The following is a 69,963-nucleotide window of genomic DNA, read 5'->3' on the forward strand; positions in this document are numbered from 1 at the left end:
GCTCAGTCAGATCTTGAAGTATACTGATTTTATAGTTATTGTGTCTACTGATTATGTATCAAATACAGTTGCTGAGGTATCTTTTTGTACTTTTCTGCCGGGGATGGGCCAGATCGGAAGGGGCGGTACAAGGGTGAGACTTGGTGTAAAGACAGAGAGGGTTTTTCACAGAGGATGCACTTCAGATGTGTCTGTTAATTATGTGCTTGATACTATTACTGAGGTATCTTTTTGTATTTTTCTGCCGGACGTGGGCCAGATTGGAAAGGGCGGTACATGGGTGGGACTTGGCGTTGATGTTTTGGAACATCAAAGATAGACAGGGTTTTTGAGAAAGTTGCTTCTCAGATATCTTCACAATTACAGGTCAGAGATCTTCCAAAATCAAGAAGATTGATGTATATGGCTAGATCTCTTTGCCTTACAATTTGTATGGCAATTTGGCCCGGGGTTGTGGTGTGGTAGGGGTGAATGGGGGATAATCCCACACAGGAGTTTCAAACAACATCTGGTTCACATTTGGCTAGATAACTCCACCACCACACGGGGTATACGGTCGGCGATGAGGTCAAAATGCTCATATGATCAAGGACTTTTCGATGGATCTATCAGCGGGTTCTTATTCAAAAAATTGAGCAAGTTCGTGATGAAGCACTTGATTTTTTTTTGAAGATAAATAGTTGACTTTATAGATATAGAAGAAACTCTGAGAACTAAAAGTTCTCAGATAGATGTCATAGTCTCTGACTGTATACATTTATAATTGAAGAATAATAATAATATAACAGCTATACACTATCTTTTAATAACTTTGTTTTATTATAATCTCTCTTTACTTTACTTTTTTCTTTTCTGTTCTTTTCTATCTACTTATTTAATATGTCTATTATTATTATTATTATTCTTCAATTATAGATGTATGCAGTCAGAGACTATGACATCTACCTAAGAACTAAAAGTTCTCAGGGTTTTTCCTATATCTATAAAGTTAACTATTATACATTCATCAATTTCAGATATGTAAAATCAGAAAATTCCAGCTCAGAATACAAAAACTGTTTATAAATTGCAGTATTTTAACATCTTCTGATACTTTGAGACCATTTGACATGACAAAAGAAAAGAGAACACAGTCTTAAAGATAGACACATTAAATAGATAGATAGAAAAGAATAGAAAGAAAAAAGTAAAGTAAAATAAAGAGAGACTGTAATGAAACAAATTATTAAAAGATAGTATATAGCTGTTTTAACAGACTATATCTGATCAATTTTCTCCTCTTCATATTCAGATATTTCTGAATTCAGTCATTTTCTTGTAGCTGCTTGAGTTTCTGATAGAAAGTCTATTAAATATTTAATTCCTGTCTCAGTTAAGAATAAGAATCTCATATTTAATTGATTTAGATCATACTTCTCTTTCAATCTGACTCTGAGACTATTGTATAATGCACAGTGCATTATAATATACTCAGAATTCTCATTTGCATTGCAGAATGAGCATTCTATTGAATCAAATCTATCATCAAATCTTTGTATATAAGATTTGAAATAGTCATGTTCTAATTTCAGCTGTATTATAGATGAGAATATTTTCTTTTTATATTTAATTGAACAAGATTTTCACTTGAGTTTTGTTTCAAATCTTGAATAATGTATACTCTTCTTTTATTTCTATCAGCTTTCATTTCACTTGTCTAAACAAGATTCTTTTATTTTTCTCTTTATAAAAGATCAGAATATAATTTTTTGAATAGATCTGCTTAATTCTGAACTCTTTTTTACAGCTGAATCAGCCAATTCATTATCATGAATATTTATATAAGCAGGAACTCGGTGCAGATGAATTATCAGCTTTGATATTCTTCTCTTTTGAATTTTTAAAATGAAGTTTAAGATCAGTTCAAGATTCATTTAATCATTATAAATCTGACTATTTCTAAGTCTTTTTAAAGCAGCTTGACTATCAGAGAATATTCATATCTCTTTCAAACTATTTTTTCTTTTATGAGATTTTATTTTAATAAGTTTGAAAGCTTTCACTATTATAAATAGTTCAGTGTCAAGGACTTCAGATTCACAGCCTAAATTCCAGAAATCTGAGATAAAATTAATATTATCTTCAGTATAAGCAATGTCTGTGTCTAATCTATTCAAATTCTCATTTTTTAAGTCATCTGAATAAATCAGAATAGAGTCTTTTATATTGATTGTAGAAATTCTCTTTAAATACTGTTCATATTCTTTCTCTTTAAATAGTTCACTTATTTACAAGTTTATAAGAGATTCAAGCTTTTCTCTTCAGAGAGATAACTTCTCATGATTAACTTTTTCAATATTTAAAGAAGAAAATTGATTTTTAATCAGTGAGCATAGTCTGTACAGTTGAGAAGACATTTTCTTTGAAGAATTATTTTCATTTCAATCAAGAAATCTATTTCAATTCAGTTCATTTCCAGAGTTAATTGATGAAAATGAAGAAGAGACTCTTTCTCTGATTATATGATTTGAGCTCATCTTTATAACTCTCAGAGCATAGTTCATACAGGTCTTTTCAAATCTAATAGCAGAAGAAGGAATTGAAGCTTCAATTTCCATTGCTTTAATAGAAGATGATTTGAATGCTCTCAGAATTCTTCTCAAAGCTCTGTTTTGCAGACTTTGAAAGAGTTCAGTGAAATTTCCTTGATTATTTCATCAAACTTGAACTTCATAATTAGCTACTGAGGTAATACAGGCTATATATAACTGTCTCATAGTCTGGAAGAATAGATCTCTCTCTGTATTTGATAGTCTGATAATGTTGTTCAATAGTCTTTCTGTCTTGATTAGTATATCTATCTTTAAGAGTGTGTTCTTGTTTCTTTTATCATGATATTTTCAAATGGTTTCAAAGTATCAGAAAGTGTTAAAATACTGTAATTTATAAAGAGTTTTTATATTCTGAGCTGAAATATTTTGATTTTACATATCTGAAATTGATAAATGTATAATAGTTAACTCTATAGATATTAGAAAAACTCTGAGAACTAAAAGTTCTCAGATAGATATTATAGTCTCTGACTGCATACATCTATAATTGAAGAATAATAATAATAATAATTAATAATAAATCAGATAATATAACAGTTTTTAAGAGAAAAACTGATAAAAAATAAGTTAATTTTTTACAAAGAAATGAATTAAAACTATTCAATTTTATTTTAAATTATTTTAAATCATTCAATTCTTCTCACATAATAAGTATGTAACTCAAATCAGTTAATAAAGAGTATAAAAAAGAATTAAGTATTAATAAAAGCTCTTCAGTCACTGAAAAAGTAATTCTTACTTAAAAGAATATGAAATTATAATAAAAAATAACTCTATTTTTAATTCTTTATAAGAATATTATATAAAATTCAGAGAAAAACATCTTACTTTTTTAAGAGAAGTAAATAACTAATTCTAAAATCTTTTTTTTTTTTACATTGACTGCTGTAGAAGAATGAGATAGAAACTGTTAAATATACACTACTATATATCTTCTATTAAGACTTTCTCTCTTCAGAGTCTTGATATTATAGAGAATATAAGTCTGTTTCTATATAATAATATAAATATTATCAGTGAGATGTAGAGAAACTGATTATTTATATCTTAAAATAAAAGACTTTGTCAATGATTATATTAATATAGAGTTAATTCTTAAATTTAATAGAAATCTAGTATTGCTATTCTCAATCTCTTACAGAATCTATTGAATATTAAGATATTAAAACTAGATTTAATATATCTCACTATGCAGAGATCAAAGACTCAGTCAGATCTTGAAGTATACTGATTTTATAGTTATCATTATCTGTCAGATATGTATTAAATACTGTTAATAAAGTATCTTTTTATATCTTTTCTGCTGAAGATAGACCAGGTTGAATGAGGTAATATATAAGTGAGACTTGATATTGATGTCTTGATACATTAGAGACAGATATGAAGATTGCACTTTAAATATATTTATTGATTATATGCTTAATACTATTACTGAGGTATCTTTTTGTATCTTTCTGTCAGAGATGAGCCAGATTGAAAAGAATGATATATGAGTAAAACTTGATGTTAATGTTTTGAAATATTAAAGATAAACAGACTTTTCACAGAGATTGCTTCTCAGATATCTTCATAATTACAGATCAGAGATCTTTCAAAATCAAGAAGATTAGTACATATGACTAAGTCTCTTCATCTTACAATTTGTATGACAATTTGGCCCAGGGTTGTGGTGTGATAGAGATGAACAGGGGATAATCTCACATAGAAGTTTCAAATGCTGTCTGATTCACATTTGGCTGAATAACTTCACAATCACACAGAGTATGCAGTCAGTGATGGGGTCAAAATGCTCATATGATTGAGGGCTTTTCAATGAATCTATCGCCGGGTTCTTTTTCAAAAAATTCAGTGAGTTCGTGGTGAAGCGGTTGTGTAGTTGTCTAATTGTTTTTTGATGATTAGTTTCAGCAAGATTCATATCAAGAAATGTATAAGATCAGATTAAATGAGATTAAACATGAAATTCATGATCTCATCAGTCAGTCTACATAGTCAGTTTAGTGATGACTGAGCTCTTTTACCTCAGTAGTCTACAAGTGTGTGAGCGGAAGTTAATCAGCTTATAAGAGAGGCAATCTGATAACAAGCAAGTTCTTCTCTTAACAACTGATAAAGTATTTTTTTATTTTTTTATTTTATTTTTTATTTAGTTGCCTAATGCTTTTGTACTGAAAAATGAATCTCTATTTATATTTACAGTTCTATTTCTTCTATTATTATTAATAATAAGCTATAAAATCAATCTTGCAGATTCTTCTATTTTGAGCTTAACTTTACAATGTCTTTGCACACAGAGGCTTGTATGCATTAATTTGCGGAGCGAAGTGAAGCAATATGTTAAATGCTTTAAAAACCTGATTAGAATAGAAGATGTGATCTTGCAGACCTCATTCTATGATATAATTGATTGAAAAAATGCACACTTTATGTGACCGCTTATAGAGAAAGCTATAACAGCCTGTATAGATAGTTATCACTCATTAAGCAGATAATTACAGCTTTAATTACTGTAATTGCTACTGCTATAATATAATAAAACACTCTTTTCTATAGAAGTGTGATATAATCTATATCTAGACTGACCGTGTGACCGTGTCTGAAACCAGGACCAAACTTTACAGTTGTCATGTTGCCTAAAAGCATTACTCCTGGTCATGGTTTGTGTTCATTACATTGATTTCAAATCACATTATTTCAAATATTAAAGATCTCAGATTCACTTTTCAAATAAAAATCTAGTTTCAGATAAAGAATATGTTTGAATTCTTAGTCACATATTCATTCTGATTTCATTATTGAGAATGATATTAAATGAGATCATGAAATCATTTCTCACTTACATAATATCATAACATAGTGCTCATTTGTTGAAAATTCAACAGAGAGTGTTATCAAATATCATTACTTTTCTGAACACAGATCATAATTTATATAATTTTAATTATAAAAAAAACATAAAATATAAAAAAAAACAAAAAATAAAAAACAAAATAAACACAAGAAAAAATCACAATAAAAAAAAAAAAAGAAAAGGAAAAGAAAAAAATAAAAAATAAAAATAAAAAAAAATCAAGGTCACAGAACTGCAGTACTCTCAAAATACTTACTTCTCAGAGTCTTCACAATGTTTATTATCAATCATGTATCTCTCACAGTGAGAATAACACAGCTGTGATGAGTCATTATCTTAACATCATCTAATAAATAATCAGTATATATCTGTATAAATGTGAATAATTAGAAAATATACACTTAAAAAGTATGATCAGGATGAACTCTGCTGTCACTTGAATAATATCAAGAGTAGAACACTGAAATCAATGATTCTCTTCATCAATTTCATGAACAAGGTGTGTGAAGATGATCTTGAAGAATATAAGATTCTCTGACTTCTGATAAAAATAGATCTCACAGAGAGACTCTATTTTCATGATATCAGAGACTGAGTGTTATTAAAAAGTGTTACTTTCATGCAATGCACATGCACTTACTGCAGTGATTCACTCTCTGTGTACATGGCTGAGAGTTGTGGCTTTTTCACATCACACAGCTCTTCCTGGGATGCTGCTGTCAGTTTGCAACTCACACAGCCTCTCAGTTCAGCATGCACTGCATGTATGCAGCCCTGCATGCTGAGACTGTGTTGATCATTATGGCCTGATGTGATACTTGCTTTTCACGAGCCATGTTTCATTTGAGAAGGAAAAGAGGAAAGATATGACTGTTATTTTATTGAGAAGAGAATGAATAATTAGTATTATTAAATATAATTTAGTTCATCTGCATTTAAAATTTGATTAGTCTATACTCTTCAATTTGAGAGTTTCTATGAGTGTTTTAATAGTTTTCATACCAGCTTGAACTTAGTGATGAGTTGAAGAAGAAGAGAAAAGAGAGAAGAAAGAAATGAGAATAACTTATCTTTATAATATGAAAACAGAGAATCACTGTAATCATTCTTTCTAGTAACAAAGATCTGTTTTCTACATGTATCTCTGATATAGATTATATAATAAATGCATACAAAGAATATCAATAGTGCATGCATTGAATGAAGATAATATTGCTATGCAACACTGTAGCTGTTTCTGTACATCTCTGAAAGCTGTTAATAGTTTCTTTATCTCTTTATATTTAATAAGTCAATAATATATTTCAATACACTTCTCATTTTATCATTATTATTATCATTATCATCATCATCATTATCATTATTATTATTATCATTATTATCATCATCATTATTATCATTACTATCACTATCATTATCATCATCATCATTATTATTATTATATCATTGCCTGCCTTCATCTCTCTCTCAATGCTTATCAAAATCAATCATGTCATTCTTCTTCAAATATTCTGCGGTTCTGTGGACCATCAAGGCGCATGAGCGCTGTCACAGATTGAAGAGAGAGAAGAAGAAGGCATTCAAGTGTGAGAAGACAGATTGTAAGACATGTTATAATGTCTTGAAGAGGCTCTGTAAAAGAGTAGAATGATAACAATTTTAAGTAACACTTCTGATAGATTTAGACTGAACTAAGTATAGAAATAATACAGATAACACTGCTTGTGAGAGATTGAAAAAGAAGACAGTGAAGAGTCTTATGCAGCAGTGATAGAACTAGAAGAAGTTCTGAGAATGATTTAAGATCAAGATAAAGAGAGAGAGAGAGAAGAAGAGTGTTACTGTAAATAAGCAGCAGCAGAAGAAGATTGAGAAGATATTAAAGTGAGAGATAAAGAAGTCAAAACTGGTAAGTTTTTTATTGAGAGATAATGATTTTTGATAACACTTCTGTTCTCTAATTGATTAGCAGGAGCTAGCAGATGAGAGAATTGAGGCCTTGTTCAGGTCTTGAATGCACTTCATGATTCAGAACATTGAGAAGACAGCCCTGCTCTCTGAGCATGTCAATCTGCTTATCACTGAGGTGGAACCCGAGGCAGCAGACCAGAAAATGCGGGATTTTGAGGTGCAGATTGACCTGGCTGAGAGAGAGCAGTGAGAACTCTTCTCTGAGAAGGCAGCAGAGGGAGATTTTGAGGTGATTATCATCTCAGATGAGAAGGAGGAGAAGAAGAATAAGAATGAGAAGTGAATTATGAAGAATGATGAGAAGAATGAGAAAGAGAAGAAAGATAATAAGTAGAAAAAGTTTTTTCTTTTTATATTAGTTAGTTATAAGTTCATAACTATTAGTTAATAATTGAAATTAATTTTGAGTTTTCAAAAATTATTGTATAAGTTATAATCAATTATCAATGTCAGGAATAATATATATATATATATTCAACTATCATGTCACTATAATGTATAAATATCAATATTTTTTCAATATTAATATTTATAATATTAATATATTTTTAATGATATTATCTGATAACATAATTTGATAATACTCTCTTTCATAATATTAATATATTTCAAGAAATATGACAGAGATTAATCAAGATTATTTATTTACTTTTATACATTGATAATATTCAATCTGAGTTAGTACTAAAATTATAACTAAGCTAAGAAAGAAGATTATTTTCTCTTATATTAATTCTTCTTACACACATCAGTGATCAGTTATTGAAAATAAATTATTATCTTTCTCAAATTATTATCATATCTTCTGAATTCACTTCTTTCACTTCTTTTACTTCTATTGAAGATTCATAAACTCTTCAAGAAATCACTGTAAATCACAAAGTCTATATTATTTATAATTCAACACAGAATGCTCTCTTTCAATTATAATGAATAATCACTTCATTCTTCATATCTGATTTCAGGTTACAAAATTTATGAAAAACTCAACACAAATACTGAGATGAACTATGAAATAATTATCAACAGATTGTATTATAGATTACTGAAGAGTCATCTCTCTACTATAATCACTGCAACTTCATTCAGAAACATTCATCATAAACTAGTCATGATTCTGAAGAAATTTTCTGACACCTGAAGTCATCAGAATGCAGACAATAAAAGAAAAATAATCAGAAAATTACTACTGAGCTGGTAAGTTACTCTATCAGATAACAATTTTTAATAACACTAACTTTCTAATTTGAAGAAAATCATGTGAAAATAATCATGTATCAGTACTCTGATTTCACAACTCTTATCTAATAACTTTCATGAATAATTACTTCACATATATATATCTCTGAATCTTTCTCTTCAATCAATTAAAAACCCTGAATTCTGAACACTTCTTTAAATACTTAATTCAAATCTTCATATTCCACATTGATTCTGTCTTCAGTTCAATCTCAAGATATACTACAAAGTTAATATATAATATCTAGAATCAGAGTTGAAGAATCATTGAAGAGTGTCTCTCACAGTGAATACATGAACTAGTATAAACAATCTTGTATTTATAAGAGTTACATGTTATTATATTGATGAGAACTGAACTTATTAAAAGACATTAATTGAATTTGAATCATTGATCAGTAGTCATACTAAGGATTATATAACAGAGATATTAATAACTGTGATTAAAAATGACTATTGAGATATTAGTCTCAGTCTTCTTACAATTATAACTGATAATGCTGTGAATAACTATACTATAATGAACAGCTTGAAGTAAAAATTGGCTTTGTATTTCTGAAATAATAAACAAGGTCATATTCTCTGCATTGCTCATGTGATTCAACTTGTAATACAAACACTGATAAAGAATCTTAATATCAAGATAAAGAATAATGAGATGACTGATTCTTGAGAGAAGAATGAGATGAAAGTGATTACTCAAGTAACTTTTGTATTCACTTTGTAAAAGATAATGTTTTTTAACAACACTTTTTAATATTGCTTTTTAATAATGCTTTTTGATAATACTACTGTTAATTTTAAATAGATTGACTAATAATTTAAATATCACAGATTTGAAACATTGCTAATGTGATTTGTATCTCCTCTAAATAATAATAATGATTTCATGATATTCAATAAATAAATAAATCAGTCACATCACTGAATATAATACAGAATATTAGAATATGATGAAGTTCAATATATAATATAACTGTTCAGACTCTTCAATTATGTCAGATGATTGATCATTGAGTGTAACACTCTGATCAGGAAAAGATTCAGATATTAAAACTTTCTGATATGAAGTGAACTTAGTTGAAATATGTGATTGATTTACTGTTTCAGTTTTATAAGATAATAAAGACAGTCTCAATCACTCATACATCAATACTGCAGTCAGCCTGATGAGTGTATAACAGTTTATTTACTCATCTTGAGAAGCAGTTGAATCACTCAAAAAGAAATTCAGTCTGAGATAATACTATAGCACAGGCTATTATTACTGCAAGGAATAAACTGGCATATTATTACAGCAAAACTGAACAATCTTTTGCAGAGTACTATACTGTAGCAGCTCTACTAGATCTCTTCTGTCAAGTTAATATCTACACTTCTCAAGATTGAACAGAGAAGAAACAAGACTCATATATTAAATTAGTCTGAGACTACTACAATGCCAACTATCAGAGATTTGAATGAGCAGATGTTCAAGATGTGAAGACAGTGAAATACAATTTTCTAGTAAGTAATGATCTTTGATAACACTTCATATTTCATAGAACTATAATACTAACTTTGAAACAGAACTTGCATACATTGATTGCAACTGAAAATCAGACAAAACTACATGCTTATAAAACTGAATTTAATCACTATCTTCAAGATAATTCAATGAATTTACACATCAAATCAATTCTAGAGTTATGAAAAATTATTAAGAGTATATATTCAACTGTTGCACTGATAGCATGTGATATTCTGACAATTTCATTGACAGAGATGAGAATGAAGTGAAAGTTCAACTCAAGTCAAGATATTTATCACTATCATCAGAAACAATTACAAGGAGAAACAATCAAGAAACTCATAATTGTAAAACATGAAATTATCAGACAGTTTAATATCTCTGATCACAGTATATCAGAGAAGTGTAGTTTTCATGAGAAAGTGAAGAATAAACTTACACAAGAATGTATTTAGTTATTTCATGAGTGTTACTAATAATCATTACCAAATTCTGATTATATAAGCAATCACTGAATGAACTGAATGAGACTGATTTTAATCTTCAGTCTCAGTCTCATTCTGATTTTGAAAGAATGATTATCTTTCACAGTTTATTCTGAGAAATTACTCTCATTTCACTGTTCTTGAATTAAATCTGGTCATTTTTCACGCCATTTCTCTCAGAAATGATTCATTTTCAGATTTTTTTGAGGCTTGGTTCTGATGAGACTCACATCAAGAAATGTATGAGATCAGATCAAATGAAACTAAATGTGAAATTCATGGTTCTGTCAGTCAGTCTATCTATATCTCTCTGCAAAGATTTAGTTCTTCTTTATTTATAACTTATACTTACTATGAATATACAGTTCTGCAAATCTTCTGCTTTTTTTTATATAAATACAGCTATAAACTCATACAGTTCTTACAGTTAAAGAATTAACTAAAAATGTTTATAAAAGTGTATCTGAGATGAAGACTTATTTACAAGTTGTGTTAATTTTCAAGATTATTATTAAGATATGTATATCAGCTGTTACTATAGCAGTATAAAGAGCTGTTAAACTAACTATGTAACTATGTCTAAAATCAGAATCAGAATATTTAATAATCTCATTTTCAATTTAACTAATTTCATTACATAGTTTTAAGATTAAATAGTAGTTTTATACTGTCTCAGTGAGACTTACTATCTACTCTTATTATATTTTTTAAATAAGATTATGATTTTCACTTCTTAATTTAAATTATTTTTATTACTTTAAATAACTTTAAATCTTATTTAAGTATGATTAAAAAGTGTTACTTTTTAAAAAATTTAAAATAGTCTAAAAAAATCTTAAAATGTCTAAAAATAGTAACTTTATACTAAGAATGAGACTAAATAAAATTAAATAAAATTATTTTCTTATTTTTTCTAAGTCATGATTTTATTTTAAGATCTGATATATAGTTACTTTGCATGTTTTTTTAATAACTAGTCTCAGTAGAATTCATGTCAAGTGGGCTGGGCCCGATCAATCATATAGACTATTTCATTACACTTCATAGATTCTTCCATTCCGATCGCCGATCCGCAGCCGCTACGAACGCGCGTAGTGTATGCTCCGATTCTCAGTCATTTCTGATCACTGATTCTCAGCTGCTATGAACATACACATATTCTTTCACCTCAAAGCTTCACCGCATACATCATCACATACACATATAAATATTCATCTCAATCACTGATTCTCACACTTTCTCTTTCTTTCCTTCTTTAATGTTTTTATCTTTATTATATAAGATCTATCAATATAATACTGATCTATTCAGTGTAAGCCTCTTACACTATAAAAACATTCATTATCTTCTTATTAGAAAATAATTATTCATGCATCATCTTCTCATCAGAAACAATTATTTATTAAGAGATATTCAAACATGTAACAACATGTAAGAAAGAGAAAAACACAGTTAAGCAGACACTGAGTTCTCGGATAGAAGCTTGCTCATCAGTCACTCTGACTCTGTAATAAGATCTTATAAGAGAATATCAGTAAAAGACCTGAGAGTTCTGAAACTCAGACATATGAGAATATAATTACACATCTGACAATTGATATAATCATGTCTAACAATAATATGAAATTCTTGAATGCAAGCATAGACATGATGTCACAGTGACTCTGAGCAATGTTGAAATTACAATAATAATAAATAACTGATATGCATGTAACTTAACAACTTCAATATGAAGAGATTTAATAATTAACTCATGTGATTTCAACATCTACAGAATTGAATATAAAAGCACTGAAAGAACACTTAGATACTTCTGTATATTTCAATACTTTCAATCTCACTCTCTACTCATTATGAAGAATGAAAATGCTTGCAAAACTGAGTATAGATGAAGATTTCATCAGTTCATTAATCAATCAAGATTAGTATATCAATAAATAATTGAAGAATTGTGTAAAACAGAAGTTTTATTCATGAATGAAAGTATGTGAATCAGCATTATAAATACCTGACAATATCATGAAATATCTTGATATTCTGTTTCAAGACACTGCTATGCAATAGAAAGTATTAGATTGATTACAGAGTATCTGACAGAGAAACACTTCTCTTACAATATTCATCCCTGATTTCAACATCAAGATTCTAGAAGTAAGTGATCAATCTTAAGAGAATTGAATGAAGATTAGCATGCTTAAGAAGACATTAACTTTCAAACTCTTACAGACTCTTATAAGTGTAAACAAAGACTTAACTTATAAAGACTTCTGCACACAGCTTCAGACATTGAATGACTGTCTTATCAAGCTCAAGAGTATACAGAACAGTGACAGAAGATGTTACATCTCAGTCACTTATACACTCACATCAAAGAACAATGATGCAGAGGTCATGAACTGAATAGATTTAAATGCCTATGCATAAGCAAGAGTTTTCACTGTTTAAACAGGCTTCTGAGTCCCTGGAATCACTTCTGAAGAAGTCACTGATTGACATTAATGTGAAGTATACATCAACTGTAACTGATCAGAACACATTGCTTTCAACTGCTGATTAATCTATATATCTTCATACTTGAGAGAAAGATCAGTATTTTCTTGTTTAAAGAATGAATCAGTGTCTGTCTACATCAATCACATTACATTGAAGAAAGATTCAGAGAATAACTATGAGAATGTCTCAGTGAAACAGAGAAAAGATTAGCTTCTGTTTAAATTCATAAACAGAAGCTTGAAGAGGTTGAATGACAATGATTTAAAGAGAAGATAATAATGAATGTGATTCTTATATCTACTGTGATTGATAACATGTATAATATAAAAGCCATGATAGATAGCAGTCTATGTTACTATACAATGATAAAATCTTCAGTTGTAAGACATTATAATCTTCAGTATATCTCTTTATCTAAACTCTGACTTCTCACAGAATTTGATGATCTGAAAGATGTTTGTATCTGTTATATAATGAAGCTGATCATAGATATAAGAGAATATCAATATAAAGATATTTATATATATGAAGTTGATAATCTTGATTACAATTTTATATTAGAACTTGTCTGACTATCTGAATAAGACATCTTATTGAACACTTAAAATAGAAGCTTGATATTCTCTAATAATAATAGAGTCTATAAAGATGATATTTACAAGATCATGAATCTGACACAGATCTCTGTCAATGCATATAAAATACTCTGAAAAAGAAGTCATTATCAAAATCACTGATAGAGTCACTGATAAGTTCACTGATAGCAGAATTATATATCAATCTATTCTGTCAGTCTGACTGATATTAAAAAGGCTCTAGAAAAGTTATTCTGTATTATAATAATAGATTCTTGTATGAAACTTTCTCAATAATATCATGAATATCTAGATATCTTCTGACAAGATAATATTATAAATATATCTCTCTTACAAGATTCTGAGGTGAATCACAGTATCAAGTTAGAGAAAAAGAATAATAAGAACTCTGAACTGTTATGAGACTCTCTTTATAATATGTTCTGAGATGAACTTCTTCTTCTTCAAAAGACACTCAATGATCTGTTGAATAAAGAATTTATATATATTAGCAACTCTTCTGCTACAGCTTCTATTCTCTTTGTAAAGAAATTAGATGAAGAACTCTGATTCTGTGTGAACTACTGAGATCTGAACAGATTGATAAAGAAAGATTGATATTTCTTATCTCTTATCAATGAAACTCTAGCACAGATTGAGTGAGCTCAATAATTTATAAAACTAGATATCATCACTGTGTTTTATAAGATTTATATCACTGAAGAAGATGAATGACTTATAGCATTCTGAACATGTTATAATCTCTTTGAATGAATAGTCACATTCTTTGAACTGACTAATACTCTCAGTATATTTCAGAAGTATATTAACTGAGTACTCTGAGATTTTCTTAATGAGTTTATATCTGCTTATCTGAATGACATTCTCATTTTCATCAATGAATTCAGAAAAGAATATCAAGAATATATATGAAAGATATTACAATGACTATGAGAAGCAGAACTACTAATAGATATTAATAAGTATGATTTTAAAGTCAAGAGTATCAAGTATCTGAGTTTTATTATAGAAGCTGATAAGAAGATTTGAATGAATTCTGAGAAAGTCTTTATTATTCTTGAATGAGAAGCTCTGTATACTGTGAAAGATGTATAAAGCTTTATCAGATTTACTAACTTCTATCAGCAATTTATATGAAACTTCTCAGATATCATGAGATCACTTACAGATCTCACTAAGAAAGACTCAGTATTTCAATAATCAGTGAACACTGAAGCTGTATTTATATAGATGAAGAAGATATTTATTAATATCTCTCTACTGATAACATTTGATTCTGATTATAAGATAGTTATTAAAGCTGATTTCTCTGACTATATAATAGAAGAAGTGATATTATAATATAATGATAAAGATGTTCTATAATTATATATCTTCATATCTAAGAAACTGAGTCTCACTGAATACAATTATAAGATCTATGATAAGAAACTTCTTATAATTATACACTGTTTAGAAGAATAAGACTCTGAACTCTGAAGTATCTCTGAATTTAAGATAGTCATAGATTATAAGAATCTTAAATACTTTATAACTACTTATAAACTTACTGAATAATAGATACAATGATCTGAGTTTCTAAGCTGCTTTCATTTTATAATACACTATTATTCTAGCAGTCAGAACTCAATAACAGATACTCTCTCATAATAAGAGTAAGATATGCTATTTAATATAATAGATACTCACTGAATAAACTGAGAGCACTGACTCTTGAATTCAAAGATACTAGTTAATCAAGATGAAACAGCTTACAGTATTATACATGCTTCTCTGATTAGAACTGATATTAATATCTTCACTTTCTCTACACTGAATGAACTGTGATATACAGTCACTCAGACTAATAAACTTCTTCAGACTCTTACTGAAGCAGTATATTAAGAAATACTCTGATTTTTCTCAGAACTATGTATAAGAACTGATATCTCAGAATATTCAATTAATAATAATAACACTCTATAATTCTGTGAATGATACTGAGTCTCTCACTCTGAATTCTTACACACTCAGATAATGTAAGAGATATATAATTCATATATAATTAGTTATCTGAGTTATAAATAACTGTATAGAATAATCTTCTGAGAATTCTACTAGTCTGAGATATTAAATAGTATCAGATGCTTTGTCTGAAACTGTAATCACTGTTCTTCTATTATCTTATGAAAGAACTGTAGAAAAGATCTACTGAAATCACTTAATATCTCTGATAAAATCTGATGAGATGTAGTAATTGACTTTACTATTAATTTATCTAAGAGTAAAAGTTGTAGAAACATTCTGATCATTATTAACTGACTAAGTAAGAGTATAATATTGAAATCTTATAATAAGATGAATACTGAATAAGTTACTGAAGTCTTCTTACAGAGTTCATTCTATCAGATATATAAATTACTGAGATTAATAGTATCAGATCAGAGCTGCTAATTTATAAGCATTCTCTGAATAAGAATCTATCAAGTTCTCAAGATTATATACTATCTATTAACTATCTATCACTCTGAGATCAATGATGCATCAGAATAAATAATTCAGATTATAAAGAATTATCTTTATAAGTTCTGTAATTACTTATAACATAATTAATATAATCTTCTTCTATATACAGAGATTACTATTAATAATTGAGATGCTGTTTTAATAGATATAAGTCTGTTCTTTCTTATATATAAATATCATATGAAAGTGTTGAATCTTCTAGAGATTACACAGTTTATATCAAACTCTCACAGTTTAATTCAGATCATTGATAATATAGTAATAAAGCTCTGAGATATCTGTAACTGAGCAGAGGTTTCTATAATAACTGTAAAATAAGATTAAGAAGATTAAATTAATATCTGATGAGATTCTGCAGAGCAGTATAAGATAGAAGATCTTGTATAATTAAATCTCAAGAATATATAAATCATATATTTATCTTATATACTAGACTACTGTCATATCAGATATAAAGTGATAGAAGTTCTAGATAATTACAACTATTATCTTGACACATCAGTAGAGATTTATAATATATTTTATACAAGCTTATTCTGTTATACTATTACTAATTCATTCTCTTCTCAGCTGACTTCTGACTGACAGCTGTCAGACATTATAGAAGAAGATAATAAGCTTAAGTAAGAGATTGAAGATATTCTTAATGAGAGATTCTGCAGCTGTAGTTAATAATATCTTATGAAATGAGTCAGCTATAATTAACTGATCTGAACTCTAAGTTCTGTGTTATTTAAAACAGTAGTTCTTGACTGATGAGAACTGCTTCTGAAAAGAGAGAACTAATATAATAGACTGTGTCTGATTAATTATATAGACTATTTTATTACACTTCATAGATTCTTTCATTTCTGATCACTGATTCATAATCACTATAAATACATGTAGTATACACTTCAATTCTCAGTCATTTCTGATCACTGATTCTCAGCTGCTACAAACACATGCATATTCTTCTGCTCCGAAGCTTCACTGTGTATATCACTATATATGTGTATAAATATTTATCTTAATCACTGATTCTTGCACTTTCTCTTTCTTTTCTTCTTTAACATTTTTATTTTTGTTATATAAGATCTATTAATATAATACCAATCTATTCAGCGTAGGCCTCTTACATCAAGAAATGTATGAAATCAGATTAAATGAGATCAAATGTGAAATTCATAGTTTTAGTGATCAGTCTAAAAGCTGTTACTTCTATCATTTGAGTAAGTCTATACTATGAATTCAAGTGCAAATTAGTAATAAGCTGATATACAATTAGACAACTGAATTATCAATTTCAAGAAGAAGAAGAAGAAGTAGACTGATTACTAAGATTAGACTGGCCGCTGAGATCATGAATTTCACATTTGATCTCATTTGGTCTGATCTCATACATTTCTTGGCATGAATCCCGCTGGGACTGGCTATCAAAAAAACATGTAAAGTGACTATATATCAGATCTTAAAATGAAACCATGACTTGAAAAAAATGAGAAAGTGATCTCATTTGATCTCATTTAGTCTCATTCTTGACATAAAGTTACTATTTTTAGACATTTTAAGGTTTTTTTTAGACTATTTTTAATTTTTTAAAAAGTAATGCTTTTTGATAACACTCAAATGAGATTTAAAGTCATTTAAAGCAATAAAAATAATTTAAATTGAGAAGTGAAAATCATGGTCTCATTTGAAAAATGTGATAAGAGTAGACAGTAAGTTTCACTGAGACAGTATGAAACTACTATCTAATGTTAAAACTGTGTAATGAGATCAGTTGAATTAGTAATGAGACTATTAAAAAATCTGGTCCTGGTTTCAGAAACGGTCACACAGTCAGTCTAACTAAGATTATGAATTTCACATTTAATTTCATTTGATTTAATCTCATACATTTCTTGATGTGAATTCTGCTGAGACTAGTTATTAAAAAAACATGCAAAGTGACTATATATTAAATCTCAAAATGAAATTATGACTTGAAAAAAATGGGAAAGTAGTCTCATTTAATCTCATTTAGTCTCATTCTTAGTATAAAGTTACTATTTTTAGACATTTTAAGGTTTTTTTTAGACTATTTTTAATTTTTTAAAAAGTAATGCTTTTTGATAACACTTAAATAAGATTTAAAGTTATTTAAAGCAATAAAAATAATTTAAATTGAGAAGTGAAAATCATGATTCTATTTGAAAAATGTGATAAGAGTAGACAGTAAGTCTTACTGAGACAGTATGAGACTACTATCTAATGTTAAAACTGTGTAATGAGATCAGTTGAATTGGTAATAAGACTATTAAAAATTCTGATCCTGGTCTCAGACACGGTCACACGGTCAGTCTAAGAAGAAGACAGAGAAGAAGGAGAAGATGAAGAAGAAGACAGAGATAGAGAAAAGAGAGAAGAAGAAGAAGAAGAAGAAGAAGAAGAAGAAGAAGAAGAAGAAGGAGAAAAAGAAGCCTGCTGCAGTTGTCAAGCAGAATCTCTTTCTCTGCAAACAACCCGCTGCTGCTGTTAGCCTGTTACAGCCCTGGCCCACCCTGTCAAATGTCATGTCAGGGACAAAAGCATTGAGTTGCTTGATGCTAAAGAAGTTGAGATTGAATACCTGTGCCATGAGAACACCTCTCTTCAAAGAAAATTGAACCATGTTCAGTACCTCTTAAAAATGGCTGTTAAATTCATCAAAGATGATTAGATAGCTTGCAGGCCGGGCTGTGTAGATGTTGTTTTTTAAAAAAATTAGTTATTACAGAGCAATCAAATTGATGATTTACAGAGAAGGATAATGATGATGAAAATATTCAATTCTACTATATTACAGTCCGCCTGTAGAATTGCTATTTTCTAATGTGAACTAGCCCCGCAATAATTAGCACACCAAGGCTTGTATGCTACAAAAACATTTTATATTTTTATATTATCTCTCTCTAACAATAAAATCATCATTAGCTCTCCCCTGCGATACACCTTAGCTACTCCTCACCACTGTTCAAACAGAATCATGAGGACTTGATTGCGAGGACTACGGCCATAAGGGGCCGTCTTTGATTGGGCCTTGGTATCATGAGATGAGCTTTCAGACATCTCCACAAGGATTACCGGTTGAATTGTCGTCTCCGTTTCCTGACACGGAATCCCGATCCCGTGTCTTGGCATATATATCTAGACCTAGACGAAAGTGATTCGGCAGGGCTGCCGCCCTCAAGTCAACGTGTGCTTTATACCGTCAGTCATTGACGGATTCTATTGTTTTCAATATACTGCTCAGCCTTAAATCTCAATATCTCTAAGACACCCCGTACTCCCCAGGGGAAATCCCGTCTCTCGGAAACTCGGGTGGCTTTCTATATAAAGTACTCCCCGTGCATCCACCCGAGATGAAAGATAACAACATACTAGTTCTCTACCCTCCTTTTATCCTCTACTATTTGTTTCAACCTTCACCGTATGCTCTAATTTGATAGTTTGTCAAAGTTTGACCTCCATGGCTCGTATTTTGCGTCAAGTTTGGACCTTTAACTCACAAAAATCTGATTATCACACTCTACAGACATTGGCTATCGACTCCTTTGCGGGCGCTTTTCTTACCACTTCTTTTTGTTATTTTCCTGTGCGACACTTCCCCCTTCCCCTGACAAGTAACTGAGCTGACTCAAGGCAGGTCCTACTCGGGGAATCTTTTCTTTCCATCATCACAATTTGGTATTGGAGAACCGCGGCCTGTTCGAACTCTGTCCAATGCAATAGACGGAGCATCGGGAGGACGTAACCGGATCGTCCTTGTCAACAGCGGATTCTCAGGGGGTGAGATTGATCTGGTCATTAAAAATGTGACGGCGCCTTTGCGAGATTTAGATATCGAGGTTAAAACATTTCAAACCGAGAATGAGCTTCGCACAGAATGTCGCGGCTCTTTCAGGGGATCTTCCCGGTGTATCTGCGCTGCTGTATTCTACGCTTCTCCTTCCGAAGGCAGTGGTGGTCGATGGAACTATTCCATTCGAGCAGATGGGGTACTTGGAACTAAGATCAACACAAAGGCCGGTGACAACGACGCACAAATATATACCTTGCCGCTGCAGCACTCCATCGACTTTGCAATCAGCCGTCTCGGGGCGCTTAAATCCAGCAATGGCGGCAGCTCATCAAAAACGATATTTGAATATCCTTTCACTGCCAGGACACATGAGCAGCAACAGGACGACATTCATTCCAAGTATATGAACAACGTCGTCAATATTTTGGCTGTTGCGTTTTATATTTCTATGGTCGGAGTCCTGTATCAAACGACGGGCCTCATCGCCACTGAACGAGAAACCGGTATGGCTGCCCTGCTCGATACGATGATGCCTAATCAATCACGTTGGCAAAGGCAAATGATAAGACTCACGTCCCATCACCTGTCTTTTGTCATTGTTTATGGTCCTGGCTGGGTTGGTATGGGTACGATTCTGGGAGCCGTGGCTTTTCGCGAAACTTCAGTTATAATTCCAATCGTATTTAATACGCTTTCCGGATTATCGCTTACTTCCTTTGCAGTATTTACTGGAGTTTTTTTCAGAAAAGCGCAGCTGAGTGGCATACTAGCAGTAATCCTCAGCTTAGTCCTCGCAATTCTAGCCCAGGTTTCAGGAAAGGTGACTACATGGGTCATGGCTGTGCTCTCCTTTATATTCCCTCCGATGAACTACGTCTATTTCATCATTACAGTTGCTAGATGGGAGAGTCAAACTAAGGCGGCCAAGTTGCTACTCCCAGCCCCAAATAGCCCGTCCACTTTACCCGCCATTGTATTTTGGATATTTGCAATACTCCAGGTGGTTATTTATCCACTTTTGGGGGCGTTCGTTGAAGGAGGTTTTTACGGCAGGGCATCCACTTCCAGGAAAACGAAAATCTCAAACTCCCCCGTTGCCATCCACTTGAGCAGGATGAGCAAGACATATCGACCCTCGTTCGTCCGAAGAGCGATATCATTTATGACTAGGGAGCTTCTCACTACAGTCCATGCGGTAGAAGATTTAACTCTTCAAGCATATCGAGGGGAAATCATGGTTCTTCTAGGAGCGAATGGAAGTGGCAAGTCTACAACACTTGATGCTATTGCGGGGATACATTCCATTTCTTCGGGAAGGATTGTGATAGACTACCCACACAGTCAAGGGACACTAGGGTACTGCCCGCAAAAAAATGTCTTATGGGACGACCTGACAGTTGCCGAACATGTAAAGATTTTTGACAGCATCAAAAGCGTTGGACCAAGGTCCTCAGCAGAAAATCTCAGGGTCTTAATCGAAGATTGCGATTTGGCCAAGAAGGTTTCCACCTACTCAAAACATCTCTCTGGAGGACAAAAGCGCAAACTACAGATGGCAGTGATGTTTGCTGGCCGCTCCACTATCTGTTGCGTGGACGAAGTTTCCTCAGGAGTTTACCCATTATCACGCCGTAAATTATGGGATATTCTTCTAGCGGAACGGGGCAAACGCTCAATAATTTTGACAACCCATTTCCTAGATGAGGCTGATTTGCTTGCGGACCGGATCGCTATCTTGGCTCATGGATCACTCAAAGCGGAAGGGACGTCCGTGGAGTTGAAACAAAGACTAGGGACAGGATATCGTGTTCATTTATATAACATGCCTGGGGTGATCAAACCGCCTGTCTACGGCGATGTGCTTCATGCGAATGATGAGCAAGGGACGGTATACTACCCGGGGACATCCGCATGCACTCTGATGTTCCTTAAACGGCTACAGGGAGATGGTGTGAAAGAATATCAAGTCAATGGGCCAACGATAGAAGATGTGTTCCTCAAAGTCGCTGATGAAGCAAAATCGGGTCATGACAGCTTCGATCATGGGTCTGATACTCGCAGACTTTTGGCGAAGCCACCGGCACCTTTGGTTTCCATGGAACGAGGCAAATCGTCCACTCGCCTGGAACTGCTCAGTGGCAGGAGAACCAGCTTGCTTAAACAATTAACGATTCTTTTCTCGAAAAGATTCACTATCCTTCAAAGGAACCTTGCTCCATCTATCGCCGCTCTTGCCATTCCCATTGTCGCTGCTGGTTGTGCCTCTATCTTTCTAAGAAATGTTGAATCCGTGGATTGTAATCCTGCATTGGGAGCATCCGTTTCTGCTTTGGAATCGTCTTCGCAGAGTTTTCGTTTGATAGCGGGCCCAAAGTCCCAGCTTTCTGAAGTCGCTCACCAAAGAATTTCCGAAGCTCCTCCAGGGTCTGTAAATTTTGTGGAGACTTTATCTCAGTTTGATTATGAAGTTCGGCGCCAATTCGCAAATCTGACTCCTGGCGGGTTCTTTCTTGGGGAAAAACCTACTTTCGTGTGGCGGGCAGATGTGCCGATAGTGCCAGGAATTATAGTCCAAAACGTCATGAATAGTATGCTTCTGAATACCACCATTATCACCGACTACAAGTCACTCGATCTCCCTTTTGTGGCAGAGATTGGAAATTTGCTGATCTTTGTTACATTCTTCGGACTGTCAGTGGCGGTATACCCGGCTTTTCTATCTCTCTATCCAACCGTTGAAAGATTACGCGCAGTCCGAAGCATGCATTATAGCAATGGCGTCCGTGCCTTGCCATTATGGTTGGCTTATCTGGCTTTCGACTTTTTGATCACACTAACTATTGCCTCCATCACCGTTGCGATTCTTGCGTCGGTCACTGGTATCTGGTACCGCATGGAATACCTGTTTTTGATTTTTCTACTCTATGGTGTCGCCTCGACTCTGTTCTCCTACGTTATTTCCTTATTCTCTCCATCTCAGCTAGCGGCATTTGCCGTCACCGCAGCCATTCAGGCGGGGATGTATCTCGTATTTTTGGTTGTTTTCGTAGTCACATTGACCTATGTTGATGCTTCACAACAGAACTCAGTATTGAGTATCGCTTACTACAGCCTTGGGGTAACTTCGCCGGTGCACAGCTTCTCAAGAGCACTCTACCTTTCGTTGAACATTTTTGGAGCGACCTGTCGAGGTCGTGAAATTGCAGCATACCCCGGCGCGATGGATGTATTTGGAGGGCCGATTTTATACCTCTTTATTCAATCGTTTATTCTATTTGGAATGCTTCAGTGGAAGGATGCGGGGCCTTCAGTGCAGTTCTGGAGTAGGACAAAATCAGGAACAGATGCAGAGGACAGAGACACGATTGAACTCGAGACGACTGCCGAATTTGCGAGGATTTCCACATCCAGTGACGATGGTCTTCAGGTCCTTCGATTGAGAAAGCAGTTCAAAAAACATTTAGCAGTTAACGACATCACTTTCGGAGTCCCGCGTGGTGAATGTTTTGCCCTCATCGGACCCAACGGGGCGGGTAAGTCTACCTGCATTTCAATGATCCGCGGAGACGCTCAGCCAAGCAGTCGCCAGAGCCAGATATTTATCGACGGTGTCTCAGCCCTAAAACATCGCGCACTAGCACGTTCTAGGCTCGGAGTCTGTCCTCAAATCGACCCTCTGGACCCAATGACGGTTGCTGAGCACCTTCGATTCTACGCCAAAGTCCGTGGTATCAGTAACCCACGGCACAATTTCAAGGAAATCATTAAAAGTGTTGGCTTGGAAGAATACGCTGATCGAATAGCAACAACTCTCTCCGGAGGCAACAAGAGAAAACTCTCACTTGGTATCGCACTAATGGGTAATCCCAGTGTGCTCCTTTTAGACGAACCGTCTTCAGGAATGGACGCTGTGACCAAGCGGAAAATGTGGCGGACTCTCTCATCAGTTACTCCTGGCCGGTCCCTTGTGTTAACAACCCATTCGATGGAGGAAGCAGATGTGTTGGCAAGTCGTACAGGGATTATCGCAGGGAAAATGCTCGCGCTGGGGACCACCGATGCGCTGAGACAGAAGTATGGGAATGGATATTCCATCCACATGGCGCACAGCCAAGCGCCACATACGAGACCAGTAGATATGAAGAGAATGGAGATGTGGATACAGCAACAATTTCCCGAAGCGGAAATGGAGAAAGGCATGTATTACGGACAAGTTCGGTTTGCAATTCCGGGCAGGTATGGCCAGGGGCGGTCTCTAGTCGAGATTTTCGAGCAACTTGAACAGGGAAAAGACAGATTAGGAGTACCATATTACAGTGTTAGTAGGTCAACATTGGACCAAGTTTTCTTGTCTGTTGTTGGGAGGCATTTTGAAGAGGAGGACAGGGGGTGATGGGCACCAGCTTGCTCAGCTTTTCTTTATTGTATTATCTTTAAATTTCCTTTGGGGAAGAACTCCAATATCTATAGAATGTTTTAGTTTTGGTCTTTGGTTTTTGAGTAGCCTTACATAGAGAATATAATTATCCATTTCTAGCCATACTTGGGGATCTACTACTCTGTAATATTTACAAGAATGAAAATAACGAGTATGTATGGATAGTACGGTAGTTTACCTAACTAAGTTAGTTACGCCACGCCACAAGGAACCAGACACGGAATTTTACCACTCCCAGCGGGTGTCTGCAGGGCTCCAACTTAGAAGCAAGCAACCTCCAGCAACGTCAGCTTCAACTCAGCCACTTGCGTGTCAGCTACCCATGGCCCAACTGTCCAGCCGCATTAGACTGGATCACCATGCGTTGACTGTGACCATTGAGTGATATATGAAGCTGTATATCCATGCAAGCTGCCACAGATGCTGTGTATAACACAGGCACTCGTGAAGACATTCGGAACCGGAAGCTGAATCTGAAAGTATGAACGGTATGAAGACGCTGAAGGCCTGCAAGGTCTGTGCCAGCGCCAAAGTAAGGTGTGAGATCGAGAAGGGTGATCGGAAATGCAGGCGGTACGTGGCTTTTGCGGACTTTCAATTTCCTGTCCCATACTACACTACAAATGTAGTAGCTACATTGATTTAGTTATTCGAGACTGATTTTGTCTATAAAACCACACCGTCAAAGATGCTTTCGACTCAAGAAAGAATGTACTCTCCAGCCCCGGGGAAGTCATAGTCGCATGGGACGCACAACAGCAAGGTGCGTATCATGAGCTACAGATAATATATCTATCTATCTGTATTTTTTTGGTTCGGTTTGCAGACTGATCTGATAAGGAGGGTAGATCTGTTTCTGACCGCACAGAATCTTTGATAGCAGATTCTCTTCCATCCCCACCCTCATCCGCTCTTTCGTCATCTTATGCCCACACTTTGTCTTCTGTCCCGAATATTTCTGTCGAATATTCTCCTCTTTCAGCATTTAAACAACTTATCCCGCCAGACTCACGGGAAGCCAGTGGATTATTAGCTTTTTTCTGCTCAGAAATGGCTCCTCTGTACCCCTTCACCCGACTTCCATGGGGCATAACCCCGCAAGAATTACTGCTTGAGAAGCCCTTGTTATACATGGCCATTCTGGGTGTTGCCTATCAGAGCGATACCCGGAGACAACAGACTCTCGCCAAGATGTTTCGTGAAGAGATCAGCCGCTCCATTCTAATTTGTGGAGAAATGAACCTAGGATTATTGCAAGCTTTGTTGGTTTATTCGGCATGGTGAGTTTTGTAAAACTTCCAGGACTGTGTGTGTGGGACATGAAAAGTCACCATTAACCTGCTAACTTCTTATTTAGGAATCATGTTCACATGCAGCTCAAGTCTCAACTGTCCAATCTCCTCCCCTTGGCCATGGTCATGGTAACAGACCTCGAGCTAAGTAGGGAACCTCACACACGATCAAAAACTTCACCCGCGGCCCTAAGAGAAGTAGGGCGGGCCCCCGCGGCCCCAAATGCAAGAACTTTGGAGGAACGGCGTGCCTTCCTAGGGGTATTCTGGCTGAGTTCAGTGTCGGTCAAATAAATGATCCCCTTTGGGCAAAACCAAAATGACTGACAATATCATAAAATTAGAACGAAGACATGCGCGAAAGAAATTGACGGAATGAGATTTAGCAGATATGCCGATAAATGCTGTCATATTCTGCAAGAGGCGACGGAGTACCCGACCGATTCGTACCTTGTGCATCTAGTCCGCATTCAGCAAATAGCTGATACAATTGGTGCAACAGTATACAATGATAACCTCATGGACTCATCCACGCTAAATGGGCCAGCAGCAACGCCCCTAGTTATCTCATCTTTAGAGAAGGAAGTCCAAGCAATGGGTGATAAAATAAGCGAAATGCGACATCTCGTGATCCCACCGGCATGTGAGTTCCCGGATGCTTTAGTGTGAAGACATGCCCGTCTGGCTAACAAAGAAGGGAGGGAAAAAGCGATGTTGATGATATCTTACCACTCGATGCAAGCCTACCTTTATAAAATTGCCTTGGATGATCGGCTATTTTCATCATTATCAGCAACGACCTCAGGATGCCCATGGGCAAGCAACACAGACGTACTGCCGTCTAACACGACTTCCACAATCGCTCTCACAGTCCGCCGCACCGACCTGCTGGTCTCGTGCCTCTTCGCTATCAAATCCCTAGCGGACCACTTCTTGACGCTGACTGACATGGTAATATTTTCGCTGCCATACCCGACCTGGCTCCAGCTGGGGCACTGCATCCTCATCCTGACGCGTGTGATGGAGATCCGGCATAACACATGGGATTTGGGGTATGTGTCTCACCTGTTGGATTTTCGAGAAGTGCTGAACAGGCTGGCACTGCGGTTGGATAAAGTTATTAGCCGGGGCAGGGAGGCCAGGCCAGCACAACATTTACCACTAATCTTTGAGGGGTTGGTAGAGAGGATGGGGGAGATTGGGAAGATGATTGGGGAAGGGCTGCATGCCGTGGGGAGCGGGAACACTCGGAATAGCAGTGCTCATAACGACATTGGCGATGGGGATGGGGATGGAAATGAGGAGTGGACTAGTGCGGGAGCGGTAGGGGATGGTGCTGTACTTTGCGGATATGAGACTGGGATGGTGTTTGATGACGAGACAACGCAGGCAATGCATGACTTCTTCGGGGTTGGGGGGTGATTGTTCTTTTTTGACCGGCGGGTAAAGAAAGCTTTGTGACAAGTTGAACTAAATCATGATGTTTGTAGGAATTTCATGGCGGACATGATCTGAGTGCAGATCAGTGATGATTCATTTTGAAATATCCGTGTCCCGTCTGAGTGCTGAAATATGCTTTGAAGGTTGATGTAACGTTAAGTCTAAAATCCTCGATGGAGAAAATGAGCGGAGGATGAGTCGAATCTGATATATCTGAGATTGAGTCTGATATTCTAAAATGAGACTTCGCAAAATATTTGTGGCTGATGATTGCGCCGCTGAGGGTGAGTTTTTGGATCGTGACCTTAAGAGCTCATATAACTTTGTTCTCGGCTCACTTTCCATCCTAGCCGCTGAATTGGAGGATAGATGGCTCTCCTCTACCTCGCTGCCTCGACCATTAAGCGCCGAAGATGATCTTCTGGAACCATGGAGTATTGAGCCCTGATGAAACAGAGGGGGTTCTATAAATATGAAGAGAACAAAGCAAGCGCATCATCAGTAGATCACGCTATGTAGGCAACATAGAGATGGTGAAGTTGAATAGGCATTGAATATAGCTAGAAGAGCGACGCCTTAAAAAGTGCTAAGATGTTAAATTTTATCCATGGCCTTTGCGATGTTGATCAACTTGAAGCTTTTAAAAGCTTCACCATTTGGAATTGCTTGCCGCCGGTCCTATCAGAGCCTATGCAGGAAGTAGGGAGCGAAGCGAACGAATTGAACAGCACCAGGAGCTGCCAGTTGATTTTTCTTGTGGAGATAGGAAAAGTCCTGAAAACGAGCTATTTAGGCCACATCCCCCGGAGACAAAATGGGAGTGAACTCTCTCTCTTTACATCAACTCAATTCAGCTGAATTCCAAAAAAACAGTAGTAAACCATTTCACAAGTTATACTTCAGATCTTTTGATCAACTTCACTCTTTCCCTCTCATTGAATTTCATAATCATCGGCCTCCATGGAGAAGAGCGAGAGAAACTTCAAAGCCTAATTCTTCTCAGAGCAACAACACTATAATTCTTCCCCCAGTTCTATCTGCTGTAAATCTCAAATGCATCCCCAACTTTTGTGCTGTCACTCAAAAAGAATTGGCAGACTTTGTGGAAAAAGAAGAAACGCCCATTGAGCCAATAACAATCAAATCTCCACTCTTCAGTTCTTACCATGCATTATTTCCAATTCGATTTCACGATGGGCTGCAATGGGTCCTGAAGATTCCAGCCTGGAGGGACACCTGAGCATTTTAACAAGCCTGCCTCATCAGCACACTGTGATCTGAAGCTTTGACTATGCAACGTATCTGCCATGAAACCTCAATCCCAGTTCCTGATGTCTTTCCATTTGATGCAACATTGGATAATGAACTTGCTGTTCCTTTCACCCTCATGAGCTTTATCCAAGGAATGTTTCTGTGTGACTGCTGGTTTGACATGAGAATCTCAAAAGAAGAGCAGAGATTGCACCGCACCAGAACCCTGGACAATATCAATTGAGCTATGGCTAAGCTAAGTCGACTCTTGTTTTCTACCGGCGGGATCCCAACATTTGATACGGAAGGAAACTTGACCGGCACCGGCCCAATGAGATTTGTTGACCATAGGCAATGCTTGAGGGACTCGCACAGAGTGATGACGATGACATTGAACCAGCAATCTATTACGAAGCAGGACCCTTCGTTCACCCACGAGATTTCTACCTTCTCTCATTCAACAGGGCAAAGCAACCAACTCATGAGATCGAGGTGGGGATGCTGAAACCTCTTTTTGCACTGGGCGCGGGCACCGCAAGACCCAAAGTTCGTGCTTACACGTCCGGACTTGAAAAGCTATACAGAATATCCTTGTATCCGAAGATGGGAGTATGCGGGGCTTAATCAATTGGGACAATCTCGCGGCGGTTCCCCGCCTTGTTGGAAACGAAAGATATCCCTCTTGGCTCGCTCGAGACGGAGAGCTGTCGATGTACGTATGGAACGAAGAAATGAAGAAAGGCATTGAGCATGCTACACCGTGGGAGGACTATCCAGAGACTCTTGCCTCGCATCACAGAGAGTACAATGACTCACTGCAACTGAAATACTTTAAAAGTATCAAACTTCAAAAAGTTCACAATCATTCATTATTATATATCTATTTATAATATAAAGATCACTCACTATAATAGTGTTAAAATTTCATGTCACAGCTTATACCTAGTTAATTCAGAGCTCAGTTGTTAATGCATATATAATTTGAGACAACTGACACTTCATCTTTGAATATTTAAAAATCAGTTCAAATAACATATCTGTAAAGAGTATCACAGTCCATCTTCTTACTGTCAATGTTGAATATTCAAAAATTTCAGAATAAATCCCAGCATTCTGTCAGTCAATTAGCTTAACATTGCTCTTGATAAAAAGTGCAATGTCTTGTCATATAAGAATCAACTGATCAAAACTGAATAGCAGAACAGCAGAACAGTATGCAAGGCTTGCTGGAAGCTTTGGCAAATTCCAAGTTTACGGTTAAAAACCAAGCCTTCATTGATGTATGTAATATCTCTGACTGAGCCACTTCTATATCACTAAACCAGCACCCCTTTGGCCTTGCTAACTTCACACTCCACTGGTGTCTGCAAAACGTGTCTTGTATTTTGATATTGAGAACTTGATGGACTTTGAGGGTACCGAGATTGATATTTCTACTTCACATGGTCGTAATGTACATGTACATGTACATGTACAAGTTCCCCTCCCCTGAGAATCAATGCGCCGGAGAGGAGCGCAATGGTGGAGCAATGGTGCAGTATTTATTGAAGAGATTGGTCAGATATTCATCGAGAACCTCTATCTTAGACTGCCTGCTCGGAAGCTTGGCAGGGCATATTCCAACAGCAGCTTCCAGATTGGGAAGTGGTGGCTATGGCGGAGGATTTGCCTTCACATCAAAATTGGGCGTAGCAAGGCGGAAGTTACAACTTTTGTCATTTCGCCATTTCACAGAGACTTCGCGGATCATGATTATCTTCTCGTTAAATGTTGAGACGCACAAAGCCCCGTCTGTGGGAGGGAGGATGGATGTGATTGGCTTGGTGATGATGTTGTGACCATCAGCTGTTGTCAGGCGCGGAGACAGATGGGCGGTTAGCTTGATTCTTAGCTTGGGTGAAGAGGGGTTTAGAGATGAGGGGAGGAGGGATGTGGAACTGTCTGTGTGTGTGTGTGTGTGTGTGTGTGTGTGTGTGTGTGTGTGTGTGGGTGGGTGGGTGTGTATATATGTATATTCTGTGTATATATATATATATATGTGTATTCTAATATATGTATTCTATGCTTTAAATTGACTCTTGTGAACTCTGTCAGTATCATCCCATGGATGGATCCTGGGCCCAGTGTGTGGAGTAGTTATGGATTTAAACTCCTAAAAGACAAATTAGAGTTGGGAATAAATGTTCTATTTTTATGTAGCGCCCAATGATCAATCCTTGCTTTTTTGCCCATCTGCCCTGCTGATGCTCAAACTGGATCCAAACCATGATTCCCATTGTCCAACAGCGCAATCCATAAACAACCGTAAATGTAATTTTGCTTTCTTTCTATACCAGCCGGAGTTGCCTTTTCACTACAGAGAGTTAACGGCACATTAGACATGAATGAGGATGCGAAACCTAATCTCTTTTTTATTTAATTAAGCTCGCTTCTCCAAAGTTTAGTTAGAGATAGATGAATGAATCATCCCATCATGAAACAGGCAACCGCATAACTCCAAATCATTTTCAAAGAAATTGCTTCATGTGTTTCTCCGTTCTCTTCTTCTTCCCTTAGAGCAAACATCAACACTCTCCCAGCTCCTAGCTCCCCGCCACAAAGCAATAACTCGCATGAGTCAATAGCAAGAACATTAAATACGAAAAGAAGAGAGAGGATCAATCCGGTAGAAAGCTAGTCTCCTCCGCAGCCAGCGGCGGTGGCTTTTTTTCCCGGCAATATTCGACCCATCCTCCTCTAACCTATCTATCCTCCTCTGCCTCCTTCACTGTCGCCAAACCTCCGCAACCATCCATATGCCATCACTTGACCTGTGTATCCCTGTGCTTGTTTGTACTGCTAAATACTGCTCCTCCAAGTTGTATATCAGCTGCCTTGGTCACTAACTCTCTCATCCTTCAACTCTCTCATCTCTCTCTCTCTCTCTCTCTCTCTCTATCTCTCAATCATAGCGCTGATCAAACTATATACTTCGTCCCTTCTGTCTCGCTTCTTTAACCATTGAAGTCATCCATCCATCTTTCATCATCTATCATCTACTCATCTATCATCTACCATCTATCTCCTATCATACATCACGCCCCTCTCAGCCTTGTCAGCTGCTGATCGCCTATCAACAAGTACAGCCAATATCATTGCTATTAATATTAGCTAAATCGCTGTCTTGCTACGCCTGTTTACCCCTCTTGTCGTCTTGTTAGTCTAATAACGAGTAATAAGACGCGGCGCCAGGCTAGGCAAAACCCCATAGCCTCGTCGATCCTCCAAGAACCCATTTTTTTTTAAACGAAGCGACCAGACCAGACCCTTGACACGGTGAACTAACTTACTCCCTGCCTGCCTAAGTTACCCGCTTAGTTCAGACACATTTAGCAGCTTAACTCCGACTTTGGGAGTCATCGGCGGTTATTAACCATTCTTACTTATATATTATTATTATTATCATTATTACATTATTTAAAGCGTGGAAAGTTTACGGAAACATCCAAAGTATACCTAGGTAAATCCAGCCCTTCCAGTCATTATATATATAGTTAATACAATTGATCAATTAATTAATAATAACCTCCCACCGTTGCCACCCAACCTAGTAACTTGTCTCCGGTCAACCAGTCACCAGTCACCAGTCACAGGTCATTCATCCACCTGCCCGCCTGACAAATCAAGCCGCCTCCCAGCAAACAGTACATACATACATAGCAACCTCCAATTCGCAGCGCTGGTTGGCTCTGGTTGGCTCTGGTTGGCTCTGGTTGGCTCTGGTTGGCTCTGTTGGCTCTGTTGGTTCCCTTTTGGTCCCTTTGGCTTTGGTCCCTCACTGGTCAACAACAACTCACTGGTCAAGGTCAGGCCGCAAAACTCAGCCTTTTTCCGTCTGTCGCCTTCGCCCTTCACACGTATTTCTTCTGCCTGGGAACGTCACTCACTCCTCCTCATCCATCACATCCATCACCTGTACCTTTCTTCCTTCTTCTCTTCATCCATCATCGTTCTTCTTCTTCTTCTTCTTCTTTCTTGTGTCTTCTTCTTCTTCTTCTTCATCTTCATCTTCTTCCTTTTAATATCACAAATCAAACCACCCTTACGACACACGCCCTTCCTTTCTATCTCCCTCACATTTCAATTCGGCCTATTTCATCATCGCAATTCGCCTATCGCCATCCGCAACTCAATTCACACTCACCCACGCACACACATACACACACAACCATCTTGACACTTACATTGCCATGAATCGTCTACCGCCCGTATCTAGCCTAATGTCGCCGCCAGAGGCAAAGCCTCTCGACAGTTTCACTCGATCTCTTTCGCCATGCACCTCTAAACAGTCTTCGTTTGACGAGAATAACACCCTTCCTCCCATCTCTTCCCATCGAAAACGCACCCAATCCGAGATGGATCTACCCTCGCCACCCGTCACCCCGTACACAGGGAACAAGAAACAAAAGTCAAACGTCCACGATCAGATCGAGAATGATGCCTCTGTCGCTTCTTCGAAAGATCCAGTCCTCTTCCCCAACAATGAAACCGATATCCTGCCTGATGAACCACTGTTTGGCCCGCAATTGGCCCCCGTCGCTGAACGCCTCGTCGACAAACACATGGAGAGCCAGATGTTAAGATTCCAAGACAAGAAGAACAAACCGACTCGCAGGGAATACATGTTCGCCTTGTCCTGCGTTCCCATTGTCGGAAGGCAGTACAATCGGAATCCTGGTGCCTGGGCAAGGAAGGAAAGAGAATTCTTGGACCGTCAACTTTCAGAGACTAAACGGGTTGGCCACGAGACCGCCATGAAATTGAAAAAGATCGCTCCAGCGCCAGAAAAGCGGACCCCAACCGGTGGCGTACGGGCCCCACGACCGCGGCCAAGACGTACCCCCAAGTCCACTCCCAGACAACGAGTGTACGATTCTTTCGATGTCGCCACCTCTACACCAAAGCCTACTCGTGTTATCGGAACCAATCGCGATGATACAGACTACAGATCTCTGCCTGACTACTGCCCTCCAGTCGAAACTCTTCGTGGAAACACAAAGGGCTTGAAGGCGGACTGGAAAGGCCAGATGCTGGATCTTAGTAATGACCCAGACCGTCACCAACTTGACCCCGCAGAAGTGGGTCTGGCCGCCACCCTTCGCCTTTCCTGCGCTACCTATCTATGTAGCAAACGTCGCATCTTTGAAGCACGCCTCAACGCCCTCCGCATCGGTAAAGAATTCCGCAAAACCGATGCTCAGCAGGCTTGCAAAATCGATGTCAACAAAGCAAGCAAGTTGTGGACTGCCTACGAAAAGGTCGGCTGGTTCAAACCAGAGTACTTTCGACAGTATCTGTGATTCGCGCCACTTAATTCCGTCTTTTCTACTTGAGTCGGTACCTAGGCCAGAGTGGGACAATGAGAACTGAAAATTGAATTGAATCGCTGATTGAATCTGTGATATCGCATGGTTGTTATTTTATGAAACGGGAATGGAACTCATATCTCCGCCAAGCCTGCTCCTTGCATGATGTGGGACTACTTTGACTACATGTTTCCCCCCTCTCTTTTTTACGACTTGAATGTTTTCCTAACGTTTTGTTTCGGATCTCTTATGCATCATGGGTTTTAAAGGTTCGAGTTTTCTGTTTTCATTTCTCTATTATTGATTTGGATTTTCCCGTCCCTCTACTTATCAAACACCCCCCGAACCGAGATTATCATTTTGCTATTGTTATGCGGAGCAAGGTATCAGCCGGCCTATACTTTGTGTTTCATGGTTCCACATTGCATTTGATGATAGTCTGGGGCAGGGCAAGTTACGACCTTAGCCCATTTGTTTGGTTTATTTGGCTTTTGCGTTCTTACGTTCTTACTTTGATGATTTGCCTTTCGTCATCTTCGATGGGGCGTATTCTTTTGATTCGCATTTACGGGGATTTTTTTTTTTTTTTTTTTTTTTTTTTTTTGCGAAGGAAACGGATGTGGGGGCGGGGAGGGAAATGTTAGTTCGGACACGCGAGGGCTTTTCATATTTTGGCATGTGCATGTGCATTGCATGCACTTTACCATACGGCATTCCTTAACTTCTTTCTTTGTTTCCTTCGCTAGGTACATTGGAGTGGCGTTCTTCATCATGTTGGGCATTTTGTTTTGTCTTTCTGTCTGGGATTTCTTTCTATCTTTCCTGTCTAGGTTGGTTGGTTGGGAACCGGATGAACATTCAGAATGATTACAGGCCCTCGGCTTTTCATTTTCAATTTTTTTTATTATTTTTTATCATGGCTTAGTGGCGACTGGCTTGGTTCATAGCATTTGAAATACCCAATACCCAATATGAAGTCTTTCCTTAACTAATACCTTCTATATACATTTCTTGCGTAGGTGCAACCCAGAATAATAATCCCTCACACACCGCGTTGCATTGGCTACTTCAGCCACCACCTACTCCATGTCCATGCTCTTCATATCAGTAGTCTTCACCGGTCTTCTCTTTGACACACTTTATGAGGCAGCCTAAGAATCTAAAAGCAGAAAAGCTTGAAACTGCAGATCTGTTCTTCTTATTGCCCACACCGTGTAATCCCAGTTGCCAATGGGTTAAGAGAGTCTTTTCTTTGTTGGAACTGAAAATCATTTTTAGAGTTGATAGTTAGTTATGTTGGTTTGGCACCTTTCCGCCTGGCGCTAAATATAGAATGAGGCACAACATCAAAGTTCAAATGCATGAAGCGAGGGAAATTAATTGCACAGCCATCAGAGTGATTTAGACAGGCCCCTTTTGGTTTTTCCCTCTCTAGAACAATTACATCGCGTTTCTTAGCCATCGCCTTAGGGGAATAATAAAGTCAATTGCGTCCTTTTCCACCTGGAGTGTAGGGAGTACGGAGTAGATGTATGTAGATGTACGGAGTAGAAGTCCGTTGATTGGGGCTTGGTGGATGAATAAGCAGGCCGGTCAATCTCTGGCGATTCCATCAGCCACTTTCCCGTACCATACGCAAGCTGAACATCAGCCCAACCTTCCACGAACGACTTGTTCTCGTCTCTGCTACTAAGCTTTCTACCACCACAAACAAAACACCAAGGATTGCAGCCTAACACAGAGGACAAAGGAAAGGGGAGGAAGAACGACAAGACATCTACATACAGATACCTGACAAGCTCCCAGAGGGACTTGGCCTGACCACCCACCCACCCTTCGACACCACCCTCCAGGGACTACTAGGCCCCCTCAAATTCTGCCCTTTGAGCCGCAGGTCTACGTCGTCGCCATTCGCGCCGTCATGGCATCAGAACCGGATTCTGTAGACGAACAGGATCCTCGCAATGCTGGAGATGAAAAGAAACAAAAGAGCCGGAGACCAGCCAGTGCGCATAATCCCTACTTCTCTACTTGGCTTCCTACATGCCAGCGTGTTTGTTCATATGGAGGTTGTTGCGGACAACGTTCAGCTGACAAAATGATATTGCGGCGACGACTCTTTTAGACACGGCATTCCGGCAACAACGCTTGAAGGCCTGGCAGTAAGTACCTATTTTACAACTCTGTTGTTAAGGACTATTACGCTTTTCTTCTTTATTTTTATTTTTATTTTTATTTTTATTTTTCTTTGGCGGTCATGGGCCATATATCGCTGACGCGGCTTTTGCGACAGGCCTATCCTAACTCCGAAAACTGTTCTTCCGTTATTCTTCATTGTCGGAGTTATATTTGCGCCGATCGGAGGTCTACTGATATGGGCTAGTTCTACTGTACGCAATACATCCCTGTGTTCTTGTGTGGTTTGGGGAAGGCTTTGTCCGGGCCAGTGACCGATTGCTTGCTGATGCGGCTCTTCCGGGATAGGTACAAGAGGTGGTTATTGATTACACGAATTGCGCGGCCGAAGCTCCACTTGACAAACCCGAGCCTATGAACGAAGGGAGATACAGCTCGTCATTCCGGTCCCGAGAGATTGATACCCCATCTTGGAAGCGTGAGGAAAATGTGAACAGAACCTTCCCCGGTGGCGTATCCGTGAACTCAACCGTATGCTCGCTGTATTTTGAAATCCCGAATGATATCGGGCCATCGGTATTCCTCTATTACCGCCTCACCAACTTTTACCAAAACCACCGGCGATATGTTAAATCGCTGGACCTAGAACAACTCAAGGGCAAGGCTCTCCCCAATAGCACGATAGAAGGGAGTCCCTGTGACCCTCTCAGGATTGACCCGGAAACTAAAAAGGCATATTATCCCTGTGGCCTCATTGCGAACTCGGTTTTCAATGACAGTTTCTCTTCCCCTGCCCTCCTAGGAACGTCGGACACACCATTCTATGAAATGACCAACAAGGGCATTTCATGGAGTAGCGACAAGCAATTATTCGGGAAGACTGAATACAAACCCGATCAGATCTGTCCTCCTCCCAACTGGAAGGAGCGATACCCCAATGGCTACTCCGATGAGACTCCTCCGCCAGATTTGCACGAGTACGAAGAACTCCAGGTGTGGATGCGAACGGCAGGCCTGCCGACTTTTAGCAAACTGGCGAGACGAAATGACAAAGACATTATGAGGGCTGGCGATTATCGAATTGACATTGATGACTGTACGGTTCCTTCGTCCTCAACCGCCGTTTTCTACTCCTCTCTTACTCCGTTTATGTACCCCTTGGCTAACAGACATTTTCACAATCAGATTTCCCAGTCCACCGCTACGGAGGGACGAAGTCTATTGTGATATCCACAAATACCGTGATGGGTGGTAAGAATCCATTCATGGGAATTGCATACGTAGTCGTGGGTGGGATTTGCATCGTTCTCGGCGCCTTGTTTACACTGGCACATCTAGTTAAGCCACGGTTCGTCCTTCCGCTCCCTCGCCTGTCTTGTTTTTTTTTCTACCCGGCCAATAATCCAAGCACCATCTACCAAAATCGCGTTCGGCTAATCCAACCTACTTAAATCAAATAGGAAACTCGGTGACCACACGTATCTGACGTGGAATAACGAACAGCCGAGTACAGCCACCGCGACCGGTCGTGAAAACCGATTCGGTGGCAGGTCATGATTCATTACTTGTAGAAAATTGATTTCCGCTTTTTTCCCCATTTGTTATCAACGATTTCTTTGCAGTTCCTACTCTGTTCATTGTGAGGGAGTGATTGTCATTAGGGATTTGGGTCTGGCGTTATTTTTCTTTCCTGTTGAAAAACCACCCCCCCACCCCCCATTTTTCTTTCCTCATTCCCCTTAAACTCCCTTTTTTTCTCTTCGTTTCCTTGCCATTATACATTACATCTTTGGGACGATAGCTGAAAAGAGCTCCCATTTTTTCTCCCATCTTATATTTATACATGTTTAGGCTACTCGCTTGTATATTCTATCTTGTTTTCTGGCGTTTTCTTGGATCCTCCTTTCCTCCTTTTCTCCTTTCCTGCTTTATCTGATGTCGCAATTTGATTTCGAAACTATTTCTATATATTTCTTTTCTTTTGCTTTTCTTTTCTTCTCCATTAATCCAATGGAGGCAGTACAAGTTGAACACCCCACCAAGGTGTTTTCGCAAATATTATCCAGCACCCATTGCAACTATTTCGATGGCCTAGTAGGATTCTTTCAAATAGTTAGCGGAATGGAAGTATACTACTTTCTTCTACGTGTCTGAGTTTACTATATGGGCCGCGAACCCCCCTCATATCATATTGGAGACGTTATGTTCCATCAACCGTAGATATGCGTACGAAGGAAGTTGCTTAACAGGGGCAGATAGATATCATTGCGACCTTAATGGTTTCCGTCTTGGGGTTGACTTTATTCGAGATCAGCCGAGCATACTAGTTTGCCTGGTAGAGAGCCATTTCTACGGAGTACTCTGTGGATAAACAACTATTATGATGGCCCCGCGTTTTACTGTGGCGAACGAGCAAAAGAAGATAGTGAGTTTTGTAGAAGAGAAAGAAGAAATTGACCGCCAATAATTATGAACACCCCGTTTGATCATATCTTCGTTTCCCGCCACCCGCCTCCCATATTATTATTTTCGAAAAAAAAAAAAAAAAAAAAAGTCCGCATTTCGCAGAGATGATCCACGCAATAAATATTCATACTTCATGCTGCCCACTAAACAAAACAGATAATTCGGACTGAAAATATTTAATTTACCGTTTCCGTTTTTTGCCCTTGTCACTATCATCGAGCCCGCTTTCACGATCTTTCTTCTTCGCCTGCCTCTCAAGCTCATCCCAGTCTTCACCCGCGCTCTCATCCTCATCACCGCTAAACGCTTCGTCGCTGGCCTCTGCACTAGCCTCATCGTCAAATTCACTATCATCTTCAGAGCTCTCATCAGAAGCTGCGAGTTCGGAGTCTGACATCTCGAAGGCAGACTCCTCTTCCTCCTCTTCCTCTTCCGAGTCGGACTCCTGGCCCAAGAAGGCCCAGCCACCATCAACGAAGAAGCCGTGCGGATCACTAGTGACTGTCTTCATAATGGCGCCCCAGTTGAGGTTGAGGGGGCCTTCAGAAAACGCAATGTCGACCGAGTCAAGCCAGTCTTTGACACCCTCTAGTGACTCGACGGGGATAGTATTGATATGAACCGGGGGTCGGTGGAAGTCTTTGAAAACAAACACCATATCGAAGTTTTTGAGGCCAAACTGGTTTTCGCGAACGTCCTGTTAGCCCCGTAAAAATTCCCAAGACACAAATATGGGAAGAACAACATACCTGGACACGCTCCAAATGGGCAACCTCAATTTCACTCAACGTCACCACTAGGAACGGAGGCTCTGTCAATTGAACAATAGCATCCGTGGTGGGCTGGATGAGCACATTAGAGCGGTTAGGGACACCGTTGAAACCGATTTCTCGGAAGGGAACATCAACGTCAACCCCCTCATCTCTGCCAGCATCGGAGATCTTCTCGGCAAACGCTTTGAATTCTCGGTCCAACGCAAGTCGACGGCGTCTTTCTTCTTGCTCAGCTTCGAATTCCTCTTCGTCTCCATAACGGTGCTTCCGTCTGCGATTCCCTGTTTCATCAAACTGCATTTCCGTAGCTTCCCGATAGAACTGGATGTCCTTGGTCTTCCGTTTACCAATCATGATAGGAGTTTTTAGGTGGACATGAATGATAACAATCATTTCGTGTGCACAGGGCTGGAAAAATAAATGTTTGACATTGCTGAATAAAACATCAACATGCTCACTCCGTAGTGGCGACTGATATCGGAGACCGTTCTGGTGGATTTCAACTTCTCCTGGTACTCTTTTTCCATCCAGCGGTGGTCGAAGATACACATCAGGAAGCTTTGCAGGTCGACGATCTGGAATATATCTTTTGTTAGTAAAATCCAAAACAGCAGACAGACAAACAGGAGTTTATCATACTTCTAATTTCAATAAGCTTGTCCTGCTCAACGACATCTTCCATCTCCTTCTTTTCTTGTTCGCGCCTGAGAGCATTTTTCCGAAGCTCAGTAATATCTTGCGCAACTTGCGCAAGTCTGTCATTGTCCTTCGATCTTAATGTCAAATTCCTCACGAAATGCGCGGATGGATCTTCGAACGGCTGGTCATCTTTCCTACCTACACCTTGTCCAGGAGACAGGAAGTTGATACGTAGGTATGCGTATTCCCCTTCATCGCTTTTGCTCGCATTTTTTATGGTGTTGATGTGGAACGGAACAGGCCGACCCATAATAGGAACGATCACGGTTGAGGCTTTGTGATCAACGTACACCGTCAAGTCTTTAACTCTAATGGGAAGCTGGTTGTCTCGCTTGTAGGATTCAAAACGTTTGAACTTTTTCTGTAATGTCCCATTCTGATCGCCTGTGGTTCCAGCAAAACGTTCTAAGCCTTCTTTGAGTTTCTTTGCAGCCAACTCCTTTTGGTGTTCACGTCGACGGGCTTCTGCGCCTTCGTTAATCTGCGTTGGTCGTTCAGCTCTCAATTTAGACTTTGTGATATTTTTACTGGCGATGGCACTAGACTTTGCAGTTTCGCTTTTGACTTTTGGCTTCTCAGTCTCTTCTTCGTCACCAAAATAAAAAGAGACAGAGTCCATGTCAACTCCCGCATCTTTCGTAAAGATATGGGGCCCACTTTCGCCAACACGAACAGTGTCCGTGATAATCATGGAATAAGTTTCGTTCTTCTTGTCCTTCGGATCTGGGTCTTGAATGTCAGTAAAGCCGATCATGACACAGAGGGTCATTCCGCTCTTAAGTACTTTGTTGTTTTTGCCGTTAAGAATCATATTGGAATCTCGCAATTCTATTCCAATTCCGGCGCCGATATTCTTAAGGAAGTGCTTCTCCAGCTCCGGTTTCTTGGCTTTTATCATTCCAAGCGCTTTATTATACAGGTCCTTGGCCACAGCCCCATCACGGATGTCTTTCATGACAGCTTCTTGGATGCTTAACAAGAACGCGTAGTTGGTCTCTTGAGATTTGCTAGGGTCGACCAAAAACGTCCGTGCGATTACGGAACTGTAAGTCTTGTAGCGAATACCAAATCCAGCGATGATAATACCGGTATGGAGGTTGTTGGCGTCGGGAACGGCGGTAAATCGAAGATCGTAGCTGCCACCACTTTGGATAATGGGGCCATAAGCCCAGTCGATTTGTTGTGGATCAAACTCGGCGGGCAGTTTAGCAAGCTTCTTAAAGAACTTTGCATCATCAATTTTCGCATCCACTCTGTTTGCCAGGTCCCTATGAGATATCTTTTTCTCCTCGTCGAGAAGCTGGGACATTTCGTCCACAAAGTATTCCGACATGAGACCGCTACAGGCACGGGAGGCATTTCGCATCGAGATCTATTAACCTAGTCAGGACGGGTTCTACGTGAAGATACAGAGAAGTAAACTTCTTACCAGTTCCTCCGGGCCCTTAACAGCGAACGCAACGGATGACAGAGCAGGCGCAATATCGACCTCCTCTACCTCTTTCGATATTTCGCCAAACACCCGCTTCCACTCCTCCGCGAACGGACCGGAGGACGTATCTTTGGGTAGGGTGCCCACTTTCTTCTATAGATTTGCGTATGGGTTAGGCCAGATCAGTTGGTTATCAAGGGGAAGAAATGACAACCTACCCCGGCGCTTTTTATGACATCCAGACATTTCTCGAAAACCTTCGTTCTCTGTTCGGCATCTTTGGTGGTGACGAGGATTTCAACTGGTATCTTTCCACCCTTTAGATGTTCAAGATGTTTTGCTATAATACATGCAAGTTAGCACTAAAGTAATTGATCCTATATAAGAGGGGTGGGAGGCGTTGGTATGATGTTACCTTTCTTTGTGGTTGTTACCACATACATGGCCTCAGTTGTGAAAACGAATAGAGTCGCCGGGAACTCATAACCCAGCAGCCAGAACTAAACAGTAGGATAAAACCGATTAAACGAAGGTCTAAAACGAGAGCGTTAATGCCAACAGCATGGGACATCAAACTTACGTGCATAGCATTATTTTTCTGAAAGGAATTTGCCTCCTCTGTTCTTCCCATAAGGATCACAATCGAACCAGCGCCCCCAAACACAGGATTCGACGATCGCTTGTCTGCTCTCCATGCTGAATAGAAGCTAGAGAGGCGATTGAAAAACGTCGCTTTGTCAATTTTTATCTCTTCCGCCATCTTTGGCAAAAAGATCTTCTAGGGCCAGGAAGGGAGTTATTGAGGAGGACTGTGAGCTTCAATAGGTGGAAAATTACTGAGCTACCACATGGAAACGAGAAGAGCAACAAGTCGCAAGGAACACTTGGAAGCGGAAAAAGGTGCTGGAGGATGTAAGAGTGAAGTCGAGGGAGTTGACGATTGACAGAAGAAATCTTGCGAGACGGCTGCTGTCTTGCGGCGTTTGACGTGACGCTGGGAGAACGCGTTTGTGCTTAGCCCAATTGAGTTTAGCGTATATCTTGACTTAAATGGAATGTTTTCTTTGTTTGCACTTCGGCGCATTTTACTCGTGAGATATTACATACATTGGCTGGTATTTTGGCCTGTTGACAGCTCATTTGTTAATATTCTCCACTCTCTCGTTAATCTTTGCGATCATGATATTTCTCTAGGAACGACACGGCTCTAGTTTCATCGCCCCAGGAAGTCAATCTTCTCTGTACAGGGCCTCGAGTAAACCCCATCCCATGGAGCCATCGCCCGCAATCACTTCAGTCACGGAACTATGTCCATCGCTTCTGTTGACCCCTCTAATACCAGCTTTGATGAAATCCCCTCGACCGACTTAGATTCCTCGGAGGATGGAGCGCGCAGGAAACCTCGAACAAATGCCGCTACAGGCGCATCCGCGGCGGGTGTTCGTGCCCTGAGCGCGCAGGCTGTAGCCTTCTATTTCAGAGCCCCTGCCAAAGCGTTTTTTCGCACACGAGTGGAGTAGGTGTTCTACTTGTATTTATCATGTTGTATTCAGGATGGCTGTTGACGATCTACTTCCGTAGCTATATGGTACGAAATCTCCTAGTTTTAGTTAACTACCTGCCTAGGTGACTACCCAGGTAGATGTCTGCTTAGCACCTCCCTGCATAGATTTGCTTGCACCGGCCAGAGTCACAGCCAGGCTGATTGGTAGACGGATATCCCTAGGCTCTAGCCAAAGCTATCAACCCGCGAGTCGCGGAGGGCGGCTGGTCATGGCATACGACGACTCCAGGTCTCCTTGCCCACGCCGTCCGCACATATGGCTGGCGTTTCCTTCCAGACCAAGTCCTCCCGCCGCTCATGGGAAATGTTGTGTATGTCATCACGTCCCGCCAAATCCTATTTTAAACAGTTAAATTTCTTTGCTGCGGGATATGATATTTCTGACCCATTGGCACTATTCTTTGCAACAGGGTTGGGGCAGTTCTATATACTTCATATCTCCAAATATTAAGCGGACTCCATGAGCCTACATTACAAGCGACCAAGCGCATTTACCCACCTCCAGCTCCGAGTTTGACGTTCACGGCCGGTTTTGCCGCGGGAGGAATACAATCCATCATTGCAGCCCCATTAGATGCGCTCCAGGTGCGATTTAGCACCAACGATATGATGAAGGGCCAGTATAGGAACGTATGGCAATACGGAAAGCACAAACTTCATGAAATAGGCATCCGGGGCATCTTTTCTGGCTGGGGTCTGTCATTCCTCAAGGACTCCTTCGGTTCTGCTCTCTTCTTTGGCATGTTCGAAACGATCAAGTCGCAAGGATACTATACCTTTGTTAGATATTATTACGGCTCCCTTCAGCCGCACCGGGTCGAGAAACTGTCTGTGTCAACAGCAGGCATTTCATCTGGAGATATCCCCACGATCCGACCGCACTATGGTCTAGAACCGTGTTTCCTGATGTTAGCCGGCCTTACGGCGTCCCTGGTGCAGCAGTTTGTGCATCATCCTCTCACTCTGGTGCAGGCGGTCTACTACGAGAGGTTGGAGCACATCGATGCGATGGCCAAGTTGGATCACTCGGGAAGAAAGATGATGAAGCATCACTATGAAGCGTACTTGGAACTGTTTATGCGATGTCAGAGGCGGGCGTTACGAGCGGGCGGCTGGCGCCCGTGGCTTTTTGGGGGCTTCTTTGGGAATGCTCTCCGCCAGGTGCCAAGCACTAGCGCCGGTCTTATCATTTTTGAGCTGGTGCGGCGTAAATATGGGGTAGATGCGGAGGTGGTGCATATTCAGCAGGACGGGTATGATATCATTTTGAGGTGATGATCGTTTCTGCGGGGTTTGGATGTCCCTTTCTTTTATTTTTTGTATTTTTTTGGATGTTGGATTTCTAAATGCTTGGGGCAACGAATCTTTTTTGTCGGGGTTTTGTTTTAGAATATATACCACAGGTAGACTATTGTTTTCTTTGGGCGTCTTGGTTTTGTTGCTATATAGATAGGAGTGTTTTACTAGACAATAACCACCAAGATATACATAAATAAACGTACGCCCAGCCAGTGTCCAGATTCATCCATTCATGTCTGTGTACGGATGATTGCTTCGAAGAAAAGAATAATGACGTATTGTCTGTCCCCTGACCCAGTCAGCCACCGTCTGTTCTGACAAGCGATGGGTGGGACACCATCGCGTATCATGTCCATATGGGAAGAACGTAGGGTTAATTTACGGTGATTACACCGTGGATCCACCATTCCACCCGTGTCACGTGTCGCCGATCGTAACACATGTTCCACCATTATATTCAGTGACACATCACTGAATATTAAACATCAAGATGGCATTGAGACAGTGCAGAACTTCCTAACATCATCATAACACTACTCAGTAACTGTGTAATTGGCAGATATCATCATCAGAATACTACTAAGATACTATGAGACACTGTATACTGTTCTGTCAGTGAAATCAATACTATTAAGCTAGTTATCTATTACTTAGTACAACTGCTGCTATTCATCAACTATCTATTCTATTTAAAGAAATAAGACATCTCAATTGCAATGCAAATATCTTGTTGTCTGAGACTCATATATTAAATAATCATCATTTTTATCACTATTCTGTATCAGAATATTATACAATACTGTCTTTCAAATTATCAGTAGTTCAATAATAGTGTAATTGTCAGAATTCTCTTGTAAAATTAGCAGATTCAGTAGATAATCATACATAATATGATATAGAGAAATAAGTGTAAAGAAAATTCACTTAACTTCTCTCATTTCATGAATAAATATGATTGTAATTCAGTCAAGCTCTGTCTCTTAATATTGAATAATATTTTCTTTCATGAGAGAGATTCAGTGAATATAATTCCTAGTTTATATATTAATAAGTCAATAACTGATTGATTGATTGATTAATTAATTAATTGAATAGTGTAAGAGATCTACACTGAATAGATCAGTATAATATTGATAGGTCTTATATAACAAAGAGAAAAACATTAGAGAAGGAAAAGAAAGAGAAAGTGCAAGAATCAGTGATCAAAATGAATATTTATATATATATGTGATGATGTACACAGTGAGAGTTTGAGATGAAAGAATCTATACATGTTTATAACGGCTGAGGATCAGCAATCAAGAATGACTGAGAATTGAAGTGTACACATTCAAGAATGAAGCAGTTGAAATCTGTGAAGTGTAACAGAATAATCTATATAATTGATCAGACACAGTCTGTCACATTAACCTCTCTCTTTCAGAAGCAGTTTCTATCAGTCAAGAGTCACTGTTTCAGATAATATGAAACTCAGAGTTCAGATTAGTTAATTATAGCTGACTTATTTCACAAGATATTATCAGCTGCAGCTGCAGAGTCTCTTATTGAGAATATTCTCAATCTTTCACTCAAGCTTATTATCTTCTTCTATGATGTCTGGCAGCTGCTAGTTGAAAGTCAGTTGAGAAGAGAACAGATCAGTGACAGCATAGGAAAACAAGCTTATATGAAAGATATTATAAATCTCTGATAATGTATGAAGACAGTAGTTATAACTATCTAGAACTTCTATTACTTTATACTTGATATAATGATAATTCAGTGTATGAGATGAATATGTGATTTGTATATTCTTAAGATTTAATTATATCAAGTCTTCTATTTTATATTATTCAGTGAGATCTCAGTGAATATTAATTTAATTCTCTTGATCTTGTTTTATAGTTGTTATAAAGATCTCTGCTCAGTCACAGACATCTCAGAGCTTTATTACTATATTATCAGTGATCTGAATCAGACTGCAGAGATTCAGTATGAACTGTATAATCTCTAGAAGATTCAACATCTTTATGTGATAACTGTGTATAAGAAAGAACAGACTTATATCTGTTAAAATAACATCTCATTTATTGATAGTGATCTCTGTATGTAGAAGCAGATCATGTCAATCATCTTATAAGTAATTATAGAACTTATAAAGATAATTCTTTACAGTCTGAATTATCTATTCTAATGCATTATCAGTCTCAGAGTGATAGATAGTTAACAGATAATATATAATCTTGAGAACTTGACAGATTCTTATTCAAAGAGTACTTATAAATTGACAGTTCTAATTTAATACTATAGATCTCAGTAATTTATATATTTAATAGAACAGACTCTGTAGAAAAGCTTCAGTGACTTGTTCAGTATTTATCTTATTACAAGATTTTAATATTATATCTTTATTTAATCAATTTACAATGATCAGAATGTTTCTATAATTCTTACTCTTAGATAGATTAATAGTGAAGTTAATTACTACATCTTATCAGATTCTATTAGAGATATTAAGTGATTTTAATAGATCTTTTCTATAATTCTTTTATAAGATAATGAAAGAACAGTGATTGCAGTTTTAAACAAAGTATCTGATACTGTTTAATATCTCAGATCAGTAGAACTCTTGAAAGATTATTCTATACAGTTATTCACAGTCTGAATAATCAGTTATATGCAAATCATACATCTCTTACATTATTCAGATGTGTAAGAGTTTGAAGTGAGAAACTTAATATTATTTATAAAATCATAGAGTGTTATTGTTATTAATTGAATATTCTGAGATATCAGTTCTTATATATAGTTCTAAGAGAAATCAGAGTGCTTCTTAATATACTACTTCAGTGAGAGTCTGAAGAAGTTTATCAGTCTGAGCTGCTGTATATCACAGTTCATTCAGTGTAGTAAAAGTGAAGATATCAATATCAGTGTCAGTTCAGAGAGAGAGTGTTCTAATTAAAGAAGTATATATAGTGTTATAAGTTATTCTATTTTGATTAATTAATATCTTCAGATCTAAGAGCTAATGCTCTCAGTTCATTCAGTGCATATCTGTCATATTAAACAGTATATCTTATTCTCATTACAAGAGAGTGTCTGTCATTGAGTTCTGACTGCTGAGACAGTAGTGTATTGTAAAATAAAAGCAGCTTAGAAATTCAGATTATCACATCTGTTATTTAATAAGTTTATAAGTGATTGTAAAGTACTTGAGATTCTTATAATCTGTGATTATCTCAAATTCAGAGATACTTCAGAGTTCAGAGTCTCATTCTTCTAGATAGTATATAATTGTAAGAAGTTTCTTATCATAGATCTTATAGTTGTATTCAGTGAGACTCAGTTTCTTAGATATGAAGATGTATAATTATAAGATATCTTTATCATCATATTATAATATAGCTTCTTCTATAATATAATCAGAGAAATCAGCTTCAACAACTGTTTCATAATCAGAATTAAATATCATAAGTAGAGAGATATTGATGAACATCTTCTTCATCTGTATAAATACAGCTTCAGTATCTGCTGACTATTGAAATACTGAGTTCTTCTTAGTAAGTTCTGTAAGTGATCTGATGATATCTGAGAAGTTTTATATAAATCATTGATAGAAGTTGATAAATCTGATGAAGCTTCATACATCTTTCACAGTGTATAAGACCTCTTATTCAAGAATAGCAGAGACCTTCTCAGAATTCATTTAAATTTCCTTGCCAGCTTCTATGATAAAGTCTAGATATTTTGTACTTTTAATCTCAAAATTATACTTGTCTATGTCTATCAGCAGTTCTGCTTCTTATAGTCATTATAATATCTTTTACACATGTTCTTGATATTCTTTCCTGAATTCATCAGTGAAGATGAGAATATCATCAAGATATACAGATATGAATTTATTAAGAAAATCTCAGAGTGCTCAGTTGATATACTTCTGAAATGTACTGAGAGTGTTAGTCAGTTTAAAGAGTGTGACTACTTATTCAAAGAGATTATATCATATTCAGAATGCTGTAAGTCACTCATCTTTTTCAGTAATACAGATCTTATGAAATGCAGTGATAACATCTAACTTTGTAAATTATTAAGCTTATTCAATATAAGCTAGAGTTTCATTGATAAGAGATAAAGAATAACAGTTCTTCTTCATTAATCTGTTCAATTCTTGATAATTCATGCAGAATCAGAGTTCTTCATCTAATTTCTTTGCAAAGAGAATAGAGACTGCAGTGAAAGAGTTGTTAATATGTATGAATTCTTTATTTAACAGATCATTGAGTGTCTTTCAAAGGAGAAGAAGTTCATCTCAGAATATATTATAAAGAGAACTCTATAATAATTCAGAGTTCTTACTATTCTTCTTTTCTAACTTGATACTGTGATTCACTTCTAGACCTTGTAAGAGAGGTGAGTTTATAGCATTATTATCTTATCAGAAGATATCTAGATATTCAAGATATTATTAAGAGAGTTTCATATAAAAATTTGTTATTATAACACAGAATAACTTTTCTAGAGTCTTTTTAATATCAGTCAGACTAGTAGAATAGATTGATACATGATTCTGCTATTAGTAATTCTTTCAGTGACTTCTTTTTCTGAGTATTTCATAGATATTGACAGAGATCTGTGTCAGATTCATAGTCTTGTAAATATCATTCTCATGAACTCTATTATTGTTAGAGAATATTAAACTCCTGTTTCAAGTGTTCAATAAGATATCTTATTCAGATAGTCAGATAAGTTCTAACATAAGATTATAATCAAGATTATCAACTTTATATGTATAGGCATCTTCATACTGATGTTCTCTGACATCTATGTTTAGTTTCATCATGTAATAGATGCAAACATCTTTTAAATTATTAAATTCTGCAAGAAGTCAGGATTTTAATAAGAAGATATGCTGAAGATTATGATGTCTTACAACTGAAGATTTAATCATTGCATAGTGACATAGATCACTGTCTATCATGACTTTCATATTATACATGTTATTAATCACAGTAGATATAAGAATTGCATTCATTGTTATTTTCTCTTTAAATTGTTATTATCTGACCTCTTCAAGCTCCTGTTTACAAATTTGAACAGAAGTTAATCTTTTCTCTGTTTTATCAGAGCATTCTCATAGTTATCTTCTGAATCTTCTTCTAATGTAATGTGGTTGACATGAACTGTCAGCATTGATCTTTCTTTTAAATAAGAAGGTATATAGACTGATCAGCAGTTGAAAGCAATGTGTTCTGATCAGTTACAGTTGATACACACTTCTCATTGACATCAATCAGCAACTTCTTCAGAAGTGATCTCAGGAACTCAAAAGCCTATTTGAACAGCAGAGACCCTTGCTTATATATAGATATTTAAGTCTACTCAATTCATGATATCTGCATCATTGTTATTCTTCAGTGCAGGTATATAAGTGACTGAGATGTAACATCTTCTGTCACTGTTCTGTATACTCTTAAGCTTGATAAGACAGTCATTCAATGTTTAGAGCTGTGTGCAGAAGTCTTCATAAGTTGAGTCTTTGTTTACACTTATAAGAGTCTGTAAGAGTTTGAAAGTTAATATCTTCTTAAGTATACTAATCTTCATTCAATTCTCTCAAGATTGATCACCTGCTTCTAAGATTTTGATGTCAAAGTCAGAAATGAATGTTGTAAGAGAAGTATTCCTCTGTCAGACACTCTGTAATCAATCTAACACTTTCTGTTGCATGGCAGTGTCTCAGAACAGAATATCAAGATGTTTGATAATATTATCAGATATTCATAACACTGATTCATATGCTTTTATTCATGAATAAAACTTCTGTTTCACACAATTCTTCAATTATTCATTGATATATCAACCTTGATTAATTAGTGAACTGATGATATCTTCATTCATACTCAGTTTCATAAGCACTTTTATTCTTTATAATGAGTAGAGAGTGAGATCAGAAGTATTAAAATATACAGAAGCATTTAAGCATTCTTTCAGTGCTTTTATATTTAATTCTGTAGGTATTGAAATTGTCTGTGCAGAGATTTCTTATTGAGATAATTGTTGAATTTCTTCATATTGACATTGTTAAGTTGCATGCATATCAGCTATTTATTGTTGTTGTAATTTTAATATTGCTCAGAGTCACTGTGACACTGCATCTATACTCATATTTAAGAGTTCTCTCATACTATTATTAGACATGATTATATCAATTGTCAGATGTGTGATATCTGTGAAATTATAATCATATAAATATCTCATATATCTGAAGTGTCAGAACTCTCAGATCTTTCACTGATATTCTCTTATAAGATCTTACTCTCTTTGTAAGATCTTGTTATGAGATCAGAGTGACTGACAAGCAAGCTTCTATCTGAGAACTCAGTGTTCACTTAACTGTTTAACTGTTTCTCTATTTATTATTATTATTATTATTATTATTCTTCAATTATAGATGTATGCAGTCAGAGACTATGACATCTACCTGAGAACTTTTAGTTCTCAGGGTTTTTTCTATGTCTGTAAAGTTAACTATTATACATTCATCAATTTCAGATATATAAAATCAGAAAATTTCAGCTCAGAATATAAAAACTGTTTACAAATTGCAGTGTTTTAACATCTTCTAATACTTTGAAATCATTTGACAATATCATGACAAAGGAAAAGAGAAAGAGAATACAGTCTTAAAAATAGACACATTAAATAGATAGATAGAAAGAAATTGAAAGAAAAAGATAAAGTAAAGAGAGCTACAGAATAAGATCTCTGCAGTTTACATCTTAAGCTATATACATATTTTAACACTCTATATAACTGACTGCTGTCTCTGTTCTCTCAGGCCTGCTTCAGAGGTTATCATTCTCTCTAAAGAGCTGCTGCTCAGCTAGCTCCTGTAACTAGCTTACTCATAAGTGAGATTCTCACTAAGAATAACATCAGAGCTACTCAATTCTAGTTAAGTCTCTAATCTTCCAGCTATCAATCTCAGCATTTCAGCCTATCAATTGACTGTCACAGTCTTGCTTACACTAACCACCTATTAAGGGCATCTAGGCCTCATCTCACCTAGGTTCTTGCTAGGCCCAGAGTGTTCTAATCAGATAGTTTTTAAATCTCATTCCCTGGAAGTGGGTGCCTAGAGTGAGGGGGATGAGGCCTGGCCAGTTAAGCTTGACAATGATTCACTATCCTGCGGGCATTCTAGACCTCAATCACTCTAGTACTGATCTAACTTGAAGCACCTGGGGGGCTGTTAATCCTAAGATCAGTGAGAATTAGCATCTGAGAACCCCTGAGATGAACATCTTAAGCTTGACAATGATTCACTATAGTGCATCCAGGGGCTCTTGGTACTGTTTTATGACTTAACAGTGGAAGCTGTGATTAAGATGGCCCTTACAGGGTTTGAACCTGCCCCCTCTTAGCATTCATTCCCCGGGGGGAAGGCCGCTAATTGGGGCTCCATGGTAGCATAGTTAACCACTACGCCACCGGGCCTGTTTCTCTATTTCTTACACATCATTACATGTTCAGATATCTCAATGAATAATCATTTCTAATAAGAAGACAATGCGTGAATAATCATTTCTAATAAGAAGACAATGAATGTTTTTCTAGTATAAGAGGCCTACACTGAATAGATCAGTATAATATTCATAGATCTTATATAACAAAGAGAAAAATGTTAGAGAAGGAAAAGAAAGAGAAAGTGCAAGAATCAGTGATTGAAGTGAATATTTATATGTATATATAATGATGTATGCAGTGAGAGTTCAGAGTGGAAGAATCTATATATGTTTATAGTAGCTGAGAATCAGTGATTGAGAATGGCTGAGAATCAGAGTATACATGTTCAAGAATAAAGTGATTGAAATCTGTGAAGTGTAACAGAATAATCTATATAATTGATCGGGCGCAGCCCGTCACAAATAGACATATTAAACTGAGAATGTTAACTTATTATAGAAAAGTATTAAACAGTGACCTGATTTCAAAACTGAGAACTTATTTCAATCAGTATTATAGAATTCTTATAGCTTATTGAGAAATAAATGAAGTAATTCAAGCTTGAAGAGATTTATAAATTATATACTGACTTTCTCTGATATCTTATTTAATAATAGATGATTAAAAATCTTTAGAGTAATATAATCTTTTATTAACTTTAACTTAATAGAGTAGTTCAGTAAATTATCATTCTTATCTTCAGCTTTTTCATTCATTCTTAACAGATTATTGAACAGTACTGAGTAAACTGTATATAAATCTTAAATCTTCTGCATCAGATATATATCAGAGCTGTCAAAGAAATCTCTTAATATTAGTTATAAAGTTTGATAAAAGCTCTTCTGTAAGAGCAGTATCTTTTTTATATCTTAATAATTTATTCACTGTATTAAATTCTTATAGTTCTGATACTTATTCTCTCTTATCAGAATATTACAGTTGTTGAATACTGTATATTCTTTAATCTGCTTAATATAGTGTAAATTAATATATATATTCAGCTGTCTCTTTATATACTATATAAGCTTTGCTTTTTTTATATAATTACTGATATATATGATGACAGTGCTTATAGTTGAAGCAGAGAATGACTGATAACTAACAACTGAATCAGCTTGAAATAACTTAAATATTACTGCTGCTCTGACTGCTGCTTTAATAAGAAATTATAGTTATCAGTGAGCTCTCAGTATAATTTGATGAATCACTTCAGAATTATTTTCTCTCAGTGATTAAGATATTAATAGACTATTACTTCTTATAATAGCTGTATATATCTAAATAATAAGATTAATAAGTGATTGATTTACTGCTGAAAATATCATAGAAATGATCTGCTTAATTACTGAACTGAGTCATTTCTCTCTAAGCTCACATTGCAAGATAAGAGATATAATAATTAAGACTTGAATATGCTTCTGAAGTTAATACTTCTTGAGATGAGTGATCAGTGACTGTAAACAATTTTAATCATAAGAAAAAGAAAATGTCTATAATATTTAAAAGTATTCTAACTGATTATGTGATGATAAGACAGAGTAAATCAGTAATAAGTATGAAATTTCTAATATTTCAGTGAACTCACTATGACATAGATCAGAAGAAAAAAAGAAGATCAAATTTAAACTTAAGTATATTTGAAAAAGAGACACTGTCTGTACTGTTATATTCTACTCTTAACACATTTGCTCTCTATGTGTGAAATTTGACAGGTCATTCAGTTTAGACTGAAGATATTGTATATGATAATGAAATTGACTGTTATTATATAGATTATAGTTCAGATTCAGCTGATTTTTATCATTAATAAAGCAGCTTCAGTATAATCTTCTTATAGTTAATTTTTTAATCTCTGTATTACTATTTTACTGCAGTATATCTTCAAGAAATGTAATATAAGATGCAATAACTCTCATCTTTTCTTTACTGATATTCATTATAACTTTCTTATAATTTAATGTAGATAAGTTATGTAACAACACAGTGACAGTGTAAGAAAAATTAGTGTTATAAAAATCAAAGATTAGAATAAAAATATTGTTTTATTTTAAATGCTCAACAGCACTTAGTGCAGAAATTATATAAAAACTTATCAAGCTTTAGTACATATTTTGATATAAATCAAATTCATCAATAAATAGTTAATATAACAGGGAAATAACTTTTATATCAGAGTAAAACATGCTTTTCAAAATGTCTCATTCATATGTAGCAATTTTTAACTCAGTCTGAATTGATAAAGATTTACAATATAATTATACTTCAACAGCTTCAGTCTTGATTCTTATAATCTGATGAAGAAAATACTGATCTTTATTCTTATATTTCACTGATAGATTGAAATCTGATTCAAATATTATATTTATATAAACATTAAGTTGATTCAGAATCTGAATAATTGAGATATATTTCATCTCATCTTTCATTGTGATTAATTCAAATGAGATAAATAGTGAATTTAAGAATGATAATCTTTGTACTATCTGAGAAGTATGATGAATAACTTCTTGAACTTTCAGAACTATTATATAAGATCTTATTCTCATGTCTGAATATCAGTGATCATGTTCAATAAAACACACTCTTTCAATATAAGATATATCATTCAATCTTAATTTGCAGTAGCATTTGAGATTCTCACACTGATACTGAATAAAATCAGAAGGAAAAAGAGGTTTATTTGTTAATAAATATTATACAAAGTTATCAGAATAATATTTGACAGAGCTTCTTTAACTGTGAGATTGTCATAACTCAGTGAGATTATTAACAAGTTTCATCATTTCTATATGCATCTGTCATCAGAAATTTGAGGATTTGAGAAGAGTAGATATTAATGAAATTGAATTTTGAAAGTAGAGCAATCTTATGAAGAATATAGTGAGATTTTTCTGAGCAGAACTCAGAGTTAGTATTTGCATTAATGACACTATCAGAATTAATGTTTTCTTGACTGATAAAATTGAAAATTATGCTCTGCATTACTTTTTCAGAGTTGATAGACCTTCAGAGAGCAGACTTATCAGTGATATATTCTTCAATAAATGCAGGATTTGCAGCAGTGATTGGTAGTTTTTTCAGAAAATATCTAACTCTTCAACTCAGAGTCTCATTATCAGAACAAATGAATTCATATTAAAGTTACTGTGTTTATAAGCTATATCAATTGCTGAATCAGAATCAACAAATTCATTGATAGAATAGAGAACAGTAGCAGTAATATCTTTAATAGCAGTATCTTTCATAGTAATATCTTCAGTGACTGACTTATCAGAATCTTCTTAATCATCATTTTCTGAGATATTTTCTGAGATATTCTTCTCAGTGTCTGCTTTCAAAAGCTACTCTATATACTTGATATTATCAGCAGCATTCTTGTTATATGACTCTATCTTTAGACAATGTTAGTTTTTATAATAATAAGACATTAAAAGTGATAAATGTACTGAGAATAGCAATGCTTCTTCATCAGAAACATCATTATCAGAGTCACTGTCAATGAAATCCTCTACTATTTCTTTGAAAAGAGAGCTCTGAGGTTGAAATTTCAATTGATTATTCCCAGAATCTTGTCTAGAGACAGATAGCAGATATTATTTCAGATTTTGATTAAATAGATATGACATTTTACTTTCTGATATGATTTGTAGAAACAAGTTGTATAGTTGAAAAGATATAAATAAAGTAAGTGAGTGATTTTTGAGATAAAATAAAGAGATGAGATTGAATTACTGAAAAGAAATATATTAATAAGAGCTGCAATCAGTGACAATCTACATCAATTTAATATTAATAATCAAACTACTTTCTTTATTTCAAAATTATATTCCTGCAATTTGTTGAAATTCATATCATAAATTTATCAGAGTTTTATCAAGATTCTGAAAATGAATATTGTCATGAATTCTGCTCTACTAGATCTCTCTGAACTCTCTCATCTGATAGGTTTAATGAGACAAATCACTGATTTCAAAAGAAATCCAATATTGATATATCTGAACATAGAATGAACATAATGACAGCAATGATGAATACCAGCCAGGTGAGAAGAAGTCAAACTTATCACTGATATTAAGCAATCTGTTAAAAAGGCATCACTGAACCCGGCATTCAGATGCAGAAATGTATAAGAAGAAAATTTGACTGACAGAGCAGTGTCTGTGTCTGAAGATAAAATGAATGTATTTTCTTTCTTTTAATAAAGATAATTTGAATTGAACAGTTGCAAGTGTGATAAAAATAAAGAATAAAATATCATATATCTTTTTATTCAGCAGAACAATGATGCTGAATGTGATTAAAACATGAAAGTTCTGAACTCTTAAAGAAATGAAGACAAGTAGTATTAGATTTTAGTAAATATATCAACTTTTCAGTGAAATATTAAAATTTTTTTAATCAACTTAGCTAATTATTTATTAATATAGAATTATATTCAATAAGAGAAGATAAAGAGCAGAGGAAGTTCAGCAGTAATTGAATTATATAACTGTTATAAAGAATCAATCATTTTTAAATACTTCTGTGATTCATTTACTGCTGAAAAGTTCTTTCTGATTTTTTACTGAGTGTGAGAAATCATTGACTTTGATCAATTCTCTGAGTGAGAATAATAATATATGAAATGTAAGTTGAATATTCATTAGTTAAAGATATTGAATTGAAAACTTCAGATTGAAAAACTAGAAACTGATTCTGAAAAATAGAGATATATATCAATCTTACAATTTAGATTAAAATATTTAATAATACTGATACAAATGAAAATTCTGCTGCAGCTATACTGTAATGATAAAATATTCTGATATTCTGAGATCTGATGAGCAATATTTCTGAATATCAGTAAATTATCAGAGATGACTTTGCTGAGACAATTCAGAATACTCTGACAGCAAAAAAGAGACATCTGATAAAAGATGTATAAGAGAAGATGTGAAAAAAGATCAAATTTTCAGAGACACTTTCAGTGAAAGACAGATTAGTGATGTAGAGATTTTCAATATAATCTATTTATATTTCAATATATTTAGTTTTCTATGAGTTTTATATATAAATTAGTTAATATATACTTTAATATATATAATTAGAATATATCTGTCTTGATATTCACTGAAGAAAGTTATCATATTCTCTATCTTGTAATTTATATAGTTATGACTGTGAAGAATTCACTGATTTCACTGTATCAGAAAATCTTGAATTCTGTAGATATATTTCTGACAGTGTATTAAACACTTATTTCTAGTTAATAGAAATGATTTTATATTCAAAATAGCTGTAATTCAATTAGTGATAGTCTATGCAGAAAGTATTAAGATATGAATGAAATCTGTCAGATATGCTGATTACACTCAGAAATGAAATATAAAAGTATTTACATTCATTGCATGATAATCTGCAAAGATGAATTAATAATATATATAAAGACTTATATTTTTCTTTTTCTTCTTTTCTTCTTTCTTCTTCTTATAATAATAATACACTGTAAAGATCATTCTCAGTTCACTCAGCTTATTCTGTTCTTCTTCATTTCTCAGTCTGATTAGTATTCTGCCAGTTGCAATAGAAAGCTTTTAATCAGAAAAGTTCTAATCAAGATATCTTATCTGTGTAGTATATTAAGAATATCAGCAATTCATTACATCAGTATCAATCACAGTAATAATAATAATAGCAGTAGTATCAATCACAGTAATAATAACAGCAGCAGTATCAATCATAGTAATAATAACAACAGCAGCAGTATCAAAATAATAAGTAATACTCTCAAGTGTACTCATATCATCACTGCAAAGACTTAAGAGAAGAAAGCAAGCAGCTGTCTGAATATTCTGATAAAACAGTCTAGTAAACTAACAATATATGAGTACTGTGTTAAGTATATTTTTTCTCATCATTTGAATGTCACTTATAATAAGATAAAGAGAAGCTCAAAGTCTTGTATAAATTACAATCATGAGAAAAAGAGATGCATAATTATCTCTGAAGAATTAAAAGAATAAGTTAATAGTCTGATCTGAACTCATGAATTTTATCATTCTTCATCAGATTAATTCAAGATAATAATAAAGAAGACTATATTGAAATCAGTAAAGAATCTCTCAAAATAAATCAAGAAAGTCAAGACTCAGTGACAGAAAGTAGAAGCTTAATGTATAAAAAGTATTAATATTGCTCTGAAAGCTCTGAATATCATAATCAGGACTGCTGAAAAGACAAAAATTGAGATTAAAAAGACAAAACTGAATATTGAAAAGACAAAGCTTGAGCTTAAAAAGAAGAAAGTTATCATTGAGAAGATTAAATTGAAAATTGAGAGAAGCAGGCTTGCAGTGCAGCATGAGATTTTAATGATAGTAAATTACTATATTAAAGCTCAAAAACAAGCAATAATGAATCTTACAAATGTCATGAATAATGTCAATTAAAATGTATTGAATATTACTGTCAAGATATGTGAAATATTGAAGTAATTCAAGAGATTCACTGATTACTGACAGAAGTGTGATGAGAAATCTGATAATAGTGACAATTCTCTTTCTATCTCTGTTATCAATACTGATACTGATACTGATACTGATACTTCTACTGCTGCTGCTGATCTTTTTCTCTCTCTCTTCTCTGATATTCTGACTCTGATTGATTCTCTGACTATGAGTAGTCTCAGAACTCTTGATATTCTCAGAGAAAAAGTAAGTTAGAATCAGTGAAATGATTCTCAGATTTATACAGAAGTTGATAATAATATAGATAAGTAAATACATCACTTCTGATTCTCTCTCTGAAATTCTCTCTCTTAAACAGTGAATGATCATTGACACTGATTCTTCAAAAACTTCAACATCAATTTACAAGTTCATAGAAATAAATAATGCTGATGTAAATATGACAGAAAATGATGATAATGAGAGAGAGATGATTCAGAGAATCTGAGAGAAATTAGATAGAGATATGACAGATTTTCAATAGAGAATGATTTCAGTGAATGAGATGTTTTTTAGAATTAGTGATTATGTAGATAGGAATCAGCAACATTGTTAATATAATGATAATTTTTTCCTGTTCATAACTTGTTTACAATGATTCCACAGCTTATTCATCATTATATTAAGATTTATGGTTCGGTGACGGTGTCGGCGACTGGCACGGCGGAACAACCATAACCCGGTTGTATAATAAGCCTACGTTTTTCCGGTAAGGGTACGGAGTACGAGCAGCTGATGATGGGCAACAACAACGGCGCAGGGATCTGCCTAGCACGCACGCTTCTTCCTAGCAAACGATGACCATTAATATTATTGATTGAACCAGCAACAACCGAATGCTTCGATGTCCATAGCCTATTTCACTATATCAGGAATAGTATCTCCCTACAGGCTATGAGCTAACGGCTATCTCTGGCTTTGTTGCTTGGGACGGTTAACAGTGCCCAGGTGCCAAGCACTGAGTCCCGTGACCCTTTTCCATCCAATTTTTGGACGTCCCCACAGATCGCCTACCGTTTAAGAGACTCCACAGGGACCATATTCTGGTGATCCATGGGCCCCAAGTCTGCTGGACATCAACTCCATATTTTATGCTAACTCCGCTGGATTTTGGGGGTTCGATGCTCTGTCTCAGCACGTACTACGTACATAATATCTGTGCAAGGTGCTGCCAGATTGAGGATTAAGTATGATGTCCGCACGAATGCCCCTCTTCTCTCCTCGGGCTGGGGGAACGATGTATGAGAAGATATAATAGTATTATGCTGTTGTTCAGTATGTTCCCGCTGAATGTGGGGGAGAAGCTTTGGATGGGACAATAAAGAGGGGACCATTGTATCTCTCCATAAAATAATAAACTGTGTGGTAGGGGATAGCGCTGAATAATTGAAGGTTGTGGGGTAGAAAGTTCATATTTTGTTGCTCTGTAGTCTGTATGATAGTCCGTAATAGTAACTTAGTATCTATTATAAAGGACTGCTGGGAGTGAGAGGAGTTGTGTCAATGGTGTTGGATGGAGGAAGTGGACTCGTTGTCCTCAACCTATTTTCATATACTCTATTCCTCGATTTTGATATCTACGCGCAGACGCTGAGCCACGTCCTCAGGCGAAAAAAAATATAAACCAAAAAAGAAAAAAAAAATACATACGAAGGAAAAAGAAATGCGCTGATTGGATAGTTTTAGGGTTGCGCCACTCCGAGGCTGCGTGGCCGTGTTGGTGGTTGGTGTGGAAATAATAATGTGCCTGTTTCCTGTATCACCGTAATAACAAATACACCCCTAGTGTGCCTTTGAATCGGTCTTGGCTTTGCTTTCTACTCCTATCAGAGTGTTGCGGTCAGCAGCAGTAGGACAAGGAGAGCGTTGGATTTGATTGATTTGGTTCTCTCAGAAGAAGCAAAAGCACACTCAATTTTGATCAACTTTGATCAGTTTTGCCCTTGTCTTGGACTGTATAACTGAAAAGCTCCCAACCCCTTTTTTTTCCTGGTTAAAGTTACAAGACGTCACTTACATAACGCAGAATACGGAAACTTCGTCATCCGCAACCAGAACCACTTGTGCAAGAAAAATATCGAGATACATGTAGCCAGGTACCACTGCTGCCATTTTTTGCTGTAAAGAGACAAAGACCACGTGTACTGACCACTTACGGTACGCCAGGAAGTTAGCGGGAAGTGTCCACCGTCTGGGGCTGATTGTAATACCTCCAACAATAACTACTCGACTATCCTATCTTATTCCTAGTCTGGGAGAAACGAGAAACAAGACACCAGCAGATACAGCAGAGCCAGCAGAAACAACAGAGACAACCGGCATCAATATTCTATCATCATCATTATTCCAGCGTTGTTGCCACCCGTCCATACAGCGGCCAACCAGCTACCAACAACTTCCACTACACCCGGACTAACCACGCATCTCAGGTTCCGCAACAAATCAACAGCCAGCCAATCCACCGACAACCCCGGATCTTTCGATGCCCCGTCTGTCCTTTCTTTCTCGTCAGATGTCAGGCTTCCCATCTCCTCCTTGGCTGACCCCGTAACCACCAACGCAGCCCGTCCCCATTCTCCCGTCTCGTCTGCTACAGAACCACTCCTCCTGATCTTGATCACACCCCAACCAGCCAACCCGTTGGAGAGAGACCGATCACACCTCACCCACCCGACTCCTCCATCCCACTCCTCTTCCTACTCTCTCCCCTCCCCTTTCTACGATTTCCTCCGTAGGGCTGCTCCCGCCAGCCCTCACCTCCCACCGCCACCATTTCTTCCTCAACACCCCCCAAGCCTCCCACCGCTATCCCCCTCCGGTCCCTTTCTCCTCAATCCCGGCCCTCGCCTGATCCACCTTCCGCACTGTTAGACTTTTCACGCGAGAAAGAGGGCAACCGGCGGCTTTCTTCTTCCTCTCTTCCGCCTTCCGATTCAGACTCCGACTTCTCGGTTTGGTCAGACACTGGCGACCTCGCTGAACAACTAGCCAACGAAGAAGACCCTCTTCAGATCCATCTCCGTCATTCGCTTGAACATTCCGCCTTTGGGCGAAGCGGCTTTCGCTCTCGCGGGAAGCGTTCAAAACGGGTGCACTACCCAACTGAAGAGCACCCTCACGGAACCCACCATCACCATCACCACGACGACCACCACCACCACCACCACGAAGGCCACGGCAACGGTAACAGTGATAGTGGCCTCTTCAAGGAGATCCGTATCCCAACCCCAGCTCCTCGAACTATCTCGAGAGTGGAAAGAATATTAGCCGTTATCATGTCCCCTGGGGCCCCGCGAAAGGCCAGGAGCAATGGCCTGGTGGGCAAACCATTACTGTATGGACCTTCCCCTCCCTATGTATCTCTACATGGGCATATATCTATCAGGACAATTAGATTACTGACATTTGATTCCTCTCCCACAGATATTTAACGAGTGTTTTTGTGTCATTGGGTGTTTTCCTTTTTGGATATGATCAAGGAGTTATGTCAGGAATTATCACGTATGTACACCGCTTCATCTATGCATATATACACATGCATCGAAATCCCTAGAATCTCACAGTTCGTTTTAGGGGTGCCGATTTCAAAGACTATTTCAACCAACCGACTATGGCGGAGATCGGTACCATGGTTGCCATTCTGGAGATCGGAGCGTTCATTTCCTCTCTTATCGTTGGAAAGATTGGCGATATCATCGGCAGAACGCGCACCATTCTCTACGGGTCCATGGTGTTTTTCATTGGGGGTGCTTTCCAGACTTGCGCTACGGGCATTCCTATGATGCTCCTTGGTCGTATCATCGCCGGTTTGGGCGTGGGTGCCTTATCTACTATCGTCCCTGTTTATCAGTCTGAAATATCGCCTCCCCATAATCGAGGCAAGTTGGCTTGTATCGAGTTTACTGGAAACATTTGTGGTTATGCAGCCAGCGTTTGGGTAGACTACTTCTGCAGCTTTATCCCAAACAACTGGGCTTGGCGGTTACCTCTTTCGTTACAATGCTTTATGGGTGCTCTTCTGGGTTTTGGTAGTCTTATTATCTGCGAATCTCCTCGGTAAGTTCCTGAACTTGCTATATGTCCGTACAATATCAGTTTGCTGACATCGTAGAAAATATAGATGGCTGCTAGATACAGATCGCGATGAAGAAGGCATGGTCGTCATTGCCAACCTGTACGGTGGAGGTGACCTTCACAATGAGAAAGCCCGTCAAGAATACCGTGATATCAAAATGGGAGTCTTGATTCAGAGACAGGAGGGCGAACGGACATATGCAGACATGTTTCGCCGCTACCGCAAAAGAGTTTTCATTGCCATGTCTGCCCAAGCATTTGCTCAGCTCAACGGCATCAATGTTATTTCCTATTATGCCCCGTTGGTCTTCGAATCCGCTGGCATGATGGGACGTAAGGCAATCCTTATGACCGGCATTAACTCGCTATCCTACCTGGCTTCGACGATCCCACCTTGGTACCTTGTAGACCGCTGGGGTCGACGTCCAATTCTGCTTTCCGGCGCCGTGGCGATGATTATATCACTATCCTTTATCTCCTACTGGCTCTACCTTGATATTAAATTAACCCCAGTCCTCACCGTTGTTTCCGTCATGGTTTACAACGCCGCGTTCGGTGCTTCGTGGGGCCCCATCCCATGGTTGTATCCACCGGAAATTTTACCACTCAGCATTCGAGCAAAAGGTGCGAGTTTGAGTACTGCTTCCAACTGGGCGTTCAATTGGCTGGTCGGGGAAATAACCCCAGTCCTGCAGGAAACGATAAAATGGCGTCTTTATTTGATGCATGCTTTCTTCTGCGCATGCAGTTTTGTTCTAGGTAACCCGAATACCAACCAATCCTTACTCCGCTACTTTTCCGTACTAACTCCCTCATTTCGCAGTGTATTTCGTCTACCCCGAAACCAGTGGAATCCGCCTTGAAGACATGGATGCGATCTTTGGCGATGGAACTGCTGCTCCAACACCAGCCACGCCCGCAGAACGCGACGCTCTCATGGGCATCGGATCACCGGTGCCGTCTCTTGATATTCGAAGGTCTCCTGAGGGCTATCCCGGGGCCGAACATGCGATCCCAGGACTTGACATTAACCCACCCGAGTCAAGTAACAATAATTATAAAAATAATAAGTCTGATCGACCCAGCACTGGCACGGTAGAACGATCTGACCGCCGCGAAGGAATTGGCTCGTGGTTAGCTAGCATGATTGGGCGGGGGAGAAACTCCGGCAACAACGGTGATCAGGGACGATATAGTCGGCTTGACCAGGATGAAGAGAGTTAGAGTGATCATACTTTCAAAAGAGACAAAAGATCAAAAATACATAAATGTTGTGTTTGCAACGTGAAGGAAGGAGGGCAATTTTGGCTGATTGCGGTAGGGGAGGTGGAGCAGGGAGCGTACATCCTTCATCACACCCGCTAACGCTTCTCCAGCGAGCTCATTTTCTAGACCCAGGGTGGTACTACAATGTTTTTTTTTCTTCGGTGTGTTTTTCCTTTGATACTACCCCGCATCGGTTACACTTGATTGGGATCATTTCTTATTCAGCTTTTCTAGACCTCTGAAGTTTTATACAGTCTATTCTCCTTCCTGAAATTTCCTGGTCCACCCTTTGCGCCCGGTGGGAGCCAGGAACACCCCCCACACACACACCAATGTAGACGCCTTTTTCTCCTCCCTATTATTTCTTTCTTTCATATTTCCCATTTACATTATTTTTTCCCTCGGCTTTTCTTTTTCGTCCCGGTGACATACACGCTGGGCATTCAATTCTCCACTTTTTCCTACAAGTTTATTTTGAACATCTGGTTACATGATACATGTGCGAACTTTATTATATATTTGCTGTAATATTTCCTCATTCTTCATTTTCATATTTTCATCTTATCTGTCCGTCTGGCTGGCTGGCTAGGTCAGGGGAGAGAGGGAGAAAGCGGAGAGTAGACGCTACACATAGCCGGTTCATGTACATGTACATGAGAGTGCAACATAAACTGTTAATCCTTTTTCTTGTTTTCTTATTGCATTTTACATTTTATTATTAGTTTTAGATGGTCAAATCTGTGTTGGGTAATTTTATTTTATTTTATTATTTTATTATTTATTATTACTATTATTAACTTATTATTATTTTAAGACACATTTATTATTGTTAAATAGGGGCTGGTTGGATCCAGGGTTTGATACTCGCTAGCTATGGCTTTCAAACCTGTTACATTAAACTCCATATATATATATACTTGTTTGAGGGACCGGAAACGTTTGCAAACAATAATCGAAACTGATCTGCAACGTCACGTATTTGAACACCTTGTTCTTCTGAGATACACAGATCCTTGGATATATATAGATAGATCACCACCGAGCATCATCATCAGCATCATCTTTTTCTTCTACTCGGCTTCGAGAACCACCGCACATACCTGATCACCTGATAATATCCCATGCACCCGCCTTGGCACGTAACACATGGCGATGTAAGCGTAATACCGCGCCCAGCACAGGCCAACTACGGTGCAAACACACCCGCGGAGCAGGCCGCAATACAGCCGCGGTACAAACCGTACAGTACAGCCTCCGAAACAAGCCCAAATCCCAAAAGACCAACGATGCTTGTTTCGGCTTCATCATCCATCCTCTTTTTCTCACTCCTCCTGGTTGGCGAACAACAATCGTCTCTTTTTTCTCTCTCTTCTCCATTTCTTTTACTTTCTGCTCTTCTTCTATATACCTCTTCTCATTTATTTCTTCTCCAGATTTTTTTTCTCTTTATTTCTCCTCCTCCCCTGTCGCCCGTCCTTGTGCTGGGCGAAACAAATTAAACCCATATCCTTGCTCAATTGGCCTGCCCTATCTCCAAAGCCCCCGTTTTCCTCGCCGTTTCCTTGTACAGTAGTTTATTCCTTCATTCCTTATCGTCGGGTTAGCTTCTTCTTTTTATTTTTTAAACCATTTCATTTGGAAAACAACGGGTTACATTCGCTCATACTTCCGCCCGCCTGCCCTTCAAAGAACTCGATTTCGTTCTCGGATGCTTATTGCGAGAGGGAGCTGTTCGACCGGATAATTTCATTTCTATCACGCTACGCTGAATCCATCTGATGGATATTGCTCTTGTCCATCTTTACTTTTAACTAGCCTCGTTGCGTTCTCAATCGTGTACCTCCTACGGTTTCGGGACCTTTTCGAATAAGCCTGTTGGCTCCTGATCCAAAGCCTCCCCTTCACCCCCTCTTTCTCCTCCTCCGCTATCTCTCTCCCGTCAACATTCTCTCCTACTCTTCCACCCTTCATGGCGGCCCATGAGACTGCCACGGCCACTGGCACCTCTCAGAACCCTGATCTACGCCGAAGAAACGTCACCGGTTCGGAGAAAGATGGCAGTGGGGTTAAAAGACACACTCCGTTCGAGGTTGACGAGAAGAGAAAGAAGCAAGCACCACGCAAGGTAATTTTTTCAATACCCATGGCTTTCTTTTCTGTTGAGGCGTGGACCACAATCATCCCTTCAATTGCCATAAGCTTTGGTCCATCAATTTAACTCTGGTTTGTCTTTTCCGGTCATAGTCTACCTTCATCGATGTCCTGGACGAGTGGGAATTTATTATTGCTCCACTGATATTCACTGCGTTCTCCTTCTTCACGCGAATGTGGCGTATTGGTAGATCAGATATCGTAACCTGGGATGAGGCTCAGTAAGTTGTACCAGGGTCCAAATTGGTGATTGGTAGCCGCTGGAATGATAGGAGCTACGACGTGGGTTTTGCTGTCGATCCCGCTGCTAACTAACCGCGTAAACCCTGATAGTTTCGGCAAATTTGGCTCCCATTACTTGAAGAGGGAGTTCTATTTCGATGTACATCCGCCGCTGGGGAAAATGCTGGTGGGCCTCTCGGGATACCTTGCGGGCTACAATGGCTCGTTTGAATTCAAGTCCGGAGAGAAGTACCCCCCTGAGCTTAACTACACTTTCATGCGTTTGTTCAACTCCTTTTTCGGAGCTGTTTGCGTTCCCCTAGCCTACTTTACCGCCCGCGAACTAAATTTACGTCGCCCGGCTGTCTGGTTGATCACTCTGATGGTTCTGTGTGAGAATTCCTATGCGACCATCTCCAGATTCATTCTCCTTGATTCAATGTTGTTATGTTTTACCTTCACGACTACCCTTTGCTGGGCCCGATTCCACCGTCTGCAAAATAAAAGTTTCTCGGCGGAATGGTTCGCCTGGCTGTTTCTGACTGGGCTAAGCATTGGCTGTGTCTGCAGTGTTAAATGGGTGGGATTCTTCGTTACTGCTCTAGTCGGGCTCTATACAGCTGAGGATCTCTGGAACAAGTTCGGTGATCTCAAAATGCCCAAGGTAAGGGGGTTGGACCATTCAGTTTATTTCTTGTGCCTTTTTTTATGTATCACCGGAAATGTAACTAATATGCCCATTAACAGGTTGTGCTTGCAGAACATCTTGCCGCTAGGGTAGTGGGATTGATCATTATTCCGCTGCTCGTCTACATGTTCTCGTTCTATGTCCACTTCCTTATCCTCGAAAACTCAGGACCCGGCGATGCACAAATGAGCTCTCTATTCCAGGCCAACCTGAAAGGCACAAACGTTGGAAAGAATAGCCCACTTGAAATCGCCATCGGATCAAAGGTTACGCTGAAAAATATGGGATATAGCGGCGGCCTTCTCCATTCACACGTCCAAACGTACCCAGAAGGATCAACTCAGCAGCAAGTAACTTGCTACCACCACAAGGACACCAACAATGACTGGTTTATCTATCCGAATCGCCAGGAACCTAATTATGACCCGAACGATCCCTTGAAATATGTCGCCGACAAGGATGTCATCCGGCTCATTCATGCGCAAACAGGACGCAACCTACATTCGCACACCGTATCTGCACCGATAACGAAAAGCCACAACGAAGTGTCTTGTTATGGAAATACGACGGTAGGAGATGAAAAAGACCACTGGCGCATTGAGGTACTCGGCGACGTCGCCTCTAGGGACCGGTCGAAGATTCGCACTTTGACGACTTCGTTTCGCCTCCGACACGCTGTGCTTGGCTGCTACCTTCGCGCTGGCACTGTCAATCTCCCGCAGTGGGGTTTCAAGCAGATTGAAACCACTTGTATCAAGGAAAATAACCCTCGGGACAGATATACTCACTGGAATGTTGAGAGTCATGTTAATGAAAGATGTAAGTTTTTCTCTCGTGCCTGTCGTTTTTGCTTCGAAGAGGCTGATCAAATTTCTAATACCTACTTTCTAGTACCACCTGGTGACCCCGGTTCCTATAAATCCCCCTTCCTACAAGACTTCATCCACCTCAACGTCGCAATGATGACCTCAAACAACGCTCTTATCCCTGACCCAGACAAACAAGACGAGCTCGCCTCACAATTCTGGCAATGGCCTATTCTCCACGTCGGCCTGCGCATGTGTTCCTGGGACGACAACGTCATCAAGTACTTCCTCCTCGGCAACCCCATCGTCTACTGGGGCGGCACCCTCAGTCTAGTCCTTCTCGGCGCAATCCTCGCGTGGTACCTAATCCGCTGGCAGCGCGGCTACGACGAGCTCAGCCTCGCTGACATGGAACACATCTACCACTCAGGCCTATACCCGGCGATAGGCTGGTTCCTGCATTACTTCCCGTTCGTCGCCATGGCGCGCGTGACCTACGTGCACCACTATTACCCAGCGCTGTATTTCACGATATTGTCCCTGGGCTTCTGTATGAATTGGTTTACGCAGAAGTTGCCCCGTTCGGTCGAGTGGGCGGTTTACACAGTTCTCTATGCAGCCGTTATTGGGTTATTTGTACTTTTCCGCGATATTGTGTTTGGGATGGAAGGTTCGAGCTCGAAATGGGCGCATCTGGGTTGGTTGAGTACGTGGCGGATTGCGTAGGTCTTTCGAGCTTTGGAAGGAAAGAGAAGGGGGGAGATAGAGACGTGTTTGAAAACGGAAGATGTATTGTTGCTATCTTATCATGCTACATTTGTGGTATTTATTTTGCTTTTCCTTTCTTTTAATTGTTGTGTTTCATTTTACAGTTTCTGAATGACGCAAAAAAACGGGAAAAGAATAATTTTTAGAAAAGAGAATGTTTTAATTTGTTTTGAAATACTTTTTCCCTTATTTTCTCCCTCATTGTTTCATTCCGCATGTTTGTTTTATTTCCATTGTTATTGGCAGCGTTCTCTGTGAAACAGAATACATATTTGATCAGGTAACTATGGTATGGCTTTGTGCATGGGAATGAACAGGGAAGGACAGTGATATGTATTGATTTGATATATGTACAGTTATCAATCTGGAATCTCTTCACATTTTGTCAGTTGTAGAACAGAACAGGGGAGTCTACCATGAGCTTTTTTTGTCCATTTGAAAAAGGGGAACGAAATTTCCTATCAGTGGTAGAGAAATCCCTTCCAATGAGGGTCCCTCATCACCCTCCCTCCTCTACTACTGGTCTGGTTCTTCTCCTTGAGTGAGCTTTTGAGCATATTTCTTCTGCAATCATTTGTCCATCTTCTTGGCCTCATTTTGTGAAGAGGTCATACAAACAACAAGAAATGTTATTTTCCATGTCATGAACAGGAGATTCAAAAAAATACAAATAAAATTGGGGCTCACCTAATCCTACAAACTTGAATGTGAAGTAGAACATCATAATACAGCACTAATAACAAAGTGGGTTGAAAGAGGTGGTTGGTTGTCTTTTGATTCTTCGGAGGGAGGCTCAGCGGATAACACTGCTCCTGGAAAAAGATAATTAAGCATCACACCCCCTATTAAAATACCCTAGACATGAATATAGTTATGCTATAAGAAATATTATGTAAAGGCAAAAGAAAAGAAGGAAGGAAAACAATATTAAATAGAGATATGACGCAACTAATATAACAGAGGGGCAGAGGGGCAGAGGGGCAGAGGGGCGTATGTGGTAAAACAAGAGGTAGTGGTATAACAAGCCCGTTGACCCGGAACTGTTTCTTGAAAGGCAATAAAGTGAAATAGGCCAAAGCAGCGAGCGGTAATAAAAGGAGCAGAACTAAAAAAAAAAAAAAAAAAAAAAAAAAAAAAAAAAAAAAAAAAAAAAAAAAAAAAATTCAACAACATCCACCGCCGCCTCGCCCCATCGCATCATTAACGCCCAGTGTAACCGTCCTCTGCACGCGCCCCGCACCACCCGCTCCCCCAGTGGCTCCAAATCCCTTAACACCACTCCGCCGGTCGTTCAAGTCATACCGCCCGGCCTCGATGTTCCGGTATATCCGCTCTGCAACCTCCAGGAACGCCCTCTCAACCCCTTCTCCAGACTTTGCACTCGTCTCCACGTACCGCGAAATATTATTGGCTCGGCACCATGCCTCCGCTTCCTCTCTTGTAACTATAGCTTCCTTCTGAGGTTTACCGCCATCATCAGCACTATTACTCCCTGCTAGAGAAGGGGCAGCAAGATCGCTCTTATTGCCAACGAGGATGACCACGATCCCTTCCTCGGCGATCTGGCGCAGGTCCTGCAGCCATTGCGTCAGGGAGGCAAAGGTGGAGGGACGTGTGATGTCGAAGACTAGGAGGGCACCGGAGGCGCCGCGGAAGTAGGAGCGGGTGATTGATTTGTAGGTTTCTTGGCCGGCAGTGTCCCAGAGGGAAAGTTTCATGCGTTTTTGGATGGGTGGGGATTGTAGTTTGCGGGGAGGGGAGGGCAGGCCGGATGGTGGTTGTGGCTGTTGATGGGGGGGTTTTCGCTTCGAGGGATCGCTTCCGTTCATTAATGTCG

The 69,963-nt window shown here is 38.0% G+C and overlaps 11 protein-coding genes across 14 annotated transcripts in view; 9 read left to right on the forward strand and 2 right to left on the reverse strand.

Moving 5' to 3' along the window:
* Window positions 1–18,592: 18,592 nt before the first annotated feature.
* BDBG_06015 (uncharacterized protein) lies at window positions 18,593–18,868 on the forward strand (the record flags this gene model as incomplete). The annotated part of the gene is made up of 1 exon (XM_031722414.1): window positions 18,593–18,868. The coding sequence occupies one exon, from the start codon at window positions 18,593–18,595 to the stop codon at window positions 18,866–18,868; it is 276 nt and encodes a 91-aa protein (XP_031579640.1).
* Window positions 18,869–19,118: 250 nt separating this feature from the next.
* Window positions 19,119–24,593, forward strand: BDBG_06016. Of its 2 annotated transcripts, XM_031722416.1 has the most exons (4): window positions 19,119–19,671; window positions 19,777–19,836; window positions 19,888–22,631; window positions 22,740–24,593. In XM_031722416.1, exons 1-4 carry the CDS (start codon window positions 19,604–19,606, stop codon window positions 24,434–24,436), a joined length of 4,569 nt encoding a protein of 1,522 aa, XP_031579642.1. In that variant the 5' UTR covers window positions 19,119–19,603; the 3' UTR covers window positions 24,437–24,593. The 2 variants fall into 2 exon arrangements, with proteins under 2 accessions (XP_031579642.1, XP_031579641.1); XM_031722415.1 differs by having other exon boundaries at window positions 19,888–24,593.
* Window positions 24,594–24,629: 36 nt separating this feature from the next.
* On the forward strand, window positions 24,630–27,816 carry BDBG_06017. 2 transcript variants are annotated; one of them, XM_031722417.1, is made up of 7 exons: window positions 24,630–25,054; window positions 25,170–25,244; window positions 25,330–25,761; window positions 25,839–26,054; window positions 26,118–26,416; window positions 26,483–27,497; window positions 27,564–27,816. In XM_031722417.1, exons 1-6 carry the CDS (start codon window positions 24,963–24,965, stop codon window positions 27,193–27,195), a joined length of 1,827 nt encoding a protein of 608 aa, XP_031579643.1. In that variant the 5' UTR covers window positions 24,630–24,962; the 3' UTR covers window positions 27,196–27,497; window positions 27,564–27,816. The 2 variants fall into 2 exon arrangements, with proteins under 2 accessions (XP_031579643.1, XP_031579644.1); XM_031722418.1 differs by having other exon boundaries at window positions 24,630–25,244; window positions 25,365–25,761.
* A 1,002-nt stretch (window positions 27,817–28,818) lies between these two features.
* On the forward strand, window positions 28,819–29,088 carry BDBG_06018 (uncharacterized protein; the record flags this gene model as incomplete). The annotated part of the gene is made up of 1 exon (XM_031722419.1): window positions 28,819–29,088. The coding sequence occupies one exon, from the start codon at window positions 28,819–28,821 to the stop codon at window positions 29,086–29,088; it is 270 nt and encodes an 89-aa protein (XP_031579645.1).
* A 2,254-nt stretch (window positions 29,089–31,342) lies between these two features.
* On the forward strand, window positions 31,343–34,963 carry BDBG_06019 (SWIRM domain-containing protein). Its single transcript, XM_002622793.2, has 2 exons — window positions 31,343–31,963; window positions 32,055–34,963. Exon 2 carries the CDS (start codon window positions 32,694–32,696, stop codon window positions 33,801–33,803), a length of 1,110 nt encoding a protein of 369 aa, XP_002622839.1. The 5' UTR covers window positions 31,343–31,963; window positions 32,055–32,693; the 3' UTR covers window positions 33,804–34,963.
* Window positions 34,964–35,206: 243 nt separating this feature from the next.
* BDBG_06020 (LEM3/CDC50 family protein) lies at window positions 35,207–41,812 on the forward strand. The gene is made up of 7 exons (XM_002622794.2): window positions 35,207–35,815; window positions 35,935–35,971; window positions 36,103–36,199; window positions 36,294–37,041; window positions 37,131–37,293; window positions 37,406–40,058; window positions 40,124–41,812. The coding sequence occupies exons 1-6, from the start codon at window positions 35,731–35,733 to the stop codon at window positions 37,500–37,502; spliced, it is 1,227 nt and encodes a 408-aa protein (XP_002622840.1). The 5' UTR covers window positions 35,207–35,730; the 3' UTR covers window positions 37,503–40,058; window positions 40,124–41,812.
* BDBG_06021 (FACT complex subunit spt16) lies at window positions 38,008–42,287 on the reverse strand. Its single transcript, XM_002622795.2, has 7 exons — window positions 41,896–42,287; window positions 41,731–41,815; window positions 41,534–41,655; window positions 41,313–41,468; window positions 39,824–41,255; window positions 39,161–39,759; window positions 38,008–39,090 (listed from the first exon to the last, which is right to left on the reverse strand). The coding sequence occupies exons 1-7, from the start codon at window positions 42,073–42,075 to the stop codon at window positions 38,593–38,595; spliced, it is 3,072 nt and encodes a 1,023-aa protein (XP_002622841.1). The 5' UTR covers window positions 42,076–42,287; the 3' UTR covers window positions 38,008–38,592.
* Window positions 42,288–42,622: 335 nt separating this feature from the next.
* On the forward strand, window positions 42,623–44,154 carry BDBG_06022 (mitochondrial carrier protein; the record flags this gene model as incomplete). The annotated part of the gene is made up of 4 exons (XM_002622796.2): window positions 42,623–42,831; window positions 42,897–42,903; window positions 43,042–43,190; window positions 43,290–44,154. The coding sequence occupies 4 exons, from the start codon at window positions 42,623–42,625 to the stop codon at window positions 44,152–44,154; spliced, it is 1,230 nt and encodes a 409-aa protein (XP_002622842.1).
* A 15,784-nt stretch (window positions 44,155–59,938) lies between these two features.
* BDBG_06023 (MFS monosaccharide transporter) lies at window positions 59,939–64,310 on the forward strand. Its single transcript, XM_031722420.1, has 6 exons — window positions 59,939–60,247; window positions 60,318–61,485; window positions 61,575–61,652; window positions 61,725–62,207; window positions 62,272–62,984; window positions 63,049–64,310. The coding sequence occupies exons 2-6, from the start codon at window positions 61,427–61,429 to the stop codon at window positions 63,447–63,449; spliced, it is 1,734 nt and encodes a 577-aa protein (XP_031579646.1). The 5' UTR covers window positions 59,939–60,247; window positions 60,318–61,426; the 3' UTR covers window positions 63,450–64,310.
* A 59-nt stretch (window positions 64,311–64,369) lies between these two features.
* Window positions 64,370–69,223, forward strand: BDBG_06024. 2 transcript variants are annotated; one of them, XM_031722421.1, is made up of 6 exons: window positions 64,370–65,090; window positions 65,181–65,616; window positions 65,736–65,863; window positions 65,976–66,528; window positions 66,612–67,371; window positions 67,444–68,819. In XM_031722421.1, exons 2-6 carry the CDS (start codon window positions 65,461–65,463, stop codon window positions 68,082–68,084), a joined length of 2,238 nt encoding a protein of 745 aa, XP_031579647.1. In that variant the 5' UTR covers window positions 64,370–65,090; window positions 65,181–65,460; the 3' UTR covers window positions 68,085–68,819. The 2 variants fall into 2 exon arrangements, with proteins under 2 accessions (XP_031579647.1, XP_002622844.1); XM_002622798.2 differs by having other exon boundaries at window positions 64,370–65,616; window positions 67,444–69,223.
* BDBG_06025 (RAB2 protein) overlaps window positions 68,746–69,963 on the reverse strand; it is a 2,080-nt gene continuing 862 nt past the window's right edge. The window contains exon 2 of the mRNA XM_002622799.2: window positions 68,746–69,963. This exon is cut by the window's right edge and continues 229 nt beyond it. Coding sequence (XP_002622845.1) covers window positions 69,290–69,963 — 674 coding nt within the window. The 3' untranslated portion in view covers window positions 68,746–69,289.

The sequence above is a fragment of the Blastomyces gilchristii genome, assembly GCF_000003855.2.
Source record: "Blastomyces gilchristii SLH14081 genomic scaffold supercont1.15, whole genome shotgun sequence".
Lineage (NCBI taxonomy): Eukaryota > Fungi > Ascomycota > Eurotiomycetes > Onygenales > Ajellomycetaceae > Blastomyces > Blastomyces gilchristii.

Bases quoted from the DNA above. Each gene is read 5' to 3' on its own strand.
- BDBG_06024 (XM_002622798.2), top strand. From the start codon at position 65,461: ATGGCGGCCCATGAGACTGCCACGGCCACTGGCACCTCTCAGAACCCT. The intron at 66,529-66,611 runs GTAAGGGGGTTG...GCCCATTAACAG, and splicing joins GTGATCTCAAAATGCCCAAG to GTTGTGCTTGCAGAACATCT. The intron at 67,372-67,443 runs GTAAGTTTTTCT...CCTACTTTCTAG, and splicing joins GAGTCATGTTAATGAAAGAT to TACCACCTGGTGACCCCGGT.
- BDBG_06016 (XM_031722415.1), top strand. From the start codon at position 19,604: ATGAAAGATAACAACATACTAGTTCTCTACCCTCCTTTTATCCTCTAC. The intron at 19,672-19,776 runs GTATGCTCTAAT...CACACTCTACAG, and splicing joins TATTTGTTTCAACCTTCACC to ACATTGGCTATCGACTCCTT. The intron at 19,837-19,887 runs GTGCGACACTTC...GACTCAAGGCAG, and splicing joins CTTCTTTTTGTTATTTTCCT to GTCCTACTCGGGGAATCTTT.
- BDBG_06019 (XM_002622793.2), top strand. From the start codon at position 32,694: ATGAATCGTCTACCGCCCGTATCTAGCCTAATGTCGCCGCCAGAGGCA.
- BDBG_06020 (XM_002622794.2), top strand. From the start codon at position 35,731: ATGGCATCAGAACCGGATTCTGTAGACGAACAGGATCCTCGCAATGCT. The intron at 35,816-35,934 runs GTGCGCATAATC...CGACTCTTTTAG, and splicing joins AAAGAGCCGGAGACCAGCCA to ACACGGCATTCCGGCAACAA. The intron at 37,294-37,405 runs GTTCGTCCTTCC...TAAATCAAATAG, and splicing joins GCACATCTAGTTAAGCCACG to GAAACTCGGTGACCACACGT.
- BDBG_06021 (XM_002622795.2), bottom strand. From the start codon at position 42,075: ATGGCGGAAGAGATAAAAATTGACAAAGCGACGTTTTTCAATCGCCTC. The intron at 39,760-39,823 runs GTATGATAAACT...GATATATTCCAG, and splicing joins CAAGCTTATTGAAATTAGAA to ATCGTCGACCTGCAAAGCTT. The intron at 39,091-39,160 runs GTATGTTGTTCT...CGCGAAAACCAG, and splicing joins CCCATTTGGAGCGTGTCCAG to TTTGGCCTCAAAAACTTCGA.
- BDBG_06023 (XM_031722420.1), top strand. From the start codon at position 61,427: ATGTCCCCTGGGGCCCCGCGAAAGGCCAGGAGCAATGGCCTGGTGGGC. The intron at 61,653-61,724 runs GTATGTACACCG...AGTTCGTTTTAG, and splicing joins GTTATGTCAGGAATTATCAC to GGGTGCCGATTTCAAAGACT. The intron at 62,208-62,271 runs GTAAGTTCCTGA...TAGAAAATATAG, and splicing joins ATTATCTGCGAATCTCCTCG to ATGGCTGCTAGATACAGATC.
- BDBG_06017 (XM_031722417.1), top strand. From the start codon at position 24,963: ATGAACGGTATGAAGACGCTGAAGGCCTGCAAGGTCTGTGCCAGCGCC. The intron at 25,762-25,838 runs GTGAGTTTTGTA...CTTCTTATTTAG, and splicing joins TTGTTGGTTTATTCGGCATG to GAATCATGTTCACATGCAGC. The intron at 26,055-26,117 runs GTCGGTCAAATA...TCATAAAATTAG, and splicing joins GTATTCTGGCTGAGTTCAGT to AACGAAGACATGCGCGAAAG.